Source organism: Spea bombifrons, chromosome 5, assembly GCF_027358695.1.
Source record: "Spea bombifrons isolate aSpeBom1 chromosome 5, aSpeBom1.2.pri, whole genome shotgun sequence".
Classification (NCBI taxonomy): domain Eukaryota; kingdom Metazoa; phylum Chordata; class Amphibia; order Anura; family Pelobatidae; genus Spea; species Spea bombifrons.
Window position 1 is genome coordinate 81,755,795 of NC_071091.1, and position 60,948 is coordinate 81,816,742.

The 60,948-nt window shown below is 38.8% G+C and overlaps 2 protein-coding genes across 5 annotated transcripts; both read right to left on the reverse strand.

Moving 5' to 3' along the window:
* Nucleotides 1–9,028: 9,028 nt before the first annotated feature.
* On the reverse strand, nucleotides 9,029–16,303 carry LOC128497734 (opsin-5-like). The gene is made up of 5 exons (XM_053467896.1): nucleotides 16,219–16,303; nucleotides 15,168–15,330; nucleotides 14,046–14,173; nucleotides 10,095–10,429; nucleotides 9,029–9,616 (listed from the first exon to the last, which is right to left on the reverse strand). Exons 1-5 carry the CDS (start codon nucleotides 16,301–16,303, stop codon nucleotides 9,029–9,031), a joined length of 1,299 nt encoding a protein of 432 aa, XP_053323871.1.
* Nucleotides 16,304–27,291: 10,988 nt separating this feature from the next.
* TRAPPC8 (trafficking protein particle complex subunit 8) lies at nucleotides 27,292–58,843 on the reverse strand. 4 transcript variants are annotated; one of them, XM_053466364.1, is made up of 30 exons: nucleotides 58,466–58,843; nucleotides 56,646–56,840; nucleotides 53,851–53,934; nucleotides 52,195–52,284; nucleotides 51,085–51,259; nucleotides 50,351–50,504; nucleotides 50,069–50,159; nucleotides 49,245–49,498; nucleotides 48,751–48,866; nucleotides 47,933–48,083; nucleotides 47,151–47,251; nucleotides 46,197–46,302; nucleotides 45,743–45,874; nucleotides 44,210–44,434; nucleotides 43,655–43,763; nucleotides 41,732–41,926; nucleotides 41,012–41,166; nucleotides 40,382–40,456; nucleotides 39,705–39,825; nucleotides 36,226–36,383; nucleotides 35,488–35,930; nucleotides 33,921–34,068; nucleotides 33,598–33,694; nucleotides 33,322–33,390; nucleotides 33,145–33,203; nucleotides 32,449–32,625; nucleotides 29,884–29,985; nucleotides 29,016–29,161; nucleotides 28,765–28,854; nucleotides 27,292–28,374 (listed from the first exon to the last, which is right to left on the reverse strand). In XM_053466364.1, the coding sequence occupies exons 1-30, from the start codon at nucleotides 58,620–58,622 to the stop codon at nucleotides 28,140–28,142; spliced, it is 4,410 nt and encodes a 1,469-aa protein (XP_053322339.1). In that variant the 5' UTR covers nucleotides 58,623–58,843; the 3' UTR covers nucleotides 27,292–28,139. The 4 variants fall into 4 exon arrangements, with proteins under 4 accessions (XP_053322339.1, XP_053322338.1, XP_053322341.1 ...); XM_053466363.1 differs by having other exon boundaries at nucleotides 49,245–49,501; XM_053466366.1 differs by lacking the exon at nucleotides 53,851–53,934.
* Between the last annotated feature and the right edge of the window lie 2,105 nt (nucleotides 58,844–60,948).

The window sequence follows — 60,948 nt, forward strand, 5'->3', positions numbered from 1 at the left end:
CACAAAAGGTTTTCACTCCAGCATTGAAAAAGTTAACTACACAGACACACAGAAGTTTTCCACTCCACCACTGAATACACAAAGGTCACAGTTAATTACTGAAGAATTTATCTACAAACACGTAGTTGCTGATGATGCTGACGTTTTTTGCACTTCACCATCAGAGGTTAACTACTCATAGAAGTTGTGCTATCAATCAAATTCCATACATACCTAACATACCAATTATATCCATGTATATTCATCATTACTTTATGGACTTGTGTCTTTTTTCACAAGTCCATAAACAATTACTATTGCTAGTACTACTAAATTAAATTACACGGGCACTGAAAAGACAGTTGGTGATTAATTGTACTGTGTGTGTTAGTTACAATGTATTGGTTACATTGTATGCAGTCTGCTGCGAGGGGAGGCTGTCTGCTCTGTGTCGGTACTGTTACATTGTGTCTGACAGGAAGGAGCCAGCTATGCGGTCTGCTGTCAGCCCAGAGACCGAGCTGTCTAAGCACAGCCTTCTCTTTGCTAAAAACCAACTGGAAACTGGCCAAACCAGTCCAACACAGGTGACTTAACAACCCTACACTGTACAATTCTGTTAATTAGCATATCAATAGCCATCATGACAAAATATATCAAACTGTGCGATTCATCTTATTTGAGAGGTATACTCTAAAGTCTAAACAACTCTTTTTTTTAAATGGTAAACTCTTTAAACTACCCCCTCTTCACTAGAAAACCGTTTGAACTCCAAAGCTTTGGTGTCCAATGGGCCAAAGAGCCTGAAGAATCTTATGAACCAAAACTACACATGCTTATACTAACTGAATTCTACTTCAGTATTGTATTGAATTTAAAGGGTAGGAGAACATACATTTATATTTATTGGAATAAGGCAATCTTCTAAAAAAAAACAATCGGCTTTCCTAAAAAAAACATTGCAAGGTTGCCACTGTTACTTAATGCCAACCACCTATGGCTTACTCTGATGGTTATCTATAGCTATTAGTAGAGATCACTAAAACAGCTAGTGTAGTGGGACTGCCCACATGCTCTTACCTCCTTCTGTGGATACACCCAAGATTTCAGGTGTCCACATTGGGAAACCTGTGTTGGGGTTGTGGCAATAGGCAGAAGTGAGCAGTGTGGAAGTTGTGGCCATCTGTCCACCAGTTAGTGGCACAGATACTGGAAATGTTGGGAGTTATGCAGGGTAATGTCTAAAATGCACTTGTTATGAAAATTGTCATGTACACATGGTTTGCATAATCATTTTCTTACCAGGGAAAAAATACCCGTACTGGCAAAGAGGAATGAGGATAGAGGTATTTTATGCTATGTCAGCGAGGAAAGATCCCGTCCTTAGGCTTAATTCATTCTCCTCCTCACCCTGTTTATAGGTCCTCTGCATGTGTGAAGGTACAAGGCAATGCTGCTTCTGATTGATGTTTGTTTTTTTGTTAACTAATTGAGAGAAGAGATTGTGGCCATCTTTTTATTTGAAATAATGCTGGTAAGAATTAAAAAGCTGCCTGCTCAACATGTTCTCCTAAACACAGACACACTGACATATTTGACATATTCATAAATGCATACATACACACGCGTTACCGTGAGTCTCCTGTTTTAAGCAGGACAGTCCCTATTGTCAGGAGCCACAAAAATAAGGCAGTGGGGATCATTGGGCACTTTGGGTGATCAAAGGATGCCCTTTGACCAGCCCACTCAGTTATAATTTGATCGAGACATATGCTTTTGCAGGACGCTCCCTAATCACAGATCCCACGTGACCATTAAGATATGGTGCCATGTTATAATATTCTGTCCATTGTGCCATGAGGTGGTTTGATAGATAAGTTAAATGATTGAAAGCTGCCTACCTTCATCAATCATGATGCCGCGAATTTAAGTCACCCCAAATTATAGTCTTCACATTTGCCTTTGGAAATAAAAGCCTAACTGTAAGGAAATTATTCACTTAACTATGCGTTTGCATGTGACATGTGGTGAGAATAATTTTGAATAATTTGCAGTCACAAAATGCTGCATGCAACCTGGAATATTTTCCCTGTAATTGATCAAACAAATAAAAAGTTAAATATTATTAATACTAAATAATGGTTTATATGTATATGAATATGGCCAGAAAAACAATTATTTGGGGTACTCAGATGTAAAACATCCTTTGTCGTGTAGAAGTTACCTGAAACACATTGTCACACATTTGACAGAGAGAGAAATCGAAGATTGGAATATTAACAAAAAATACAGTCACATTGATACCAAAAGTATACATGTCCATATTGATATGTATGTATATTTTATTTTGCTAACAAGAAAACATATAAGCTATAATTTCTTTTTTTACTATTCTTTACTCCACCTCCCTTCCTGTAGCAGGAACTTTGCAACCTTGTATTGACTATCGAGACTTTAACCGTATAACCATCAAAAATACCTATCCCATCTCATTGACTCCAGAACTTACCGGCTCCAATGTATTTTCCGAGATAGATCTGGTGGGAGCCTACAATTTGATCAGGATTTGACAAGGAGATGAGTGGAAGACAGCCTTCAATACTCGATCAGGACATTATGAGTATATGGTAATGCCCTTTGGACTCTATAAGACTTTGGCTGGATTGCAAGAGTTTTTAGGAGTTAGCTATATAGCTCTCGGGGATTTGCTCTCGGATATAAGACGACCCCAAAGGAAAAAAGTTTTACCAGTAAATGTTAATTCATGTAAACTATTTTTTTTAATAAAAGCTATGATTGAGAAAAATATTTTTTTTGTTTTTATTTCTTGTATTTTCCAACCTGTCCCCCAGTTACGCACATCTGCCCCCAGGCTTGCCACACCAATATGGCACTGTGGCCCATGATATGCCTTTTAACCCTCTATATGCCACTGTGCCTCATGGTATGCCTTTTGACCCCCTATGTGCCACTCTGCCTCCAGAAATGCCTTATACCCCTTTATCCCATTCTGGCATTTAGGGGGTTAAAATGCATTTTATGGGGCAGAGTGGCATATAGGGAGGTATAAGGCATTTCAGGAGGCAGAGTGGCATTAAGGGAGTTAAAAGGCATTGTATAGAGCACTCTGCCTCCAGAAATGCCTTATACCCCTATATGCCACTCTGGCATTTAGGGGGTTAAAAGGCATATAATGGGGCAGAGTGGCATATAGGGAGGTATAAGGCATTTCAGGAGGCAGGGTGCTCTATTAAATGCCCCCTTAACGCCACTCCAGAAATGCCCTATGCCCCCATTTAACACACACACACACACACTCTCTCCCCCCCTCTCACCCCCCTTCCCTCTCTCTCACCCCCCTTCCCCCTCTCAGCCCTCTCTTACCAGTGCGTCCAGCCGGGGCAGCGGGTTGACGTCGCCTTCCGCTGCAGCCGGAAGGAGGTGGAGTTGGCAGCGGGGGTTTGTATGCGTCCGTTGCGTATACTTTCCCCGGCGGTCAGAGATCAGAGTTCTGATCTCTGACAGTCGGGGAAGGTCTACGCGACGGACGCAGACAACCCCCGCTGCTAGTCACACCTCCTTCTGGCTGCAGCGGATGTTGTCTACGCGGATCGCGTAGACGTCAACACGCTGCACCGGCAATACAGCAGGAAGCACCGGTAAGTGTGTGTATGATGGGGGGGGGTGAGACAGGAGGATCCAGGTCCCCTGCAGCGGTGCGGGGGATCTGGATCTTAGTCTCCTAATCAGACCTCTATTTGAGGTCTGATTAGAAGACGACCCCGATTAGAAGACGAGGGGTATTTTTCAGAGCATTTGCTCTGAAAAAACCCTCGTCTTATAATCGAGCAAATACGGTATATAATATATATATATATATGTGTGTTTGGTAACCAACATATGCGTCTTAAAGAAATACAATGCACAAAAGAAATGACCTCTCAAATACAAGGGAACTCTCAGGGTTTTACACAGAGTATGGGTCACTCTACTTTCTTTTCTGTCAGGGAGCAGAGCCCACTTTCCATCCTAATTCCTTTCATCTTGGGCTAGCCCTGCCCCATCCCACATATGATAAGCCCCACCTCTCATGAAGCCACTCCCCCAAACGGAGACCTCCAGGTTTCTGCGAGGTTTCTGTCACATCCCCGGGTCCCAGTACTAGCATGCAGGCAGCTGCCTGCTTGTGCAGAGTAGCTGGGGGTTCGCTTGTTAACCAGGCCTCGGCGCACTGTTTGATCTCCGGGGGCGCAGCTATGTCGTGCGGCTGGAGGCGCAGTTCTGATGGCCGGCTGACCTTGTCAAAGTCGCTCAGATCCTTATGCTTGCCATTTTTTTCTCCTTCTAACACATCAGCTTTGAGGACAAAATATTCACTTGCTGCCTAATATATCCCAGCCACTGATGGGCGCCATGATAACAAGATTATCAGTGCCATTCACTTTATGTGTCAGTGATGGCGTTTTGCTCTTACCTCCTTGAGACAATTTTACTGGCATTATAGGATGTTTGGTTGTAAATACATACGTGCATTGTTGCAAATGGTAACCTAATGTTAAAGAACCTCAGGGTCAGACTAAGTAAGATTGGAATGTATTTGTCTCGACCCATATTGTATACTCCAAATGTGGTTTACAAAGAGATTTTTGATATGCAAAAATTATCATCCTGTCCATTGATGTTCACGGTCCGCAGTACTACTGGCTTGATGATCTACTTTAAACACTTTGCCCCTATGGCAAACACCCTGCATCTTTGTTTGGAGAGTATTTATGTTATTTATAGAAAAGTTCATTGCTTAGCATTTTAGAATAATTGACCACTAAGTTATATGTGTATGTCAAAAGAACGATACATATTTGAACCCTGATATTTAGGTTATATTAGCTGTATTTGTCCCAGCCAGCATCAGGAGTAATGGTATCATAATTGGTCTGTATTCAGTGTCAGAAGCAATTGAAGAGCACCCTCTCCCCCATAGAACTCAATGGGATAAAATAGATTTAAAAAAAAAAGGGTTAACTCGTATTTAACTTATTGAGTCCATCCCTATATATGTCTGTAATGTTCTTATTTTTATTGCAGTCTGTGGGAGCATTATTTTTTAGTTATTTGTGATAAGATTTACATTTATGTGTGTTGTACACAGGTTTTGTTTTAACAATCACAAAAAAAACAAAAATGTGTACCACCTAATGGTCATTGTGAAGTACTGCAACATGGAAGAACTTTGTTCTGTTTCTTGATGATAATGGTAGGTAGGGCTTACCCTGCAAAGTCTAGCTGTTCCAGCAATAATTCTCTAAGAGATGGCTGTTCATGCTTGCCTTATTTGGAAAGAGTTTGGAGAGGGCTGCTAAAATACTAAATGGTTTGCAGGATATAAAAGGTATCTTTCCATTGAGTCTTGTTTTGTGACACCCCCTAAAATGATTGCCACCCAAATATATCTCCTGCTCAGCAAGTTGCTGGGAGTGGGGAAATGAGGAAATGCATACGCTAGGATTCTTCATGCATTGGCAAGGGTGGCCGCATGACAATTCAAAGGGACCACTCAGCTATCACATGCATTCAAGTGCATTGGATGGCTGGAGTGTTCCTTTAAGTTACTGTATCTGAAAAACCTAAACAACGTGCCAAAGGCAGAAAAGCAACAATCATAATCAACACAATCAGCTTATTGAATTGTTACCATCTAAACACAGAGTGACAGCTGGGAAGGCATTCAGGTGCAGAGACGCCACTAGAAATAAAAATGACATGATATAATTATGCTTGACATTTTTATGGTAAATTGTATAATGGCAAGTCATTATAGCTGTTTCTAGATAATCTGCAAATAATGAGGTATATTGTTATAGCATATTGCTTGACATATAGTGTCGTGTGGCAAGTATAGGCTGAATGCCAGTGCCCCAGTAAAAATGACTACTGTTAATTCACAGAAATAATTAACAAACGTGTTAAAACATCTCAACAAGACATATTCAACACGTGTCTATAAAGCTTATTCAGCCGATTTGTTAATTTCAATTTCAGTGACACCATAGTTATTTTTCTGAGCCCCGGGACAGTAACTCATCTGGGGATATCATGATGGGAATTGTCATCAAGTAATTTTCCTTTAAATCCGACTGTTATTTTGTTAAAAGTCTGATTTGATTAGAATATCCAGTACTGTCACATAATAAAAGAAATCGGAGCCTGAATCACATGACGTCTTTAGAGGAACATGTAACAATCTTCACTTTCACTTATATTCACTGCAAAACACTGCAGCTCATTAGCCCTGACCTTCACCGTTGCTCTGTTACAATTAGTTGGATAGCTGCAATGCAGGAAATCGAGGACCACGTTCGATCAGCCAGACCGCTGCATGTATATGTGCAGTGTGCATGTGTCTGTATAAGAAAGGAGCAAAGCACACCAAAGAGTTTTAGGAAGAATTACTGTACTCAGGCCTGACTGAGGACTTTTACAACAATTATCAATATATAGCATTATACCATATATACCATTAGTAAAGCTTTGTGGCATGCCAAAAGGGCTCAGTCAAGTATCCCGTTTTTTACATTCAAACTTTTCTTTTGATTTCTTATTACAATATGCTTGTCTTAATTATGACACAGGAGCATGTTAAGACTGGCGTGCAGCACCCAGGCATGCTGATAACAGACGCTCAGCAGAGTCATGTAACACAATGTTACGTGACTTTGTGGTAGTAGTGAGCTGCAGTGAAGATAGGGTTCAGGTAAGGGAAGAGGGAGGGCGAAGGAGAGCAATATAAGCTGTACTGTAGATGGGAGAGGGGAAGAGAGGGGAAGGAAACACTGCGTGAGCTGCATTCTAGATAGGACAGGGAGAAAGGGGAAGGCAGGGATAGGGAGTGAGAGAACATGTGTGTAAGAAGCACCCATTGTACAGTGCTACAAAATTTTATGGCGCTATATAAAACAAATAATAATGTTTAAATGAGTGTATTGTGTTAGAATGTGTGTATAACTGTATTGTATTAGTGTGTGTGTGTTAGTGTATGGTGTTAGGATGTGTGTAGGCATTAGTGCATGGTATTAGAGTGAGTGTGTGTTAGTGTATGGTTAAGAATGTTCAGGAATTAGATCACGTGTGTGTGTGTGTGTGTGTGTGTGTGTGTGTGTGTGTGTGTGTGTGTGTTAGTCTGCTCCTAAGCTAACCCCTGAATGCAAAACAAAAAAAACACTTTATCATACATTGGATTTTTATTTTTTGGCATTCAGATAACATACACAAGTACATTTTAAAAGTCACTGAAAACAGTGCTATTCATTGTTTTGCAAAAACACAAAAGCATACATTACAAATTGAACATAGAAAACACATGTTTAAGGTAGAGGAATACACAGAAGAGAACATCAAATATTCATATTACAAATAAATGATTTAATCATATTTTATTTTTAAAGAAAATGCCACATTCCTGTGAATCAGATCAATCCTGAGAATGACACATCTCAACAATTTTACTAGTAGAAAGCTCAATATCAAGTTATGGTGAGCTTAGTACTTCCCAGTTTCAGAATATATAGTATATCCTAGACAAATGTTACTCAGTGGATTGGATGGTGCCATATGCCATTAAAGATATGGCACATATCTTCTGCAGCCTGTTGATGGCACTGTACTACTGTGGAGTCACACAACATTATGTGACCCGCTCAAGTTCACCTTCTCGTTGAAATTAGGGAGATAAAGAGGTAAGCCAACTTACCTCTATCTCCCTACTCCGAGAGCATTCCATTGCCCACCCTTAGATCTGACCATGGGGTGTATTTATGAACCTAAAATTCTCAGTTTATCTGCAAGTACCGTATTTGCTCGATTATAAGACGACCCCCCAGAATCAAAATATTAATTTAGGAAAAAAAACAAAAAGCCTGAATATAAGACTACCCTATAGGAAAAAAGTTTTACTAGTAAATATTAATTCATGTAAACTAATTTTCATATTTAATAAAAGCTATGATTGAGAAAAATATATATTTTTTTATTTCCTTTTATTTGCCAACTTGCCCCCCCAGTTATGCACATCTGCCCCCAGGCTTCCCACTCTGCCCCCAGAAATGCCTTATACCCCCCTATTTGCCACTCTGCCCCATGATGTGCCTTTTAACCCTCTATATGCCACTCTGCCTCCAGAAATGTCTTATACCCTCCTATATGCCACTGTGCCCCATGATATGCCTTTTAACCCCCTATATGCCCCTCTGCCCCATGATATGCCTCATACCCCTATATGCCACTCTGGCATATAGGGGGTTAAAAGGCATATCATGGGGCTGAGTGGCATATAGGGGGTTAAAATGCATTTCTGGAGGTGTATATATATATATATATATAACTGCTAACAGCAATCACACTCCTATCAAGCCAAGGCAGCCAGTACATGCTGGAACCTGGGGATGATAGTAGTGTGATTACAGCCTCCCTATGCCATGCTACCACCACCACCCCCTTTACACATCCATGCTATCACACACACTCATTCACAAACATTTAAATACTCATTCATTCCATTAATCACACATACTTACCCAAAAACCCTCCCCCACCCCCTTACCTGAACTGCAGATCTCTCACTCGAAGACTTCTGCAGGGGCCCGGCTGTGCTAGCAACTTCTCTGGCCCCGCCCCCAGATGAAGGAGGGGGGAGGTAGAGTTATGTGCTAGCTTCCTGTTCTCCTGCTGCTAATAGCAGAGACGCTGCTTGCGACCAAAGCCCGGTAAGCAGCATGGCCCCAGCAGAATGAGGTCTGATTAGAAGACAACCTCAATTATAAGACGAGGAGCATTTGCTCGGGAAAAAACCTTGTCTTATAATCGAGCAAATACGGTATATACGGTAACATAAACGTAGGTTTACATAGGTCAATGAATGGAGGCTTCAATGTCTTGGAAATCTTGAAAAAAGAAAAAAAATGTTGTGTCAATTTGATATTATTTTGGACCTGAGATAATTCTTTATTGTAAATATGTTACTTTCCATTGAACAATCTTAAAACCACACAAACATTCAATAGGTACATTTACTACACCCTGGCATTACTTCTAAAGTAATTTCTAGGTCATTCATCTCCACTGTTGTTTGCCCACGCACTATGACCCTTATGGACCTCTTAACATTGTTTTTCTGGTAAACATGATGCTTTGACTCTAAAGACGTAGAAAATTGTGTACTGCAGCATTTTGGATAATGCTTGAAGCATTCAAACGTATCTTTGCACTGTTCGCATGTGTCAAAGTTATATCCTTTAGCTGACTCCATTGAACCATGGCAGATTGACTTTATTTTCTTGAAGCATTTGTGAAGCAGTTGTAGGAGAGTTGTGCAACAGCAAGTATAAAGAAGTTCCAAAGAAAAACATGGTCTAGCACAAAGCTCCCGAAGCTCTCCAAAAGACTTGGTAAGTATATTTCTAAAGTTGGGCTTCAGGAAAAGGTATATAATTGGATTGTAAATTGTTGATGATTTTGCAAACACAGATGGCACTGCAAAAGCCAAAGGAGGGATAATATCAACAGATCCAAAGGTTACCCACATGGATATGACTGCATATGGGCTCCATGCTGTAAAGAATCCTATAAACACCGCAATGCTTTGCTGCGTTAAAAAAATGGGAAAGAAATGTCTATTGTTATAAGCCAACATTGGGATCTAGAACAATCAGTTCAAAACAAGCATAATTTAGCTAATTGTGAACTCTACACAATGAGCTTTTTTTTTAGATCCTAAAGTCTCTCAATTAGTGTATTTCTATTTTGGGTATATTATTATTTCTGTTTCAATACAAAGCTCAATGGAAGTTAGTATTTACACGTGGATACCTATGCCACTCATTACCCATGGTTGTGTCGCAGTAGCTAGATTATTATGTTATATATCATCTTGTTATGTCCTGTCTACCCTTTGTACAGCACTGAAGAATATGATGGCAGCATATAAAACAGTAATTAATAACAATATAAAAGAATCTGGAACATAGTTCACCTCTGTGCTCTGCTGTTAGGAGCTTCTACTACTGATGTGCTATTAATGTAATTTATACAGCAGATCCATGTAATAAAACCATTAGAAATACCTTTATTATTATAGTCTGCACATTCTTCATCCTGGCAGGGACAGCACCATGCCGTGCCACTGCTTTCCACGATTCTTTCACAGTAATCAGTATAAGTGTAAAGGAGGTAATGATGATTCCACATGGAAGAATAAAGCACACAAGAAATAGAGCTATCGTGTAAGACATTGCTACTTTGTTTATATTAGAGGAGTACCAGTCAATGCAGCAAGCTGTACCGTATGGCTCAACTCCATATTCTCCCCAGTGGAGAAGTGGGCAGAAAGCAAATATTCCGGCAAATGCCCAAGCACAAGCAACAAGGATGCATCCCAACCTGCGGTCAAGTCGGTTTCCTGTATGGATATATACAATAAATAATTTTGTTTCTGAGACGTTATTTATAATATACAGCAAACCAAATAAAATACAAAGTTTTCAACATGACTATTTATCCATGGGTGACATCACTTAATTCTTCTCAATTTCCCAAATCCTACATCTTACAGTTCTATAAACTAAATAAACCCAAGTAACAACATTGGCAGATTAAAATAAGTAATAAAAACCCCCTTTATGTGTTTATAGTAGAGAAAAGTATATTTATTTCTTTTTCTCAAGAAATCTGCAAGACTATTCTATCCATTATCTTATCTCCGCGGATTGCTTTTAGTTGGTTAAGGCATGGTCGTGGAGTAGGGGTTTACTAAGACTTCTTATGTAACTTTGTTACCTATTGATTTTTATTTATGCAGCTGAGTACTGGATTTAAAAGTAAAATAATGCATTTTATTTATCCAATTTAATTAATGCTCATTGAGGACAGATAATAATCAATCGACTTGTTGAGTCTTTTTCCTACTGTAAAGACTCAAATCTTAATTTCTTAATCTTCTCTCAGATTCAGGAAAACCTTATAACTATTCTATGCCATTTTAAATTCTCTCACTATATTAACATATACTACTTCTACCAGCCTCTATGTATATAATACTACTACAAAGTATTTAAGGCGCCTGACATGCCAAGCTTGTGATCATGATACATTATGTGTTGGCATTGCAGACAGGGCTGATTTATATACTGACCTGTGGAAAGACACTCACACTAAAAGACACACCCAAACACTACCACACACTCATATCCAATAATTAACACACACAGAAACCATAACACACTAAAATACACAAACACACTAACGTACCCCACACTCAAACTCAAATACTAATATACCCGGACACAAACAAACACATAATCACATACCCAGATACACACTAACACACTCAGACAACAGATGTCCACAATAACATACCGAGACAAACACACTATCATACCCAGCCACACATTCATACACACTCCCACTAGTCGCTTAACCTGTCTTAGTCTATTTCTCTATAAAAACACACTACAACTTCGGGGTCATTCAATGTTACGTGACCCCGGTCATTTTAGTGGCACCTAGGGCTGGTGCTAGACCAAGTGGCACCCCAAGAAGGAATATTTACGTGCACGCCCCCCCCATTCTTTTACATAAATGGGAATATTTTTAAAGCCGAGCAAGATTGCTCTACCACCAACTCTGCACAGCATCTTCACTGCTCAGTGCCCTGCTCTCTGCACCACCTCCCTGGCTCATGCACTCTAGGCATACACTCACACTCAGTCCAACACCATACGCTGACACACTGTTTGTGGACATTCCACCCAGTCAATACTGTATACTTACACGCCACAAACACTCACTCTAACACCATACAATGACACCCAACACAGTCTAACCCTGACACCCCCATACACAATCACTCTAATAACATACATTGACACAGCACAATGTACACTAACACATACTCGTTCTAAAAACATACACTAACACCCAACCAAGTTTGACACTGTACACTGATACAGCCCAAATGCACACCTGAAAACTGTACACTGATACACAAAAGGTTAAACACTGATACCCCACACACACTCATTGTAGCACCGTGCAGTGACACTACCCTCACACATACACTGTATGCTGTTTAATTTGTACACCGTTGTGTCCTCACACACACACGCATTTCAACCCTGTACGCTGAGACCCACAATCACACATTCTTTTTAACCAAGGATAGGCACAGACATGGTTCATGGCAAACATTTTCACAGTTGCTAGACTCGGCAAATATTTTTATTTAAAACAATATGAAATATCTCCCCAGGGTTAAATATGTAAGACAATCATTCCCTCTAAGTCCAAAATAGCAATACTAACAGACCGTCACAACACACACACATTGCCCTTGCAAACGTCTGCCCATACACACACACATATACCACCCTTACACACGCATCACCATTTACACACATATACATTTCCAATACAAAACCAGCCCATACATATAAACAAATTCACGTCTGCCGTTACACACAAACGTACTTACACAGAAAAACATCTCCTTTCTCGTTACTCTTCCCCTTTCCCATTATCTCTATCGATCTATCTATCTATCCCTATCTTATCTACCTTTTTAACCCATATCAATAGTTTCTCCCTCTGCCCCCTTTCTACCCATCTCTTACCTTTCTCCCTCTTATTTTTCATTCTCTGTGCCACCCTCTATGCTCCCTTAATTTTGGGCCGGTTTCATTATTTTAGGTCAGCTCCATACAGTTCTTATTACAAGGATAAACTTGCCAAGGATGGCATCTTTAAATTTATAATGAAGTCATACAAGACTTACAATTCCTTCACCAATGCAGTTAACAGCCCGCAAATTGAATCAGTTTGCAATGTCTTAAACACAAATCACTTTAGGTTAAATCCAGAGCGTTTATCTGGAACGTAAGCAGAAACCGCGTCTATTGCCACTAAGGAATTACAGTATTTGCTCGATTATAAGACAATATAAGGTTTTATGCTCTGAAAAATACCCCTTGTCTTATATTAAATAGAGGTCTGACTACAAGACTAAGATCCAGATCCCCCGCAGCGCTGCAGGGGACCTGGATCCTCCTCTCTGGCAGACAACCTCTGCAGCTACCCGACACTTTCACCGGGGCTTCTATGATGGAGCACTGGCGTCGAGAGACCTTGCGATGCTCAGCGAAGGTTGTCTACGTCCACCGGCTGCCCCCACTTGACACCTGTCAGGGGTATCCAAGGAGCTCATCCCCAGAGTACCCAATTACCCAGTCTGCAGCAGGCACCTCCATGTTTCCCTGGAACATTAGGCCCGAAAACAAACAAATTGGGATCATCGCCAGCACTATGGGATGTGCATGTTCTTACTGCACCCTTTTATAGGGTTTGCAGCAGAGACATAGTAAGGTGCACAAAGATGACATCACACAAGGGGGAGGATTAATAATCAAGCACTGTATAAAAGGGACAAACAGGACTTTACTCTGTTGTATCTGTGATCCAGATCCCTACCTTCCTAATCAAGACTATTTCAGTGCCAAGTAATAGTGGACTTTAGGCTTGCTCTTTAACCTCATCACTGCTTAAAGTATTTTTGGTCTTAGTTTCTCCTCATTAACCCCTGCATAGCTGACTACTTTCCTGAACTCTTGTCTACTTGCTTTTGCCGATAAAGTAACTTATTCATATTGCTGGTGATTTCCTGCATCTCGATATCCTCACCTTTGATCCTAACACCAGGGAGTCTGGAGCAGGGGGGACAAGTCTAGGGATACATTGGTAAGTCAGGGGGCAAGAGTGGCATATAGGGGTATACGGCGTATCTGGGTGGCAGAGTAGTAAGTCGTGTGGCAGATGTGCATAACTGGGAGGGGGAGGTTGGCAAATAAAAGAAAATAAAAACAAAAAATGCATTTTTCTCATTCATAGTTTTTATTAAATATGAAAAAAATATATTTTAGGGGGGTCGTCTTATAATCGAGCACATACGGTACATTCAGGTTGTGTTTTTGTTTTGATGTACAAGTTTATTAACACAACATATTTGTTAAAAAAAAAAAACTTACCACACGTTGGGAAGCAAACTTTCACGCAGCACACCACACTCAGTAATGTAATTGTTGATAAACTGCAAATCCCAAACAATACCCCACAGAATGCATAAAATAAACAGACGTGCCATCCATATATCCACCTGCAATGTAGCACAATAATGTACAATGAGCATACGTGTATGCTGTAGTATAAAAATAAAACATGGGAGTGCTATAAGTAGCCCCATGGCTAGAAATGCATACAATGTATGCGTCAGGAAGCTCTTCACACAAGTTACATAAGTTTTTACTTCACGATATTTTATGAGACACATAAAAGGTGTTGCCCTTTAGTGCCTTCTCAATAGACCTTGATTAACCAAATAGTCCCCCTGAAAAATTAAGACTTTGGTATTTTACAATTTACTGCATAGTATGTGGGGTGTAGAGGACTGCATTGGGAGGCGGGACCCGCCAAAAAACTTGCACTGATGGTCTTGCTGGTGTTGCGGGCGGGAGTGGGCGGTCAGGCACTGTACCTGCGGATCCTGGTAATCCCACGCAGTCCCGCAAGGCTGCCTTCGCGCTGCTCCCTTACAGTGTCTCTCTTCTCTTGCTCCGGCCAGGAACAAAGATGATGTGATGTCACTTCCCGTGACTCTGCCTTGTTCCTGGGCGGAGCAAGTGAAGAGACGCTGTGAGGGAGCAACTCGAGGGCAGCCTTGCGGGACTGCACGGGAAATCTGCAGTTCAAGTAAGGAGGTGGGCGGGATTGACCCCAAACGTGGTGGGAGCGGGCGGGAGTGGAACACCCACATTGTGGGAGCGGGCGGGATTGGACACAAGATCAGCGGGAGTGGGATTAAAAAAGCAGTCCCGCGCAGGGGTCTAGTGGGGTGTATAAACTCATGGAAGAGAACTGAGAACAGTGTGCAGAGCAGTAATATCTGGAAAACAGTAATATCTGGAAATCATGTCTGTCATGAAAAACATGGCCAATGTAGTCACTCTACCATAAGAACAGCACTAGAATAAATCTAAGGAATAAAGGTATATTTACCTTGAGTGCTGCCCTTGGCCAAATCTGGGGCAGGACCCCAACCACCCCCCCACAACCATTTTCCTGACTGTGGAGTGACTCTGTATCATACTAACCTGTGTGAAAAGCTGGATGTTATTGCAAGAGGATACAAGATCAAAGTCATTCCAAGATCACTAAAGGCCAGGTTAACTATGAAATATTCTGCTGGTTTCAATAGTTGCCTCTTCTTGTAGGATATGTATAATAAGATGCTATTCCCAAACAGAGAGCACGTGCCTGCACACAGAAAGAATATGTTTCACAATGTATTATTATAATTGTTGTATATATATAATGGGTAAACAGGGCACGACAAGAAGTATATAACTAAACAATTTGACTCACAGGTTTGAAGGGCCCTGTTCATAAGAGCTTACAATCTAGAAGGTAAGTCCAACTGCATTGTCCATGTTTCATATAATATTCCAGGGATATGAAATGGGTCACCTTAACATTTAGTGTATAAACTTCACTTAGACTTAAAGACAAAACCAGTGAGTAAAAGCATGGACACAGATACACACAGACTTTAGTTGGAGATGCATATAAACCCCAGGTCACAATCTAAATAAATGAGGGTGTTTGCTCCCTGGCAATAGAGTGCCTCTAGTGAACCAACAATTCAGTACACAGAGTAATATATAATAGGCAATAAATAAATGTACTTATAACTAAGGGCTATCAGCTGACACCCAGAGTAAACTTGCCATTTAAGGAAACTGTGAGCTTGCTTAGAGTTAAAGGTGAACATTTTCATTTTGTTGAAGATGTTGTAGCCCCTTTATGAGACTTGTTTATATAAAACTCTACAGCTACCTGATAGAGTGGTCCATGTGAGATAAGATTTTTATATAATAATAAGCTTTTTCTGGGTTCTGCTTTAATACAATATCATTATTAGCAGACTTGTGCGAATGGTCCATTTGTTTTCGGACAATGAATTTTGTTTTCTGTCCTTCAGACAAAATTCTGAGAGCTTTTATTATTATTGTTTTTATCTGCTTTTACAAAATTCATGTGAATCTGTATACACAAGTCTAATGGTTATCATTAGTAGTAAATAATAATTAATGCATTAAATTCTAATGCCTAAGAAATAAACATTAAAAAAATACTAGTACTCGCCAAATAGCACATAGATGACTCCAACAACATTATCAGCTGCCTTGGGTATGTTTGAAAAGGATGATTCGTTTACCATAATTCCCATCTAGAAAATAGTAAATTAACAGCATCATTTCAGCTCAACACATCTCCTGTATGGCATATAGCTGGGGGAGGGGAAAAGGTCAAATATATATGGAGGAGATTCTGCACAACCCTTCATGGATTTGCATAAGGGAGCGCATATACATTTAAAGGAACCTCTCAGTCATCATATGCATTAACGTGAATATGATGGCTGGAGTGTACCTTTAATTGTGTTTACATAAATCTCAAAATCATGCATTGATCAGCAAACCAAGCCATAGGTAGATTAACCCCTTAAGGACAATGGGCAGTCCCTAAACCCATTGAAAACAATGCATTTTGAGCCCGTACAAGGCGTTAAACGAATGCATCAGCAACAGTTGCCAAAATTAGGGTTATTCACTAAACACACATTTCAGTGAATAAACACGATGTTTGTTGTTGCCAGTGCACAAGAGATCAAGATTATATATATTTATATTTATTTTTTCTTCCAACAGCTCCATTTTGATGGTAAAGACCATTCAGTGAAAACTCTGTCAGTGGCTGAAAATCATAATTTCACATTCAAGTTCTGGTTTATATAGATTTTTATTTTTAAACACACTTGTTTGTCAACAATACATGATTTTCAGATGATCATAGATGGAACAGCTTTTAAAGCTAAATATATTAAAATATAAAGTAGGAATAATTTATTTAATTCTGCAATTTCTGTTTTATGAATACATATACATCCTTTGTGAATTATAATACATCTTGAAAAACATTTTTTGACAAATGCAAAACACAATATTGGAAGGTTTTATCCCTGATACCCTTATCAAAGAAGAATACACATGAAAGTACTTTAATAAAACATAAACTTATCTTAGGGAGAAGCTGCAGCACCATAGCTGTAGCTTCCCACCTTCTTCGTGACGATTCTCGGCACTGATGAGAAAAACAACAGGAGCACTATTCCACGCATGTTCAACGGTCCTGGCTGGAACTGACGTATTTATACAACGTGTCAGGAGATTCAAACAAATAGCTGGGGTGGGGAATGAGGGTGAAGACTAATACCTGCAGGTGGATGTATTAATAGACAACTATAAAAAGATTTACTTCCACTCTTCTGCCTCGGTAGGCATTGTTCAATATTAGTTATGAAACAACGGAAAAAATACTTCCCAACGATCCTCTCCTACATGTTGTGGACATGTCAGTGTTTCCAATTACTCATCCTTATTTGTAGTAAAATAGCACTCTTTTCAAATAGAAGTGACACAGTCCAGGTGAACATTTACAAAAAATAATTTATACATTGAGGGGGATCTCCTCCTAACATTCCCTTATATGTTTACCATAGGCTTTGGTATATGTAAGCTATATATATATATATATATATATATATATAGATATATATTACAAACCAGCATGTAACTGTCTTACAAACATTTATTTCTTAATCGCCAACAGGACTACCAGCTCTGGACTACTAAGATTGGGAATCTTAAGTAATAATGTAAAACAAGCAATACTAGACACGTATATAACAATGCAAGAATGTGAATTCCTCACGATCTCCTAAAACATTTTACTAGATTTGTCTTTGTAAGCATTGAGTGCGTTTTACATTTTAGATATTACATTAAATTGCCCCCCAAGGTATTTTGTGATAGCAGTCAGACATTTCATTTGTTTGTTGCCGACTTGTGAAAAAATTGAGCCCATAATTATGTCCTTGTACCAACGGTAGTCCATGGTGCAAGCACTTAACAGTTAAGTGTTCATGCTGTGATTTGTTAAAAGCTGGTAAACGTATTAGCGTAATCGTTATTACCGGCTTACAGAAATACAATGATCAGGTGTTTATTTGGTGTTCCCCGTCACTTTGAATAAATGTATAAAAGGTTAATGCATACCTATGCCAGCGTCCCCTTGGTGTTTGCAGATCCCAGCTGCTTACCTGTAATTCAATTCCAGAATGAGTCTAATTGCCACAAGAGAGCTGCTAGCAATACATTCTCATCATATGGCAGAGCTCAGAGCAGAGCTATCCACATCAGGCAGGATTAAGCGATGCTTTTCAATAATGGGAAGTTTCAGATATTGTGTTTATCGAGTCACCTCTTGAGAATATGGACAGGTATCCAGAAGTCCAGCACCACAGGTTTTTTGCTGAGTTGAAAGAGGATGAATCCACAGACTTCTACTGCTTGAAATATGCAGCTCCTGTCCCCTGCATATGGACAATGACTGTTAACAGACAATGCAGGGAGTGATCATTGATATTCTACTTCAGTCGTTTGTATAAATGTAAAGAATTCTCTTGCTAGCAGGAGGGTTTTAACTCTGCCCACTCCTTCCTCTCTATTTACTGCCAGGCTCCTACTATATTCTATAATGTTCAAAATAAAGACACTACACAGTCTTTAAAATGTTTTTTTGGTTCTTAACATTGCGTTCTTATATAAAATGGTCCATGATAGTGATTCATTTTACATCATCTGTATACAATGCTTCATCCAATAAGGTCTATTCACTAAAAGTCCAGAGATTGGAAATAAAGGGTTAACTTGACATTCAATTTGGAAAGCAACTCAAAAATGAATTGGTATTTGCCTTTTGTGCAAGTAGATGTGCGTTAAGAGTTAATATATAAAAAGTTTTTTTAAAAAACAAATCAACACATTTTTAAAAATGTGAGGGTCCTCTGTACCCTTTATTAATCAAGTTGAAGCTCACACCCCCCTACGCTCACACCCCCCTACGCTCACGCCCCACTGAAATAGACAGAAATAGGTTTAAAAAGCAGCTGCTGGTTACGTGTATATATACAGTGGATATAAAAAGTCCACACACCTCTAAAATGCCAGGTTCTTGTGATGTTAAAGAATGAGACAAATATAAATCATGTCAGAACTTTTTCCACCTGTAACGTGACCTATAACATGAACAATTCAATTGCAAAACAAACTGAAATCTTTGAGGGAGGAAAAAAACCTCACAATAACCTGGTTGCATAAGTGTGCACACCCTTTTATCACCGGGGCTGTGTTCAGAATGAACCAATCACAATGAAACTCATGTTAAATAGAAGTCATTGCACACCTGCCATCATTTAAAGTGACTCTGATTAATCACAAATAAAGTTCAGCTCTTCTAGCAGAAGCATCAGAGAGATCTCGTTGTTGAAGGATATCAGTCAGGAGAAGGGTACAAAAGAATTTTCAAAGCGTTAGATATATACACCATAGAACACAGTGAAGACAGTCATCATCAAGCGGAGACAATATGACACGATAGAGACATAACCAAGAACTGGACGTCCCTCCAAAATTGATAAAAAGACGAGAAGAAAACTGATCAGGAAGGCTTACAAGAGTGATTCCGACATATGTGGAGTGCTTTTGCAAAGAAGAGTGGGCATATATTGCCGCATATATTCACTGATTGCTGTAGTAAAATCAAAAGGTGCTTCGACAAAGTATTGGTTTAAGGGTGTGCACACTTATGCAACCAGGTTATTGTAAGTTTGTTTGTTTTTTAATTCCCCCTTAAAGATTTTAGTTTGCTTTGCAATTGAATTGTTCACGTTACAGGTCACATTCAAGGTGGAATGACGTGATTTATCATTCTTTTTTAAATCATAAGAACCTGGCATTATAACAGGGGTGTATAGACTTTTTATGGGGGTGTGTGTGTGTATGTATATATATATATATATATATATATATAATTATCCTGGCTAACAAGCAAAATCAAGGAGTTGATATGAAAACATCCTTCGCACTGTCACACTAGGAGAGGCTGGTATGTAGCATTTCCGAAAACAAACGCACCAGAAAGGGCAATCTGGTAATCAGTCTGTCAAAGAAGCTGGATGACAGGGTCACAAAGCACACAGCTAAGCAGACAGATCTGCCCATATATATTATGCATGTTGGGGTGGTGATGGTTTGTATTTGTGTGATCGCAGTTGCATGCTAGTTTAATCGGGTGCATATTGTCAGACACCAGTTCTGGATGCATGGTCACGTATTTGAGACTAAGCCATAGAAAGCAACCCAAACAGCAGCTAAGTGGACTGTAATTGTAACACGTGTTCTGGATTTGTGGATGATATATGGACCATGAGTGTTGTGATTGAACATGTTGCAACTGTTGCTTGGTATCTGCCCCTGCTCATGCTAATTCTGGATATCCAACAGGGTGGTATCACAGTTACCTTTACTGCCACTCGAGCGGCACTGTGTGGCTAATGCTTGATGGGGGAAAAAGCCTCATCTCATTTGCACAAATCAGTTAAACCCAATCCATCTTGGTTAAGACCTCTCAAGTGTGCTTTTAGCTAACTTTGATCTCTTTAAATCCTAAACATAAGAGCATAAGAGCTAAGTATTTTGTCAGATCTTCTTGTGTCTTCACAGAACCACAAAGAAATGACCCAAAAGTGGCAGGTATCTTTACTGTTAAAGTTGCTGTAAGAAACCCCTAATATGAGCATTCAACTTATTTCTTTCTTCAAGGTTATATAGTGAACTGTAGTGCTCCCTGAAAGCTTTGTCAATTTGCGATGGCGACAGGAAAATGTTATTAACTAAAATCTTTTTAATTCTATTTATTTCAGTTCTGAGTATCAACAACCTGATTATTGCTATAGTACCACTTTTGTTTGAGCAGAAAAATGTCTTAATTGTTTTATCATTAAACTGTTTTTTCTGACTGGGTATTCTTTATATTTTTAGAGTGTTTTAATTTATTTAAGGATTCTCATTTTGCCAATGAAATATATAAATCATTTAGAGAGCTTCCTCACATTTAATTAATTAACCCCTTACTTGCACCACAAGGTAGAGTCAGAGACCGTATTATAATCACTTAGTTGTAGAAAAGTCTGGACTCCCTTAATTAATTCTGCCTTAGCCGAGTCAGATGTCAATTCATTTTCAGTCAGCCTTATAGAATATCGAGAGGTATTCTTAAAGAATATGCAGACAAGGGCATGATCTGACCAGGATGTTTGAGGATACACACCATTTTAGAAATATATATTTAGTAAAAAAAATATATATATATCAATCCAGGAATATGAATGGTACATATTAGAGTAAAAAGAGGGGTCCTTGGCTGAGTCCTTCAAATATCATATAGATTGGTTTTAAATATAAGCTGAGAGGTTTAAAGGTAATGATTTCAACTTGGGGTCAATCCTCCTTCCTTTTGAGAGGCTTTTACCCATCTCTACATCTGCTATGCAGTTCATATCTCCTCCGATAATGAGCATTAAGAACATAGAGGTTGACCAATGTATATGTAGTATACAGATATGTATTATATATATGCCATTCCCATCAGCTTCATGATGAATGTAGTCAAATGTAAGCTTTTTAGATATAACAATAGCTACACACCTTTATTTTATTCCGGTTAGACTTGAGCTATAAACAAGTGGATAGTTTCTATATTTCCAATACTGTGGTCAGCTACTGTGCCAACGGGTCTTCTGTACAAAGAACATTCTACTCCATCATGTATCAGTATATGATGCACATAAGCTCTTTTCATTTCGGAATTTAGTCCCTGAGATTTATTTCATTCTGATTTTATATTCGTGGATATTTAAGATTATTCCCATACGGCCCGCATGCTGCCTGATCCAAATAGGATACCAAAAGCTGGTGACCCATAACGGTACACAATACAGAAAAAAAAAACATCCATAATCTATCTAACCGTGATTAATTCACATAGATGTGCTCTGAGTACAACCAGACCAGAGTTCAACCAAGCGTCAGTGTTAGTAGGGGAGAGGCAATCTATATTATAATTTTAGTGTGCATCTATTAATGTAAAGGAGAGAAAACAAATAAGTGGTTCCCAAATTGTTGAGGGATACATATGCTAATACGAAAAAACCTCGTATTCAAAAAAAACACCTACACACTACACCCAAGCACGCACTATATTTTTAGGCACCAGTAAATTATTCATTATCCCATGTGGAAAGAACAGGCTTTCACACCAAGAAAAATATAATTGATTATTCACTTGTCAATGTTTCATTATTTGCGTTCCCAGAGTAACACGTGCCTTCTACCACCACAACCATGTTCTATTTTAAATTACAACAAAAAAACCACTTTGATATGCAAATAAAATGGCTCTGTATTGAGGAACATCAAAGGGTGACTTCATCCAAATGGTGGGTGGTGAGTCACACAGGTACATTTATGTTGCAAATTGTTACAAAAGCATAATAAAAAAAAGGTAATAATTCTCAAGGTCTCAGTCTAATAGAATATACAATACGATTCTGTTCTTGAAGGAGATCACTAGAAAGAAAATTGGAGTTGAGTTGACCTGGAGTGAAAAGAAAAGAGGATGTGTGGAGCCATGACATCTTTAAGATTTTCTATGGTTAAGAAAAGAATGAGTTGACCGTGGATAGGGCTGGGGTGGTGACATGAGATTTGTTTCCATCTAGCTGCAATTTAAGGGACACTCCAGCTATCATATACATTTTAATGCGGATGCTGTGTGGTCCCTTTCAATTTTCATGGTGTGCCTTGTGCAAATTCAGAATCCCCCATATGCATTTACTCCTCCCCTCACAGAGTACTTTCATATGCCTTGGGGACATTAAACTGTTCCTTTAGGCAAATAAACCTCAATGACATATAAACTACACTATGGTATTGTAAAACTGTTACATCCATGCTTTATGTGCTGTTTAGGGTTTTCTCAAAAGCAAATTTAGTAACCACAATATTCATAAGAGTATAGTATGTTCAAGGTCAATAATAATGATTTCGCAGGACGCTGCTCAAACTGGCTCACAATCTAGTTTTGTGTGACTTTTTTTTAACCCTTATTCCTTCTAACTCATATATAAAGTTGAAAACATGGTTTAATACCAGTATACTATACAAATACTATAGCTTTATGTCATTTCAACACTTCAGTCCAGATTTCCTTGCAAGTGGTTTTTTGGTTACTGACGCATCGCCCTAATGCTGCGTCTATGCCAAAGAGTACATATCTGAGTTGAAGGGTACCGAGTCCCACTGGGAGAAAGACACTATATAAATACTAGTTATTATTTACATAAAAAAATAGATGAAATTATCATATATGGGATTTCTGTCATCCTAGATAGGTAGAACATTTACCAAAAAAAGAAGAATACTTTCCAAATGTAGACAATATAAAATGGGAGGAATTTAAGTATTTTTTTATTTTCAGATTTTTATTTTCCAGTTCTTATATACACCAAAGGTGTAGTCAGGGCATTCCATGCTAATTTCCCTGCCACAATCTTTGAACATGTAACACATTTCCATGAAAATGTTCGCATGCTACATTTGAGCCTCTAATGGCGGAGATTGTTTAATACTTAGTGCCGGTATGCACATAATAGACCTTGCAGTCCTTTCTGAGGTCCTTTATCAGGAGAAGTTCCCAGCTTGATAATGTACACTATACACATTTATAGAAAACACCTAACAAAAAAAAAAAATCACACTACACTTTAACCCTAAAAAAACAAGGGAACAAACAAGGCCCTTGGAACTATAACACTGTTGGTACTGGGATGTTACCATGGTAACCACAGTGCATAAATGTACATAGAAACAGAGCTACTACTGAAGGAAAACCAATATCAATAAATATATAGAGAACACAAAATAGTGAAGGTGACAGTACGCAATATACTGCAGAGTAAGAGACAGGTAGGTATTAAATCCCTTTATCCTGCTAACAAAACAAAATATAGATGGAAAATGCACATCTGCAGTTATGGCACCCCATCTTACAACCCTGGTGCACCCAGTTTTAGGGCTATATCTCTCATCATCCCTGTCATCATTGTGGCTGAAGGTGATGGGAGATGTCCACAAAAGCAGCCCATTTTCTTTTTAATTGAGGTTTTATTTCATCTCTACAGAACACACCAGTGGTGTCACATTTACGGATTCTTGCATGTTCTCACATTTAAGGGATGGTGCCATGGTGGTAGGCGGCCATATTATGCTACTTGCTCCATGCACTGATCCCTGCACAAGGAGACAGATCGGCTGATCAGCCACATTCTGCTTCTTCAACCTAGCCTCAGTGTTTAAATGTAACCGAGAGGCATACCTGGGGAAGGTAAAAGAAGCAGCTACCTCTACACTACAGAAATATGTCTTAGGAGTTATTAATATCACATATCTCAAGATATGTGTGATAAGTTGTATTAATTAAGATCAGGATGATGTTAAATGTGAGCATCCTTTAAATTTGCTGTACTCCCTTATTTTTTATTTTTATTTTTTATTTTTTTTAAAGTTGCATCTTCTGTAGAAAGTCCTGTGTAATTTACCTTCTGTCCATGGTCTAGGCACCTGTGCCTAGATACATGAATTAGGATGTATGAGAAAGTAATCCCATTAACATAATGCTATATTAGAGATTGAAAGGAATATAACAGAACCAAGCAAGCTTACATACCAAACCTGCTTAGAGCAAAAAAAGCTAATAAACCGTCATTTTCTCCCTCTTTCATTTGTAATATATAATTCCATATAAAAAAAAAAAAGATAATATGATCATAGAGATAATAGGTAACGCGTCAATGTCAGCATGATGTCTGCTATACAAATAAAAGGTATTAATAAATCATGTGTTGATATGTAGCCCTTAGCTTGCTGTATTTTCTTTTTTGCATACAAGCACATCTGCCTAGAAGAAACTTCACATATGGCACCATTAACATGGTAAGTTATTCCAACCTTAACACAAAGCATTGCTTTGCTACAAGGGAAATAACGTTTGGTATTACAGAAAGTAAGCCTCGAGGATAACATGATTTATATATGCGCTTCACTTACCTGATTTCCTCAGTACAAAAGATACTCTCTCTAAAGTCTTGTTTCAGCAATGTGTTTCAAACTGCAAGTACATCCAGTCAGCAATCAATGGTCATCCGTTATTGCCATGCTCAAGGACACAGGAAAGTGAATGTTCATCACTTTTGCCAAATTTCTCAGAAGATTGGAGAGAATTTCAGTTGTACTGGTGTATGACAGGCTATTAAAAAATAAGAAAGCTTAAATACATGGAGGAAAAAAAATCCATTATAGCTTTAGCTTTTATAGTCCCAAGTACCCTAAAAATAAAATACCATGATTAAAATGCATAAGAAATACCACCTATAAACATGTGCGTTAGTGACAATTCTTTATTAGGGGCAAAGGCATTGTATTTCTGTACATAGATATGCTTTACAATACAGAATTAATGGTAAGCACCTCTTTGTGGCCACGTTAGCCGGTTGAGTCAAACCTCTATTGTCTGTAATAGTTAGCTAAGCCCATACCAGAAGAGTTAGGCTTTAGGTAGGATCTATATCGTGGCACAAATTGTAGTTTTTGGTGGCATTGTTTCCCACACATTTGCCCTCCTGGCTTTTTAACCTGAAAATCAAAATTAAATTTCAACAACAAACATCCCACACGCAGAAGAGAGGATAGTTACAACTCATTGTTTACTGCAAGATATTACAGGCAAGAACCCATAGGTAGCGATGCAAATTTCTCAGCAGATCATAAAGTCATGGCATTTACCTAAAACGGCTTGATGTAGACACACACATACATGCAAGGTGCAAATTAACATGTTGTTTTCAATGGAAAGTTACCAGATTTGGTAGCCTTTTACATAAATCATTTTCTAGCCTGTTTAATTAAAACGCAGTGACAACAGCTGAAGAATGAATAAACACTATAGTTCTGCGCGTATTTAAATAAAATATTACATTCTGCGATGTTCATGTGAACGCCAGCACACACTAATGCACGGACTGCTGATAACTTTGCTTGAAAAAAACGTGACAGGGGGACTAGATATATCTGAACTATTATCATCAATTAATTACATTGATTACCTTTTTACTCTACTATTCTTCTATTGTACCTATTTATCTACATATTAACAAAATGCATATTCAAAGCAGAGTTGGGCTTAATCTGTAAATTTGCAGGAGAGTTTAGAAAGAAAAAAAAAATTCAACTAGCAAGAGAAAAAGAAAATACCTTTATTTCCTTACATCTTAACCATCCCCCTACTAAACTGTGAACACTCAGTACCTGACCAGGCAATATATAAATTGAACTGCATACCAACATATCAAATCCAAATTAAACAATATGTACACCGATTCATTATTCTAAAATGAATAGTGACTGATTCTAATTCAATATTCGGTTTAACATGCCACTGTCGACCGTGCCTATCAATCAGAACACAGCCACATACACCCCAGGTATTTGATCTTAGTTGCTCATTACTGTATCTTGACTAGGCAATGTAGGCTATCTGCCCCTAGGCTGCCAGTAGCGGGTCTCTGATTGCGGATAGTTTTTTCTTTGCCACTCATTGTTAGAGCTACTGTATACATATTATCCAATATAGCTCTATATATGTATATCTATCTATATCTATAATATACATTTTAATGTTACTGTTCTCTTTCTTCTCATGTCTTCTGTACCACAACTAATGGATTACAGAAGCCACGTTGCTGCTACCGTTTACTTCTCTTCCTTTGTGAGATGGAATTCAAAGTGCCTGCTCATTCTAGGTTGAGTGTGAACTTACTTCGCAGTCTCTTGCGGTAAGAAGATTGGGATGCGTGGCCGCAGAACAGCCTGCACGTGGCAAAAAGAGGTTAGTGTGCCTGCTTCTCCACACAGGGCCAAACTTCATTCCCAGAAAAACAAAAAATTCCTGAAGAATTTCCTACATAAAAGGTTTTCCTGGTGTTTTTAACATTCCAACAAAGCCTCACAAAGGGCCAATCTCTGCATATGTATCCCGTGTGAAGCGATGAGTCGGCCCTGTTTAATTCCTACTTAAATTAAAAGATGGCATTCAACAAATTTCACAGATCTAGCATTTTTACACATTCATTTTCAAACAGACTTGTATTCTGTGACCGAAATAAGTTAATGCAGACGTAAGAAATGAGGTACGCAATAATAGTAAAAAATATTACATTTGTTTACTCACAGACTTGTTAAAACTTTTAATGTCTTATGTACATTATATATTGTTAACATAATTATGCAACAAGTAGTATATATATTACGGCCATTGGATACAGCCCATTATATGCAAGAAAAGTCTTTGAACAGCAAATATGATGTATGTTTTATTCTATTTACAATGCATTTGTTATAAATATAGTACATCATTTATTGAAAAGCATACTTTATTATACCGAGGCGATCAACTCAATAGTTAAATGTAATAAAGTGAATAACGCTATTTAGATAACAATGTAATGGTTGTGAAATAGTGCATTCAGTACTGAGATGAATCAAAATGTTAACAAAACGGGAAGCAAAACTATTGGATTTTAAGTTTCTATATGGACACAACTGTGTGTTTTAAATATTTCGCCACCCTCAAACAAATGTGTAGCTAGGTCTGAAACGAATGTGAAATCTAAGAAGTGCAAATGACAGTAACACCTTTCAAAACGGGAGTCCAGGATAACAAAATTCCTTTAAACACGTTAAACTGTTCAAACCACGTTCAATATACCTGAAAGGTAAGTGCCCAACAAGGACATTTAATATCTGCATTACATGTGCAGGAAATATAGATTTCCTTAGAGAGGGAAAAAAAAACAGATTTGCTTGATGACGACGAATAAAGGTCAAACAATTGTAATGTTTACCACTGGTTGCTAAAGGATTTCTTGCACATAAGACACCAAGAAGAAACATGTATTTTTCTTCTCTATTATCTGAAAGTAACAATGTATTATTAAAACACACAATTCAGATCCATTCCTTTAAGTTGAATTTTAAGAGAAAAAGCATTCAAGCATTATTAATAACAATCAGTGCTGGCATGGAGCTCTGCTGATTGGTTTCAAACAGAGTGACTTGGTTCGCAAGCTTGGCAAACACCCTAGGAGTCCCGAGGTTGTAGATTCCTGTATGAATGAAACAAGCCTGTAGCTGCAGACTGAAGACTTGATGGCTTTTCAGCTGACTTTTATACTGGGTTTGCCCAAGCCAAGTGAAGGAACCATGGATTTCTAGGGATTCAGGGCTGCAGGAGAAAAGGAAGCCAAGTTTATGATGAGGTCGGGTAACAAAAATCATGTCTCGCTGTCTACAATAAGTAAATAAGATGCATAAACATGGTTATTGTGGAAATGTTAGACATAATGATGCTTTCTCTGGGAGTGGTTACGAGATCAGACAAACATTTAAGAATAAAGGGGGTTATGTATACAAAGTGCATCTTATATAAAGCCTTAAAATGTGTTCTTATTACAATAGCATGTCCCTGCAGATTTTGCTATTGTATTGGTCACCATGGTGATAACTCCAGCTTTCAAACTTTGCACATAAAACACCTTTTTATATGCATAATTCTATTAAGTAAGAAGATATGTTTTCCAGGGAAAATGATGTGAAGGACCCAATTTACACTTACCTTGTTGTCTTATGCCTGAGATCAACTATTACATCAACATCTGCCTGAGAACTATTGGAGAGCACAAGAGTAACTGGAACTATACAAAGGCTGTACATAAAAAGAAAAAAGAAAAACACCATTACTCAAAAGGTCTACAGTAAAAGCACAGAGAAGGCACAAATAAAACACTGCAAATACATTTAAGGTGTTGCAAATTATTTTTACCACCTGTTACTGTACAGCCTTAAGTCTTGGTTATTTCCACATACCTTTTCTGATGGAATGGATGACTAAAAGATTCTGGGTAGTGAAGGCTGGTTTTAATTAGATTTGAGAGCTGTTCTGTGGACGGCTTCGTGGTTACAGCAGTACTTTCTGGCCTGTTAAACTTCAACAGAACCATTTCTGGTTGCTCCTAAAATTGATAAAACAGAAAATAAATAAATAAAAAAGATACTGTTTACTGATACAATTTCCAAGGCACACAATCAATGAATTACAAAGATTAAGGCACTAATACAAAACAATTCTGTATTAACTAAAATCTTTATTAGAAAATTATAGGGACACTTGTTTATTATTTAAGTGATGGTGCAGATCCGGACATTGCTGGGACTGTTTTACAGGAGGATCAGTATACTTACGCTTTGAACATAAATACTGACTGAGTTAGGTACCTAGACAATAAGACTGTAAAGGTAGAGCTGTCTTTTCCTTCTGTACCAGTGGGCCTTAACATGTTAATTTTATTGACAATATTCCTTTTATTGTTGGATTGTTGGAGACTACTGGCACGCCATAAATAAAACTTAAAGGGGAAAGCAGTCCCAGGAAAACAATGGCCTTCTGACAAGGTCTTATTGTATTAGCAGTACAATAATAATGACACCATTATTTTTTTGTTCCAAATACCTAACTAATAGGAAAATCTGGAGATCAGAAATAAGTAACACTCAGTTGATCTGATAACATGTATTGCTAAGTAATTGTTACAGTTAACTGTTCGAAAGACAATGGGTGGCACACCTTATTAAATCAAACAATGAAATAGAGGGTTTTGGAAACAAAAAAAACTTTTTTTTTCATTTGACTTTGACGCTCAAAAATAGAAAATTTAAAACCCAAGAGAATTATTACCTGCTTTTGGGGAGAAGACAGAGCCTCCATCCCAACTGTGTGAAGTGTCACATGATGCTGGCCTTCCAAAATCAGCTGCTTGTTATCTTCAACAACATATGCCTGGAAAATACACGATATAGAGGCCGGTAACCGTTATTCAGAAATAATAACCGAGGTGACGTTTTGCTCTTCCATACAAACACTTATTTTGACTAAAGAATTTGTTTTGCCACAAAAAAACAAAACAAGTCTGCTGAATAATAATTTATATTATCTGGCAACATCTACAGGATTGTTAACTTAAAGAGACACTCCAACCATTGCATGCACTTTAATGTATATTAGGGCTGCAACAACTAATCGATAAAATCGATAATCGATAATGAAATTCGTTCCCAACGAATTTCATTATCGATTAGTTGAATCGATTATTATCGATTATAAAATGAGGGTTTTTTCAGAGCAAACGCTCTGAAAAATACCCCTTATTATATAATCCGTTTGAGTGACTCACAGCAGCAGCTTCTACTTACCAGTCCCTCCCTGTAATCACTGTGACAACTGGCCCCGCCCCTTTCCTTCTCCCAGAAGGCCAGAACCGCATGGCTGACACTCATCTAACTAAGTATAAAATTAATATTTGGGCTACTGAAAGTTAGGGGAGGTGAGGGTTAATTTAGGGGCAGTTATGGTTAATGGGGTGTTTAGGGTTAATTTAGGGGCAGTTATGGTTAATGGGGTATTTAGGGTCAGCTATGGTTAATGGGGTGTTTAGGGTTAATTTAGGGGCAGCTATGGTTAATGGGGTGTTTAGGGTTAATTTAGGAGCAGCTGCGGTTAATGGGGTGTTTGGGGTTAATTTGAGGCAGTTGTGGTTAATGGGGTGTTTAGGGGATGCTGTGGTTAATGGGGTGTTTAGGGTTAATTTAGGGGATGCTGTGGTTGATGGGGTGTTTAGGGTTAATTTAGGGGTAGTTATGGTTAATGGGGTGTTTAGGGTTAATTTAATAATGAGGACTGAGGGTTAATTTGATTAATTTAATAAAGTTAACTTAAGGTGCAGTTAGATATAAAGGGGGGTAGACTAAAGGGAATCTAAATCCTGGGGGCCGTGAAGATTAACCCAGTACTTATTTATAAAAGTATGGTGTCAGTGTGATGCGAACGGGTCTGTGACTCTATGAGGGGACTATGAAGGCATATCTGGGGAGGATGGAGTGACATATCTGGGGGTATAAGGCATATACATTATATAAGGCATATGTGGGGAGGACGGAGTGGTGTATCAGGGTGTATAAGGCATATCTGGGGTAGAGTGGTATGTCTGGGGAGGATGGAGTGGTGTATCAGGGGGTATAAGGCGTATCAGGCACAGTGGAATATGTGGGAGGCAGCGTGGAGTGGCATATGTGGGAGGCAGCGTGGAGTGGCATATGTGGGAGGCAGCGTGGAGTGGCATATGTGGGAGGCAGCGTGGAGTGGCATATGTGGGAGGCAGCGTGGAGTGGAATATGTGGGAGGCAGCGTGGAGTGGCATATGTGAGAGGCAGCATGGCATATGTGAGAGGCAGCGTGGCAAGCCTGGGCTCAAATGTGCATAAATTGGGGGGGCTGGTTGGGAAATAAAGACAAGAAATGCATTTTATCAAAGTTTTTTTTTTTATTCTGCTGTTTGTATTTAACATCGTTTGTTTATTAAATTATTTTAAATAAATGAAAAATTTACATTTATTTTTTTTATCCGATTAATCGACAAAATAATCGGCCAACTAATCGATTATGAAAATAATCGTTAGTTGCAGCCCTAATGTATATAATAGCTGAGTAGATCATTTTAATTTTAGTGGAGTGCGGATATATGCTACAGAATTCCCACATACGCATTTGCCCCTTAGCCTGCCCCCAGCTATTCTCCATGCAGGAGACATGTGCAGCCTCACACGTTTCCTCACACGTGATATACCGCCTGTCAGCTCCAGCGCTGGCTCTGCATGGTGGGGTTTTATCGAGAGCCCGGGTGCAAACATGGAAAGTGCTCCTATTGAATTCACAACGGGAACACTTGTCTGCTATTGATCGGCTGCTTCCAGCAATAATCGTTGGATCACAGAGGACGACAACGACTGCGGCTCTGCAGTGTTTGGATTTTTTTGTATTTATATAAGAATATATACTAATGTACTCAAAGTACTTAAGTACCCATACGTCTTTAGTGTCAAGTACCGTAAATTGTGCATTTAAGCAAGTACTTGAATGGAAAATATAAAAAGAAGCCAAAGGATTGAAGCAGAAGACATCTTTAATGGTAGCAATGCATCCTTGCTCTGTGAATTACACACACTGAAATTGTTTCCCTCACCTTGCATGCAAATCGGACTTAAATTAACATGAACACCATCACAATGAACTTCAGAGATTTAAGTCTTCCTTCTTCACAACATGTATGTGCAAAATTACAAGCAGCAGTGCTGTTATAGTTAAACACCACTAAGATTTGGTTAAAATAATGATTTTTTGAATCTATTGCATTTTGTGTTCTCATTCAATCTACAGATTTTGGTTATTTATTTTTTTTTTTCTTACCTTCCACAATACAATGATATTTAGGTTAACTTCACTGCACTTCTGTATTAAACGAACAGCCTCATCGTGTGTTGACTTCCCAGATGCCGCTGTGGCTGCCGGCGGACTTTTCTTACACTGCGTGGATAGCGAACTTCGAAAGAAAAAGTCCGCGCATGGAGTGGTCGAGCTTATTATCTGCAATATTACAAAAAACTGCGTAAGACTCAAAGAAGAAGGCGTAAGGTCAATAAGTAAAATGAATCAACAGCCAAAAAAAATATTAAAACTCGATGGTAACTATCACAAATTTTTTACGTCTTTAACGCCATCTCCACACGGGAACACGTTAGCGGTTGGAAACCAAGCAGACAAAATAAATAAAAACTTCACAAGTGTTCCTGAAACAGTCTTGTGCATAGAAAAATTAAGAGTATTACAGTTCAGACATGCACATATCACAATTACAGCTGACCTTATTGATAGTTACATCGAAAAGGCTATTTCTAAATAAAACTATGCATGATGGGGTAATTTATATAGGTAAAAAAACAGTTGGTCAGTTACATCAATAACTTGGACAAACATACATAGGTCAACATAGGGAGTGAATTTGAGATGGTAATTTGTTTATTGCATCATTACATTGCTTCCTTCTCACGGTTCCATTGGGTATAATACATGTGTATGTAATGTGCATGGCTATGATCTGCATACCTGTTCATTTCCCAAAATGATGTCACCAAATGTGTATCTTTCTGATGACGGTTCAGCATCTAAAAAGATGAAGCATGATATTCTAATAAATATACCTTGATTTCAATATATAACACTGGAGCCACATAACCATGTATAAGGCAGACACACAAACACATTCATAAAGCAGAATCTTACCTAGAGAAGATTTGCATCGCACTGCTTTGAAACACATTTTGACCCTCTCTCTGCTGGTTAGTTTAGTATCTAATATGAAAAAATGTATATATTAAGAATGAAGAAAAGGATCCTAAACTACTAAAAACATTGAAAATGTAAGAATTGCATTAAACATATTACATTGAGTGTCTCTTGAGCTGAAGGAAATAGTCATTTATGCCAAGAAGATATTAAAAGTCATGGGTCTATACATATTTTCAGTGCATATCTCATATGTTGTTAATATTTGTATACCTTTATTTTTAGTGGGATTCACAGACTTCTGCAGCTTCCAGTTCTTGCTGCTACTGGATACTTGAACAATATGAAATTCTTTCACACCTGCCTCGCTCTGAAATAAAAAGCAGAAACATGAACAGGTAGAACAACCAGCAACTAATAGGCTTTTTTGGTCATTCTCTGTTACGGTAACAGAATTGTGTGCAGACGCGCCAACAAAATGGGGCAGAGACAGAGGAAGACATTCGAGTTAGGAGTACAACCTGTTTGAATGTCATATTCAAAGCATTTTGCAAATGTATAAACACACTTTTAACACGAGTAACTGAAATACTTACTGTGTTCATGTTTTCCACATCCACAAACACAAGCATATTTCCACCTTTGCTTTCTTCATCCTCCAGCGTATTACTTCTGGAGACAGAGGCCCGGACATTCAGCGACTTACTTGTACATATCACTGCGGTGTGTCTTAGGACCCTATGTCTAAAGAAACAGAACAATGATAAGGCAGATGTATAAATTAAGATGAAAAAATATTGTCTTAGAAATAGCTACTTTTTCATACCTACAAATTTTGGAAAGCTTGCGTATGTCTATTTGAAATTTACCCAAAACTACACATTAAACTTTTTTTAATGCAACCGTGCTACCTTGTTCCCAAGTATCAGTTTCTGCCGGTGTATTGTGACACGCATGCGACCACTCATGACATCACAACGCACGCAACATTTTACGTTACAAAGGCCTGCATTTCCTCCACCCCCTGGAGAAATATTTTTATATTTTGTAGAGCTTTAGGATGCTAAACATCCTGGAACTGAAAGGAAGTCAAAGGGTTTTAAAGACGTCATGCAATATTGATCAAATATGTTAGAAAACACTGACTTTTCAAGGTACGGCTTATTCATAACAAACTAAATGTGTGACCTTATCTGGTAATAAAACCATAAAAGAAAAACACATTACAGAAGGTTTGTGCTGGGTTTATTTAAGTGCTAAACACCTAACTTGTTTCATACGGACGCTAAATCCATTAACAAATTCAGTCAAGGTCAGAAAATTACTTTGAAAATTTCAGTTAGAAAAATAAAACCAAACATTCGTAAACAGGCCATGTATAACTAATGTGTGAGCCTGGTTTTTTGGAGTTAAAATAATAATAATAAAAAAAAAAATTAAAACATTTTTCTCAAACATTATCAGAGATAACAGCAAACATGAGCTGAAAAAGGTTGAATAAACAAGGTTAAGGTAAATGAACGAATATAAAAAAAATCTCTTTATGAGTAATGATAGATCCTCAAACATTTGAGCTATTCCAATGTCACCATAAGGAACATGTGACTGCGGATAATAAAATAATAATAATAGTATTATCTCACAGTATTATCCAATTATCTCTGTACAACGAGATTAAAAAAAAAAACATTTAACACAAAAAGACAGGATGATGTAAATAAAACTCAAATGAGGATTTATTCACACCAAAGCTGTTTATATAAACTCATAATATGTTTGTAAAGGAAAATGTAATTTAAGGGATATTTTAATTAATCTGAAACCCAGGACAGCATCAAGAAGGACATAACATTTTACAGGAAGCATGAATGGCACTTGGTATGCTGATTACAGCTGAAGCAATAAAAAGCTAGGTACATCCTTAATTCATTAAATATTAATAAGCTTACTTTATAAAAGTAGAAATAAAAATGGATTCAACTATTCTATGCTTGGACATTCCAAAAGTTTTCTAGTTAGGTTTGATAATATTGTCGTTTACTTAAACTTCCAAGAATCTAATGGATTAATGAGGTATTTGAATTTTTATGACAAACACCATGCAAGTAATATTAATGCAACAAAATGTAGTAGATTTTATGGTTACTTTATAAATAAACTTACCGCATTCTCAACTGTTTTTCTAAGCTTTCGTAATAGAACACAAAATTGATCTCATGAACTCCCTCTTCATCCGGACCACGTAACCACAAAGGAAGTTGGACTGATGCACCAGGGGCAAGGACCGAGTCTGTTAGAGGAATATCAATTACCTCCGGTTGGCTTTCACCACCAACACCAAAGTCTACTGGAGCAGCAGATGAGGTTAACATTGTGCAGCCAGAGGTAGAATCGGTAACAACAGTCTTATAAGCACTGCAGTTCATCGAAGCTGCTGGACTTAGTGGAGTCAGTGCGGCCGTATTGCTGCCAAACGTAAAAAACTCAGGTCTTTTGGAAACAACCCTTAGTCCCGTTAGAGGACAATTGCTCACATTTACAAATTCAACGTGGGCTTTTCTGATTTCTCCACAAAGCAATCCAGTTGGAAAGTTAATAAAGTACACCTATTGAAGAAGAAAAAATAAGAATCTAAACTGCATCACCACTGTAATAAAGTCTTTGAGATCCTAAAAACAACACATTTAATGGGCGACGCATCACAGTCTTAAGTAGCCTTAAACGGCCTTAGCAATTAGTTTCCCCTACAAATGTGATCAAGGATAAATGGTCCTTAAAACAAAATCTTGAAAGCTAAACTAGAGCTATAAGTGATGAAGCTAGGCAGAAGGTTAAGTTCCTAGATTTAAACTCAACAAATATTAGAAGTAAATGGATACAGAATATGAGTGTGAGATGTACCTCCAACAAAGGCATCTGTGGGACAATTATTGGATCCAGTCGACGATCAGGTCCATACTGAATAGATGTTTTTTCCTCTTTTGTACTATTCAGTCGAGGACCTTGTATTTCCAGATCCTGCCGACCTCTAACTGAAACTCCATTTGATGTAAATTTACCTGCAGAAAAAATACAACTCCTAAGACTGTATATCTTAAATGTATGCATATATTTCATTGTAAACTGCCAGCTGAGTGCCACTATATAGATATATAAATCGAACAAAGTCCATAAAGGTATTAGCAGTTACCAGTGTGGATACACTTTATCTTCTCTTAAACGGCCCAGTTAACAAACAAGCCGTCTTCTCCATTAAATGCCATATGTAATTATGAGCATACAGTATATAAAAGCACCTTGCAATATCTACTTCAAGCATGCATTATTAAAGTTCAATCCCAGTAAGCATCTAATGCAGGCATGTCCAAAGTCCGGCCCGCGGGCCAATTGCGGCCCGCGTTCCGGACTGATGCGGCCCCCAAGTGAGCCACGGGACTTGGCGTCATCAGCCGGGGCAGGGAGAAGGAAAGCGCGAGATCTGGGCTTTCCTTCTCCCTGCGCCGGCACACACAGCCACACACAGCCACACAGCGGTGGGCGCGGCTTCAGTGTTGTGTGCCGGGATCTGACAACAAACCCCGGCGCACAACAGCTGTTGCCGCGCGGATCGCAAGGGAGCAGTATCGGAGGTATTTACCGGACATCCGGCTTAAAATCACTCAAGGGAGCCGGATGTCCGGTAAAGACCTCCGATACTGCTCCCTTGCGATCCGCTCGGCAACAGCTGTTGTGCGCCGGGGTTTGTTGTCAGAAACCGGCGCACAACACTGAAGCCGCGCCCACCGCTATCCGTGCCCTCTGAACCCCGTGGCCTCGGAAGAAGAAGGAAGAACTGAAGAAGAAGAGGAGCGAAGAGCAGGAAAAGGAGCTGTAAGGAGAAAAGAGGAAAGGTAGGAAAGCATACAGTGAGAGTGGATTGGTGTATGTGTGTGGATTGGTGTATGTGTGTGGATTGGTATATGTGTGGATTGGTATATGTGTGGATGTGTATGTGTGGATTGGTATGTGTGTGTGGATTGGTGTATGTGTGTGGATTGGTGTATGTGTGTGGATTGGTGTATGTGTGTGGATTGGTGTATGTGTGTGGATTAGTGTATATGTGTGGATTGGTATGTGTGTGGATTGGTATGTGTGTGGATTGGTATGTGTGTGGATTGGTATGTGTGTGGATTGGTATGTGTGTGGATTGGTATATATGTGTGGATTGGTATATATGTGTGGATTAGTGTATGTGTGTGGATTGGTATGTGTGGATTGGAATGTGTGGATTGGTATGTGTGGATTGGTGTATGTGTGTGGAATGGTGTATGTGTGTGGATTGGTGTATGTGTGTGGATTAGTATATGTGTGGATTGGTGTGTGTGTGGATTGGTATGCGTGTGGATTGGTATATGTGTGGATTGGTGTGTGTGTGTGGATTGGTGTATGTGTGTGGATTGGTGTATGTGTGTGGATTGATGTATGTGTGTGGATTGGTGTATGTGTGTGGATTGGTATGTGTGTGTGGATTGGTATGTGTGTGTGGATTGGTATGTGTGTGTGGATTGGTGTATGTGTGTGGATTGGTGTATGTGTGTGGATTGGTATGTGTGTGTGGATTGGTGTATGTGTGTGGATTGGTGTATGTGTGTGGATTGGTGTATGTGTGTGGATTGGTGTATGCGTGTGGATTGGTATGCGTGTGGATTGGTGTATGCGTGTGGATTGGTATGCGTGTGGATTGGTAAATGTGTGAGAGTGATGGGTGTTATGCTGTACCATTTCCAATGTATTTTTCATTGGTATGTGTGTGTGGATTGGTATGTGTGTGTGGATTGGTGTATGTGTGTGGATTGGTGTATGTGTGTGGATTGGTATGTGTGTGTGGATTGGTGTATGTGTGTGGATTGGTGTATGTGTGTGGATTGGTGTATGTGTGTGGATTGGTGTATGTGTGTGGATTGGTGTATGTGTGTGGATTGGTGTATGCGTGTGGATTGGTGTATGCGTGTGGATTGGTATGCGTGTGGATTGGTAAATGTGTGAGAGTGATGGGTGTTATGCTGTACCATTTCCAATGTATTTTTCATTATATAATTATGCTCTAAAGTACATCATAACGCCCATCACTCTATACTGTTCTATACAGTGGCAGAGCTGGGAGACAGAGGCCTTGCACCCCCACGCAGGACTCCTGAAAGGTAAGTGAACTTCAAAGAGGGAGAGGGTAGATAGTTAGGAGGGGTAGATAGGGAGAAGGGAGTGAGAAGGGGTAGATAGGGCAGAAGGGAGCGAGAAGGGGTAGATAAGGCAATCATACTCCTATCATGCCAAGTCTGCGACTGCCTCCTGGAATCTGGGTATGCCTGGGCATGATAGGAATGTGATTGCTGTTAACAATTATATATATATATATATATATATATATATATATATATATATATATATATATATATATATATATATATTGTTATTTAATTGTTTTGTCCTATTTTGGTGTGTTACTTACTTTAAATAAAAGTGTTAGATTTTTTTTATGGTGTGTGTGGGGGGTCATATTCAGTTTCGGCCAGGTAGTTTTAAAGTGTGTGTGTGGGGGGGTGCCACATACAGGATCTGCCCTGGGTGCCAAATACTCTAGGTACGCCCCTGCCCTCCCCTACACAATTTCTTCATCAGATGCCCTTGTGGCTGTGTGTGCCGGCGCAGGGAGAAGGAAAGCCCAAATCTTGCGATCTCGGACGTCGCTAGATTTGGGCTTTCCTTCTCCCTGCGCCGGCACACACAGCCACAAGGGCATCTGATGAAGAAATTGTAGGCAGTGGCGGAACTACCGGGGTCGCGACTGCGACCGGGCCCTGGAGTTCTGCCAGTCAGGGGGGCCCAAGGGGTGCTGAGCGGTTGCTGAAAAAGGAGAGTGAGAAAGGGATAGATGTGGTATGCCGTTTTCAATAAACGTTGCATAAAATAGTTAATTTGCATTTCATTTTAATGGTTCAGAAAATGTCAGGCAAAATGGTCGGCCCTCGCACATGTTCACCTCATCAAATCTGGCACTCTTCGAAAAAAGTTTGGACATGCCTGATCTAATGCAACAAAGGCTGAACTGGCCCTGTACAATGCATAGTTAAATAAACAAGCTTTTGTGTCTCCCCACATAACCTAAGCATTATGCAGGGTGACATCAGTCAAAAAATTGAAGCACATTTAACACAAGCCTGTGGTTTAATCAATAAACCCAAATGTATCTCATCAATACAGCTCACAAAATATCCACATACCCTAATAACTTACAGGAAGAAAAAAGGAATCAAGAATATTTAAGTGCGAGGAGAAATCTCTCTCTAACAATATAATGTAGAAATCTTCTATAACCAGAGCTGCCATTAGCACGTGCTTACCCGCTGGTAAACTGCTGGCCGGTCCATCCACGGTGCCAATATACGGAGTAGTGCTAAGATTATAGACAATTCCCAGAATATGCAACTCCCCACTTTGGAAGGGAAATAATTTCAGTCTTGCCTGTAAGAATGGGAGAGTGGCATCTTGTATATTAGTCAAACATTAATGAAACAGAAGGAAACAACCTAGAATATACCAGACAGTACTTGCATCTATGCATGCTTTAGAGTACATATTACACTTTAAAAAATATATATATATTAGGTGCATACTATGTATTTGCACAATACTCTTGGAGGCAAAGCTATTATTTTTCAAAGAAAAACATTTTGCCAATTACAAACATTTGGGTGTTGCGACTTGGAGTTATGAGGATGACTGATCATGGCTCGAGGAGTTTTTAAGTATTTGTACATGTGTCGATGTAAATTTAGACTGCATCGAAAGGTCTACTTGCTATTTAGGCAGGTGGCCATATAGTGTGCTTTACAAGCGACATGCCCTAACCAGATATTATGATGATTTGAGGATATCAAATGCACCATATAGTAACATTATAACGGTTTTCCACGTCTGAAAACAGCCTGCCACCAAGTTCTCAGTAATGAATGTTATTGTATCAGGAATAAAATCTTTTACTTCGGAGATTAAACAAAAAAAGGCAAAGTGTACTTACAATTTTTGTTTCTTCACTGTTAATTAAAAATTCACTTATTTCTTCAGTTCCAATGACATCACTGACACATTTTCCCTGTACAAGTAAATATGGTTTTAATGGAACGTGGTAACAACATTAAAAACACACACTGCATATTGAAGACCTCAGCCTCTTAGGGCCCTTTAGTCTGCATCCCTGCAGTTTTTTTTATTGGAACAATGCTCCCATCCCTCAGCCTACTTAGCAAAATGTCACGCCAATGGCACAAACGGAACATTACTGGATATACTGCTTAACCCAGCAATAAAATGAAAACGCACTGGGACCAGTGTGCAGCTGCATGTCCTACTGCCTGTATACGTGGGCACATGGGTTTGCACACATACAATCAGCACTCCTGGCAGACAGCTATTGGGCATGTAAGACGCTGACAAAATTGCAGAAGGAGAGCTACCACAAAGCAAACCTGGTTTTTGTTATCTCCAACTGGTGATTTTTAATGAGATGTATTCAGAATCAGAAATGTAGTTGCCAAGGTCTACAAACTTAACCAGCATAGTCATCGGTAAAAGAAAGTCTACAAAATACTTAATCAAAGCAATAATATCAAGGATGAAGTAAAACCAGAGAAAGAATAAGGCTGACTACCTTTGTGCTCAAATCATTGGTGATGGGTTCTTTTGGTTCTCCAACAGAATTTTGGATAATCTCGCTTGGCTGGAATTTCCACAACAGAGATAAATCGGTTAACAAAAGTGGAACCTTAAGAGGATTCTTGAAGGACACCTCCACAGTTATTGGCTCTGTTGAAATAGGAGAAATAAAGATCAGTTTTATCTGGAAAATATTTTTACAATGCCTTCGACTGGTTATGTTTGTAAGCCTGACAGCAAGTTTGTAAATTACCATCTATTTCTTTAGAAGCTCTAGTCCCTTAAGATAATGGGTTGATACATTAAAGATCCTGATGTTAAGAGTATTTTTCACTTACAAGTATGGCAAAAGGGTACATGAATTAGTTGCATAATCATGCAAATTATGGGCATCTTGGCACAATAAAATGGTATGAGGACATTACGTGGAAGCTAATAGTTAGGAGGATACTTCTGGCATAATCTATCCAAGAAAACCATGAACAAAAATAAAAAGAATTAAGTGTAAAACATCATGATCCATTGTATATTGAAAGTAGCACTAGTGAGGTGCCTTTGTTGATAATCAATATAGAGTCTATTATGGCCATAACAGAAGTAGTAGGTGTCAATGAAGAGAAGCTCTCCATGTCAGGAACCATTTATGAAATAAAGGTGTCCACATATTTTTATTCTCAGTATGTACCGACAAAAGTTCTTAGGTTAAATGTATTACCTTGTACAACAGCTAGAGGAAATTTGGAGTTGTCAGAGTTGCTACCTAAACAATACTGCGTTGTTTGAAAATTCGGAGGCAGGACTCCTCTATTAACTACAGATACGACAAGTTCCTCCAACTCCTTCCATTGTTGTGATGATTCCCCATCATATTCTTGGTCAAGGCTTACATGCGTGGCAGCTTGCTTCTCACCTGTAACGTTACAGAAGCGCACATAACTAATGAATGTTTTTGTTATCAGGAATGTACTTAATATGTCTTTTTATATTTCTACAGCTTTGGCTTATAACATTTGAATGGGCCATATGGTTCTACATTGTATTGGTTGCTCCTGATGTTACATGAAACAAAGCAAATTATATATAAAATAAAATTATGACAAATACTCTTTATGTTAGGGTATTGTGTAAGATTTTCTCACAACAAACACGGATTGTTTATACATGACGTCTGCATGGTGCATTGAAATTCATACTGCTATATGCTTGATGAAAAGCATACTAAATCAGGGCTGGTCTGGGACGGGTACCAGCAATTCACAGCAGCCGGGCATGAGGAACTACCGAAGCGGCATTGGGAAGGGGACTATATATTCAAGATAGAGCTGAGGCATTAACACATTAGTGAATATGTGCACGCTGACCAGGCACAGAGAGGACATCACTGCTGCGCTAGTGTGTGCGCATGAACAACAAAGAATGGGTAGCTGAAAATTTGCTGTGCTACGTTTCACATAACTCCCAGAAAAACACAATAAAGAAATACTTAGTTCACAAAAGTAGGTGCACCAAAGGTGTGTAAATGCTGGAATTCTTATGGAAATGTGTATTCTTCCCTATATTGTGTTGCTATAGTGTATCTACTGCAATAAAATCATATTTTATGCTGTATGTTGTGTAGTTCAAACACACAGGCTGCAGCTATGCTGATGCATGAAGTTTAGGGGGACAGTGTGAAACAAAACCCAGCTGTGTGACTTTATCCAACACGGTGTTTAAAACTCAAAGCAAAATATTTTTAATTATTTCTATTATATATTATGTATTATTTTAATGCAGCTTCTCCTTTAAAAGTATGGTAAACTCTTTGAACCTAAAAAAAACAACTATATTAATAATTCTGTAGACAAAGGAAAAAACTGAGGGAAAGCATTAGCCTATCCTTGAGATAAAAAATACCATAGTGTGGGTGAAGGACAGCTTGTACAGAAGTTCAGATCCTACCGAAGTCACTTAATGGATAACTGAGTCATCGTACATCACGTACAGAATGCACCAAATTAGCAACAGGAGGTTTGTTACTTACGCAACATAAAAGCTTCTACTTTATCTTACTAACCATCCTATTTTTTTGTAAATAAAAATGTACCGGAGTAGGGGGCCCTAGATTCGGAATAGGAGTAATCTCATAGAAAAAAAATTAAAGACTTGCCAGATCACTGTATTTGTACTTAATATCAGTATTTAATTATATTGTTTGAATAATCACAAACGCAAAAACAGTGTTCAGGACAAACAAATGGTAAAACCAAAAATTCATGTTCTGAAAGTAGACCATCGATTGATCTACCAAGTATCAGCATGAGGACCTTGCCAAGCCTATGGTGAGTTGCTAAGGGCAGCCTTGGTAGGAATCATGTTCAATTATTAATTTTTGAGCCCAGCAAGAATCCTAGATTCAAACCAACTTCTACTCAAGGAGTTATCTAAATTAATTGTAAAGAATGGGCTTGTAAGAAGATCCCATGACCTTATAACAAACCTTCATGTTACCAACAGAAAATTCACATAGATTTTTATATTTACAAGAATTTTTTATATATTTTTTATATTTGAACAGAATTCAAACAGTACAAAATGATTATTTTGAATATGTTTAGCATGCTTATTTCCAATGCATTAATTTGAAATTGGCACTGACCTTCAGCTGGCCGCCTATCATGCCCAAAGAAGACTCGAGTAGCTGAGCTATTGATATATGGCAAAGGGAGCTGAGGTAAAGGGCTCTCAGGAGATTGTGGACATACATTCTGAGAAGAAAGAACAAATGCATGAAACATACAAAGAATATAGTATTAATAAATATATATATATATATATATATATATATATATATATATATATATAAACACAATGCACATGGCATAACTTCTCAGTCATCTTTCATGTAACATATTCTGCAATAGTAAATCTCAGCCAGAGCGCATGCACCACTTGTCTATTGAAGGAAAAGTTGTTAGATCACAGAAAAATCTTTTGTCACATCATCAATACTCTAGTACAAATGTGTGATAGGGAAAATAATTACATTCCTACTTCTCATTATATGTGTGGTTTCCCCTGCTTTGCTGAATTTAGCAATTTCGTTCCTAAATGCAGCACTAGAATCATTGACTGTCCTTCTCAAGTAATCATTAATCATGCCATGCACAAGTCATGTCCAACAATACAAAGCACGGATAACGTCTCTAATTACCTTATAGACATACAGGTACTCCCGAAGAAAGGCTCCTTGCTGTGATGCAGGTTGCTTGCTGTCGTTAATTAAAATATGCCTGAAGGCAGAGGCCGCATTTTCGAGCTGATGGAGAGTATACGACTGCCGGCCAATAGTAAAGTTAATGTGATCTTCTGCTAGGGACCAACCTTTCCCCTTGTAGACCTGCATGGACTGGCAGTAACAGCGTAAAGCATGTTTCTTCTAAAGCAAAACAAAAAAATGTGATTAGTAGTACAAATGCTTGAGTGATAATGACATGATTAGATATAGTCTGTTGAAGACGTTTTCTTTTAAAGACACAATTGGAAATCACTTCAATGTGGGGGGCAGGGCCGGCCCTACAATGGAGCCGACTGGGGCAATTGCCCCAGGCGGCACTTTAGAAGGGGCGGCACTTTGCCGCCCCAAGCGCTTTTTTTTTTTTTTTTGAAGCAGAGGAGAGAGAGGGGCACCGAGTGGTTTTCGCTTACCCGCTTGGCGCCCCTCTCTCTCCTCTGCGGCGAGTCTCCCTGTTTGGTCTCGGTGCCGGCTTTTAATGCAGAGCGCCGGCCCTCAGCATTACAAGCCGGCACCGTGGCAGTGCAGGGAGACTCGCCGCAGGACTGTTTAAAGGTAAGTACCGGGAGGGGGGTAGATTATGGCGTTGGCGAAGTTTAAAATGCCGAACCCCCCCCCGCCGACGCCGGGGGGGGGGTGCTGCATTTTAAACTTCGCCCCAGGCGGTGTTAAGTCTTCGGCCGGCCCTGGTGGGGGGGTTGCCTTTTTTCAGAACAAACTAAGTCTACTGAATTATCAAGCTACATGGAAAGCTAATAAAACAATATTTCTGTAGTAATTACCGATTGCAGTATTGGCTGTGTATAAGAAACATCACCGACCTTCCCCACAAGAGACTCTGAAATGGATTGCTCTATACAATGTATTAGTCTCTACAGCTGTAACCTCCATATTTTTATTAACAATCCTTAATGTAATGCCACTGCCATCATCACTAGCAAATCTGAAGAGTCCTTTGATATTGGAGCACTATTTATGTTTGTTTCAGCATGGTGCATTTAAATATTGCTCATTTTATATTTTTTTCTTGAGTTCATAAATACCAGACCTTCCATTGTAGAGGTTAATATTTCAGGCATGAGAATCAATGTTAATATGAGTCCTTCTTGCAGCTTTAAATAAAAGTTGGTTCATGAAGCACTTTATTTTTTATTTATTTATTTATTTTATTTTTTTATTTTTTTTTTAAGAGGCCTTTTGCAAACATTGTGGTTTAACAACTTTAAAAAAAATAGTCTAAAATAAATATATTCCACACATTTCTTAACATAAAAGGGCAGTAGAAACAGGGCTTTGTGTTTTCTATTTACCCTACACGCATAAACACAAAACCCCTAAGACAATAAGTACAATCTTCCCCTATACTACAACTAGAAAGTACTTGAACAAATAAGGGCTCACTGTGTTGAGTGGTCCAAGTTATCTTGTAGTTATAAGTAAAAGTCATCTCACCTGTCCCGCTTTGTTAAATCGATGGCCAGCAAGTATCATGTGGAAAGCAAATTTCCTCACCATGGGATTCTTCATGTTAATAAAGCAGTGAGCAGCTTGCTCTAAGAGAAGGGCGCTTCGAAGATCTGAGTCCTGAAGGTTACAGAAATCGTATTTTAAAACACGTCCTCTAAAATGTTTTTTTTAAGGATTGCTTTACAATGTCCCTGCAAGGCACACACTATAAAAGATGGATTGCATAATAATGATAATTTTACCCCCTTTCAGGAAAGGGTAAGCACAGTAAAACATTTCCGAAACGTCTTAAAAAGTTATTTTAAAGGGGAAATAAATCCCTCTATGGTCTATATCTTAGACTTTTCAATTGACTATCGATTAACATACAGATAGCATACATGGTTATCTTTGGTGGTATGAACTTTCATCAATATACTGGTACATTCCATGTACTCACCTCGCTTGTTAGACGTATCAATAACGCAGCTGCATCCGAGTATTTTGCCTGACTTTTTAAAATTTCAGAGCTGAGCAGGACACACCTTTCTGCTAGAACCATGTTCCTATGGTGAAGAAAATGCCATTTGATAATATTAAGAAATAATCAATGGACGTTTCTGCTAATTTAAAGCCCCTAAATACATGTACGAATTAAGAAGGAAGCTACCCTATAAGAAAAGTTTTACTAGTTAATATTATTCACATGTAAACAATTTTTCATATATTTCTTGTTTTTATTTCCTTTTATTTGCCAACCTACCCCCCCCCCCCCCCCATTTATGCACATCTGCCCCCAAATATGCCTTATACACCCTATATGCCACTCTGACCCCAGATATGCCTTATACCACCCGATACGCCTTATACACCCCTATATACCACTCTGCCTCCCTGATATGCCTAATACCACCCTATATGCGACTCTGACCCCACCCCCCAAACTTTCCAATGCATCCCCAGACTTCCCATGTGCTTCAGACTCCCTGCTCTCTAGTGGGGGCAACTGGTGGACGTCTGTGCGCTGCACGTAAAGGACAACCTCTGCTGCTACCCAACACTTCTGCTAGGGCTTCTATGACGGAGCACCGGAAAGTCATGTCAGGCCAGTGCTGCATTACAGAATCCCCGCATCGCACGGCTGCCAGAGAGGAAGATCCAGGTTCCTGCAGCGCTGCAGGGGATCTGAATCTTAGTCTTATAGTTCAATCTCTATTTGAGGTCTGATTATAAGACAACCTCGAATATAAGACAAGAAAAAACCTTGTCATATTCGAGAAAATACGGTAATACCGAACTTAGAGAGAAAATGTGCTTGTGACTTTGATTTATTAAGTGAGTAAAAGTACATTTTTAAATATTTTGAAAGTATAATGCAAAGATTTCTCCAAGGGTAATATACTAGTATTCTTACTTGCATATATCTCTGTATGTCTGGATAGCAGTGTCCATATAATGAGCAGGATAGGGTCTTGGTGCACCAGGCTGAAGAAATGCTGACACCGCAGCCATTTCCTAAAAAAAAAAAAAAAAAAAACCCACCGAAATTAACACAATATTATGTTAATTTAATTCACATAGTATAAAGTAAAAATCAAAATTCAAGGATTAAAACATTTGAAGGACAAAAAGTGCTTAATGTGTATAATTTGAAGTCGTGTATGTAACTGCAGATGCCTGGATAGAAATATCCTACTTTAATATGCATTCTTTAAAAAGTTTAAAAGGTGTCACCAATCAGTGGCAGGAAAGCACCCACACTGAAAACAACGGGACTGCATACAAGGCGTCAGACCACTGCGACGTTACTTAGACATCAATGGAGCTGACTGGCGGTAAGTGGATCACGTGCTAGGAGATGTGTTCTCCTGCACAGAAAAGGGCCAAAACATATATGGAGCTGTTCTGTAAAATGGTCCCATGCATTTGAAAATGGGACACCAAATACATTTCAAGGGACCTCTCCACTATCATATCTATTAACGTGCATATGATAGCTGGAGTGTCTTCAATATTTGTTCAGACCCCAAAGTACAGTATGTTCACAAAACCTTTGCGACACGAGAATGAAATGATCTAAAGTTTATAACGTTTTAAAATATAAACCATAAAACCTTTCCAACCTGCTTGAACCTATTAAAAGTTTGTAAATTGTCGCACAAGAGCAATCTTAAAAAATTTGAAGGTGATTCTTACCAATGAGCCAGCTGCATAAAGCATTGCTTGGTCACTCAGGAAATCCTTCTTGGCCGTGTGATAGCAGCTATATGCCAGATCATAATGTTGGACTAAAAAACACAAATCTGCCATTTTTCTAATTTGAAGCTCTGGAGCCTCTGGTGGATATCTGATGAAATATAAAAAGAAAATAAACGCTAGATGTGCATTACAGTTGTTGTGCTTTAATAAGTTTAAATAGTTTGAATGGAATTCTTTGAAGCCCCAAGCTTCGTAAAACTCAGGCCATGGTGAATAACCTCTACAGACATATCCCTAAATATTAACTGAATATGCATTACACAAAACGAGGGAATGAATCCTACAACATCAGTGATGTAACAGAATAGGTTTATAAAGCAGGTAGGGATAACCTTATTGCACTTTCGGGACCTAAAAACAGCTCAATACAACATATTTACCTTTGACTACATTTACAGACTTTCCAATACATTCTAATACCACAGTCAGCAGAAGACAAGGACATAACCTGATATACACTGTGAAACCAGATCTTCTCTATAACAAAACCACTGAGTGAATGAATGACGCAATTCAAGCATTATAGGCTACAAAAAGAGTAACTAATCTGATCAAATAATAGACATAAAAGTATGTGTTGTTTTACAACAGACACTAAAACAAATACATTCATTATACAGACGAGTCTCATAGTCCTGCAGCAGCTGGAGGGCCGCACGTTGGACGCCCCTGCTCTAGAAGTTAGTAAGAAACGCATAAGAAACATAACCAAAGCCATTACTAGAAAGTCATCATAAAAGAAAAAGGCTACTTACAACAATCCTGAGGTATTTTTAAGTTCAGCAATGCTTTTCTCTGGCACCTTACTGCCACTGAACCATTTTTTAGTGGCAGAAAACAAGGACCGACTCAGTCCTTTTCTGGATATTAACTGAAAGGAAAATTTCAACACAACGATGAGCCCATCAAATAATTGTTTTAGTAAACTATTTTGAAGTCGAAAATTATTTTTTTTTTTAAATCTTGTTTTAAATAAATATATGAAGGAGCATTTCATTCAGAACATGTATGTTTAATCTGATTCACTATAATGAAGCACTAAAAGGTGCTGAAAAGAACGTACTCAATGAATAAACCATTGGAAATATTACTCCTATTACTGCACCGAAAGTACTGTAAGCACTTCACTGACCAATGGGGAAAAGGGCAAGGCTGCACCTTAAGGTAGACTACTTGGGGGGGGGAATGAAGTCTTTTACAACAAACAGGGAAAAAAAACATTGAAAGACGGAGAGAAGGTTTAACTGACCTGATCGTTTAGCTGGCGAATTGTTTTTTCTATGTGTGGTAAAAGTCCTCGGATTGTGAACTCCTGGATGAACTGCCTAATGCGATCGTGGTCAGTCAGAGTTAAACATGTTCCATGTGGTGTGCCACAACCTGACTTCTTCGTCTCATTGACCAAGCCAACAGATTTACTATTATCAAGACCATCACAACCACTAAAGTCATTAAGCTGGTCAAGCTGAAGGGGGTGCGCTTTAAAATTATTTGATAAAGCTTCTGCTAAGAAAAATATAGGAATTATGTTTATTGTACTTTGAGTAAAAATAAATAAATACATATGCACATTTAACAGTTGAGCTCAGATATTGGAATGGAGGCTTAAACTTCCTTCCTCCATACCACCTTTTATTGAAGGTGTGTTACTTCACAGATGCACAACGTATATATTTATATGATGCAGGATTAGGCACATGCATGCATGCCCAGTTTGTTAATACTTATACAAAGCCAGAAATGCAAGAATTTCCACAGGAAGTTGTAGACTTTTGCGAAGGGATTAAAACATGGACAATAGAGTCTATGCTAGTAAAATCGGAAAGAATGAAATGATGTATGGTATTGCAAAAATTGCGTTTTAGGCTGCACATCTGGAATAATGTTTGGTATGTTGCTTATAATGAGGCCAATATGATTTTGTACATTAGTGGGAAAAGTTAGGAAGATCAACAACTATGGTTAAAATGCAGTCAATTAAGTCATTTTTGCAGTCCTTTCAGTTTAGGCCCAAAACAAAATGCTATAGTAGAATTCTCAGACAGGACCTTCTTATTAATTTAATTAATTTACCTTTCATAGAGTGCTCCAAGCCATCCACTGATATTACATGTTCCAAATTCTTGTTTGATACAACTGGAGAAGTACCATCTTCAAAGGACTCCTAAAGAGTAGAACACAATGATACTATTTACATCTAGTGTCCCTCAACTCAACTATAAGTTTTCCAAGGAGGGTTGGTGGCCTTGGGAAGATGGGAGTGCCTACTTAGGGGAAGCTGAGTGCAGCAGCCCAAGACACAATGGGAGACCTACTTCAAATGTCACTACCTTCTGGCTAATTTAATATACACACCTGATTCTGGATGCTATTTTTCTGGACATATTGACTCCAAGGGTCAGGAATCTGCTCATCGGCTACTTCACCGGATGTTCGAGAATTGATCTTTAATAAATAGCAGCCTTGAGTCCCATATCTTTGAATCATATCCTCGTAAATTGAATCAGCCCTTGATCGAAACAAAGATAAAACAAACAAGTTTAATAAGCATTGAAACTATAAATAAATCAGGTAGCCAATTGAGATCTTGAAAGGACAACTCTGTTTTTATAACAATCTATATGTTTTTGAAGATCAGAAGAGCGCTGCACACAACTCCATAAAGATGTTCATATGTACATATATAATCTTAAAATGCTTTTTTGATTAATAGAGTGACTTTCAATTTAACATGCAATTGGTATTTAGTCTCTGTTGTGTTGCTCCTCAATGGATCCGATACAAGAAAGATCTTGCTGGTTCTATCTCTTGATTAGTTTACAGGCTATGTTACAGCCAGCGAGCGGCCATAAGAATTTGTATCATCACATGATGGGATGCGTCTTGCACAGAAACAATGCTTAGAACCAGGGCTTGGCTGTACTTTGATACGTATGAAACTGTATATTAAAGAACTGCTGATGAAGGGTCACTTTTGACGTGAAACTTGACCGGTGCTCTCTTCCAGTTTCATTTATATTTTGGAGTGTGGTACATTTTCAGTTATTCAACTTACTTTAAAGGAATTCAAGACAAAGCACTTAACTTACCTCTGCTCATCTCCACCGCTGACATCATGCAACAGAACGTAGTACTTGAGCGTGTTCGGTGTAAACCACTTAGGGTAGGAATAATCATTGCTGTGCTGAATTCGATGCTGCTCTTGTGATAACTTAAGAAACTGTTCCACGGGTTCCGGTTCATGTGAAGACACTACTAGCATACCTAATAAACATTGTTAAGGAAACTAAAACTAAAAACACTGGCGATGCGCATTTTATTGTTGCTGTACAATAAGAATTGTGTGGGATTTGTACATACATATTTTGCTTGTATAAATACACACTACTGTTCAAATGTTTGGAGTCACTTAGAAATGTCCTTGTTTTTGAAAGAAAAGCATTTTTTTCCATGAAAATAGCATCAAATGGATGAGAAATATAGTGTAGACGTTGCTAATGCTGCCCTTTATCAGCAGCCATCAACACCTGTGTTCCAGTTGGACGTTGTGTTCGCTGATCCGAGTTTAAGTTTAAAAGGTAATCGGTCATTAGAAAACCCTTTTGCAATGATGTTGGGGAGAGAAAAAAAATAAGCTCTCATACAATATAAAGAAATAACACAGAGAAATACACCACTGAACACAGGTAACCATGTTACGGCCTAGACAAATGCATAATATTTGCAACGTAGGCTTAGTTGATCGGCGCGTCCTCATTAGCTAGCTTCACTTTTCATTTTAATAGCTACATTTATTACTCGACTCATTTACCCAAAGCCCCGATGTCGTTAACCGAATGGTGACAATTGGTGACAAAACGCTGAGCTTTACTTTTGTTTCAACTGCATTTCCAAGCTTTCAGGAACATTGAATCCTTGTTGAAACTTTTTATACAACACAGTGATTATTGATTTCTGTACATCAGAACCTGAAACGTGTTAATGTGCTTTTTGTGCCACATTTTATAATCTATTTAAAATATTTGTCATGAAAGCAATGCATAACAAAAACCCAGCCATATGATGTGAAGAGCAGGGAATGCGCGATAACATTTCTACAACTCATTTCATACAAAAAAACTCATCAAAATGTTCAAAAAGGCTTATTTCTTAAAATGTGCAAAGGACAAAAACAGCATAGATAACGGTGGAAAGGATACACGCCAAATAGTGGTTCAGGAATTCGTGATCTGATGCTGGCATGCACTGAAAAAAGGTCTCTCGATAAGACTCAAACCATGCCGTAGTTGCTACAAAATACACAAAAGTAAAACAGATTACATAAACACTGTGCTGTTATAGTAAAAGTGACTGGAGACCAAATTTGATCAACAAAAAGTATTGGCTTATTCACATGTTGACAATTTTCTATAACTGCATGGGGGTGACTGGCTTCCACCAAAGGCTGATGAAGAGCGATAGGCTTAATAGCTTCTGCCATCAACATAAAATTGTACGTACACAAGGACAAAAAAAAAACATGTATTTTAGTAGTTGTTGACTTTAGGTCTTCTTTGGCAAGCTTGAGAAACTAAAACAGAAAAAATAGGACAAGAGAGAAAAAACTCAATGTAACCACTATTTAGTTTGTTTCTAATTAAGAAATCCAATTACATGTTTTGCTACATATTTGCTGTAGAGTAAATGATAAACATGGGTTACACAGACACGGAACAAATGATGAAGCAATTAGATATCATCATTTGCAGCCAACACTGGGTCAGTGTACATATTCAGTGCTTGTTACAGCAAGTATTCCTCTATTTGGCCAAAGCACTGAGCTGTAACCACTGCACAGTCACCCGTCCCAAGCTCCAAAACTAATAGTTACTGAATCCAGGTATTTTGACCAAGAAGTAACTTCAGGTGAAGATCCTTATAGCGAATGTATGCTGCAGGTATGTATTATAACCCCTGCTGTTAAAGGGATAGCTGGTCACCCTAGTTTGAATATGATAAGACAATGTTTTTCTAGAACATAGTAATAGGCAGACAAGAAGAAATTTAGAGTTATCCCTTAGGAGTCGAGAGATTTCATAGCGTGTAATGCATGAGAACTTCAACAACAAGCACTTACTTATCCCCAAAACAGGTGACAATACAGCATAAACACAGCTACAAATGTCACCTCACACAGGTTTATCTAAATGTCGATGATTGATAAAGAAAACCTGACTATATGAATGATCACTAGAGGTTGCAGCAGGGTAGGTTATCGCACATCCCTGGTGTCAACGTACATTATTTAGGAGAACCCGCAGCACGTTACAGAGCTGGCCATGTATAATGCAGAGTTAAATCTAGAACTGGTCATCTTTAAGGAGAGGTTTGCTGGGGTTCTGTCGTCATAATGCCTGGTGATGATCATACCAACAACTTCATGTTAGCGAAATCAAGCCTATATGTTACACTTGCATTTAACATGTTCAAGTTATTGAGCAGCAGTTCTGAGATAGCATTCAAATGTGTTCAATCAACGGGAAGAGAAACATTGATGGCAATTCATTTTAACCTGTCCACCTGCTAACAAAAAAAGTTAGTTACACACAACGTAGGATCAGAGACAAACATTGAAGAATTTATTTTAAGATTCTACGAATTAACGTCCAGATGGTACACATTAGTAGATTTATATACAGGGTCAGATCAAAGAGAGCCGTCACCAACATTTGCTAGTTGATACGAGGGGAAATATGCAACTAAATTAGGACAGCGCTAGATAGTCGTAGCACACTGGCGAGGAAAGGAAGATGGGAATACATGGATAAGGTTAGACAGGGGGCAATTAGTCTGTTTGGCCCCAGTCACAATAATACCTGAATAAAACTTGGACTTGTTGAGTTCCGTGAATGTGTCTTTCCAATTATTGTACCAAGGGACACTAGCTTTAAGTGAACGATCTGACAGAGAAAAGATGCCGTTACTAAATGTCAAATAAAACAGAAAAAAAAGCTATTCATAAAAAAAAAATATGCGGGACATAAAACGCTGTCTGTTGCTCTGCATGCAGGACTGTAACATACTTAGAGGCACTGCATATAACATGACGATGACATGTTCTACATAAGGTCTTAAGAGTTATCCCTACAATCAGCGCCAAAAGCAATACAATCAAACCTTTCATTGAGGGCGACTATGAAACCAACCCACGATGCCTTTAACGACAGAAATCCCATTACTAGTCACTACGAGGTCAAATGTATACATGCACAGTTCTGCACCCACGAGGAGATTCCTATAACTATGATTCCCCAAAAACATTAAACAGCTACCAAATATCTCACTTCAAATGCTTGTAAAACCTACACTAACTTACCGTCTCCAAAGAAAGTATGCAAAAAAAAAAAAATGACAGAAGTATTAACTTTATTGTGCAAATGTCAGCCAAGAGGCCTAATTATTTAGCAGCAAGCAAATTATTATACATGTCAAACAATTGGTATTTACTAGGAGATCTCATCTCATAACATTTCGATTCGCTATGCAATATGAAGGGAAACCAATTTGTGTCTTTGCAAGGTTAGTAAATCATCACACTGACTATTAAACATGGGAACTAGTAATTAAGTGGCTTCCCTTTACAGAAGCAGAAATTTTTTTATTTCTACTCATGGGAGTAACATTATTAAGTTTTTTTTTTTAATGGTCCGTACCAATTGTTAACCAATTTCATCAACGCAAAGAAGGGAGTTTGGGGTTTTTTTGCACATGAGTGCCCCATGCATGATTTCCAGACTAATAACATTTTTACTATTTTAGTGACATAGGTCTGTGGAACATATTTGAAAGAACTGTTTGCTGCACTCATTAACCTCAGAGCAAGTCTGTAACAAAACCTGATAAACGTTAACCTGTTTGCCTCTTGCCAATCGTTTTGAAAGTTCATGTTATAATGTTAAACATCAGCAGCTTGCCGTGTAGATCACAGGGAAAAAAACAAAAAACCCTATAAACACTATACCCTATTCATTCACCATAAAAAAAGGTGCTTGGGAATGCGTAGGGCACAAAAAAAATAGTTTTTTGAGGTATTGGGTCAGACTGATTGAGCTTTATTCAATTTACTTCTCCTGGGTTATCATCATAGATCTCTCTGCAGCCTTTAACTATGTTGACGTCCCCTCATTCTTATAACAATCATGACACAGCACTCTCCTGGTTGAAATCTTACCTCTCTAACTGTACCTTTATCTACACGCATTCTCTTTGTAACCAAGTATCACCTCTATGCTGACACCATGCTAACATACCTTTCCTCTCCTGACCTTTAGCCCTCACTTTTAACTTTGTCGCAGTAGCTGCCTTTCTGAAACAGCAGATAAATAAAAGAAACAAGCAGATATAGGGAGCAACTTCAGGAACAGAAATAGTCAGAATTATCGAGCTTTATTAATTCACAAGGACTTGTATTTTTTTTGTTTCATCCACACTTTATGATAATGATTTCTGCTCCCGACGTTGCGCCCTGTATCCGCTCGCTTCTTTTATGCATCCCACAGACTGAGGGGGAAATGCGTTTGGGGCTGCACCAGGACTTCCCAGCCTGCTAACTTACCGTTTGGTTGTCTATTTGTATTTCTGAAATAGCACCCTGGATGTTCAACATCTCCTAGATGCCCCCCCCCTTTTCAACTTTCCATAATTCCTTATACCCCCCATCACTGTTCAGAATTCTTCAATCTACCAAACAGACCAAGTTCATCTGACTCTCTCCTTACCTTCATCCCTCATATCCATCCATTAAATTATGCTTCTTCCAACTGCAAAATATCTCCAAAATTCATCCTTTCATTACACAATAGACCACTAAAATACGGTTTATTTCATTGTGATATCACATCTTGATTAATGCTACTTCATACTAACTCACCTCTCCCTCTTTTCTCCAATATGTCAACCTGAACAACTCAGCCAGACTAATTTTCACATCATCTGCTGTCTCACTGTGGCAGTCCCTCCATCGGCTCACCACTCTCTTCTAAATTTTAATTTAAAACTACTTATACTGATTTTTGAAGCCCATAAAAAAACGCTAAACCAACCTCTATCTCTAAATACTCTCTAAACAACTCTTGATGTTTTTCCCACAACTTGCATCTCTCTTCTACAGTTACCACCTCTTCCCAGTATCCCCTACTTACTCTAACGCTACAAACTCACCTATCGGGGGAGGCATACACTCTATTCTCTTAAAACCCCAACCTGAACCTTGAAGAAATCATCAGATCTACCCATCTTCAAGATCTCTACGACGCAAGTGACTTATCCATATCACCCTTTATACAAATCAAACCCTCTTTACCCTCTCCTCACTGCCCTTCGACCTCCTAATAGAGTATAAGCTCACAACAGCAATGCCCTCTTCTTCTTAACGTGTTCATTTTATTGTTTAACTGTTTGTCAATTTTAATGTAATGTTCAGTACACAAGAACAAAAGGGCCATATTAACCAAATAAAAGGAATAGTGTTAAACATCACAAAACAACAATTTGGCAGACACTGTACAAAGCATTTTTTTAACAGAAATAATAGTTTGACACATAACCGGTTGAGCTATTTGTGTTTGCTTTTATGGTTGTGTGGGGACAGTATTAGCATTGGTGTACCTACCGCTGATATTAAGGTCATAATCACCAGCAGTGATCACATTCGGTACTAAACCCTCTGCAGGCTGGCTAGCGGAGACAACGTCATTAAGAAGCTTGCGGATCACTGCCTGCTGGGGGACTTGGGTAACGATGTTGTTGACTGCAATCTTCAAGTTTTTTATGACATGAAGCTGGTTGCTTGGATCACGCATGTGAACTTAAGAAGAAAAGAAAAAAATATTTTGTCAGTAACGTATAAAGATAAATTTACAGAAGCTTTATAATATGAGAAATAATCGATCATAGTAAGAAAAAACAAGCTTTTAGAAAGAATGTAAACGACCCTGATTATAAGACGACCCCCCAAAATCGGAATATTAATTTAGGAAAAAAAGAAAAAGCCTGAATATAAGATGCCCCTATAGCAAAAAAAGCTTTACTAGTAAATATTCATTCATGTAAACTATTTTTTCATATTTAATAAAAACGGTGCCTGAAACGTAACCCTGTAAAGTAGGGCAAATAGTACTAAACGTGACAGATGCACACTGTTAACTATATTCTAAAGTAAGAGAAAGGGGGGCATTATCTTCTATACAGCATTCAGATTTGTCATCCATGAGGAGATGTACATGTGTTGGAACACTTGACAATCACGTGATCTGCATTTGTCTCTAAGGTGTTGCGTTTACATTATATATGCACTGAATTCACACAAAAAAACAAAAACGTACCAAAATAAAAAAATTGGTTTGTAAACCTGCCACAAAACAATATTTACCAAAATCAGACCAGCATACAAACCACTTGATATCCTATTTGAAATGGTGTAGATGTGATAGACATTTAAATTGTTTAATGACACGTTGCTACGTACTTGCTTTAAAACCAGTGCAGAAATCAAGTACAAGAAAGGGCAATACCCCATTGTGACTCTGGTACAAAGTTTCAGGGGGTCTTATCACCATAACAATCAATAGAATGGTCCAATTATCAGCAATGTATGGCTTGTTGCTATGGTGATAGGTCTAGAAAAAAACCTTTGCACCACAATCCTTTTATACATGACCTCCAATGTGTTTTATGGCCTCCTATTTTAACATAGATAAATCTAATTAATAACAGGCCCACTTAAAGTCCAACCAGCTATGACATCATCATAAATACTCTCGTGGCACTCATTTGATGTAAGCAGAGTACTAAAGTTCCCTCCCCGGCTGTGTACTGATGGAGAGATATGAAGTTTGCACAGCACATGATAACTTAATACAATTCAATTGGGATAATTAATGCGCTCTGGAATCGGGGCATAAGAAAAGATTCCCACAGCAGTGTATACAACTATTATAACAGCACCTTGAACATAATTAGCCTTAATCTTTATTATACAAACTCGCTGTGCTGGCCATCTATACATTATATATATATACATATATATATACATTCCAGCATGTCCTCGCACTGCGTGTCTTGTGACATTAAAATAATATCTAAATGGGGAACACAAGGAATGTATAATGAAGCCTGTACTGGCAGTGTACACAGACTCCTGTGACATTACACTGCCGTATGATGAAGCCGCACTGGCAGCGTACACAGACTCCTGTGATATTACACTGATGTATAATGAAGCCGCACTGGCAGTGTACACAGACTCCTGTGATATTACACTGATGTATAATGAAGCCGCACTGGCAGTGTACACAGACTCCTGTGATATTACACTGATGTATAATGAAGCCGCACTGGCAGTGTACAAAGACTCCTGTGACATTACGCTGCCGTATAATGAAGCTGCACTGGCAGTGTACACAGACTCACCCAGTGTATACTCACACTTACCCTCTGTGCTGAGCCTGCAGAAAGGCCGGACGAGCTCGCAGAAGGACAGCTGATTTTTCCTGGACAGCTTATCCGCTTCCTCGCTGCACATAGCAGCCACCTGAGGGATGAAGGAGTCCTGGAGGAACTCATGCACGGAGAGCAGGCACTGCGCCATCCTGGGCCTTTAAGCCGGCTCCCGGCCTCCTGTACCACAGCGAGACTAATGACAGACAGAAGCTTCCGGATCACCGCCCCGGCACTGTACACACCAGCATTTCAATCCGTGTGCTATACGGTGTAAGTGTCTGTCAGGCCGTGTTTGTTTAAAGGGGTTTCAGTTGGGCTCCGGGACAGCTCAGCTCCTTCACCGCCTCTTCCTCCTCCCTGACAGACTCCGCCCGCTCCCGTCAGCCGGTTCGGGGAGGTCACGTGACTTCCGCACTTGTCAGAAATAAGCTACTTCAATAGGCGGTGTGAGAAAGGCTCAGGCGCCCGGTCACCTAACGCGGAGACGGTTTCGCAACCGAGTAACATCAGTCGGATTAGAGGCCTGAGGAAAGCTGCAACGTCGCAGCATCACTGATGGGAGACGGCGTGGCGGGGTCACGTGATCAGCATGGCTACGAAATACTGTAATAAAATACGCTGTTTGCGGAGGAACTAACCGTGGGGGTTATTAACTCTTTTGGCACCAGGGGATTTTCACACCCTAATGACGGGAGTTTCTTGTCATTTTTATCATGTGTTTGTTAAACCATCGATTCCCAGCTCCATATTTGATGAACCCACACAACGTATACATTATTTTGTTAAAATACTAGAAATACATAACAACTATTAGTCATAATATGTGTAAAAAAAAAAAACAACACTTTCCTATTTCGCTTCTTGACCCAATTTATGTTCGGCAGCATATGTCCTATTTTCTAGAAGGACATATACATTAACCCTTATATAGTACCCTATATCGCTTAAAGGATTTTGGGGGCAGTGAGGTTTCTTTATAGATTTTTTTTACTTGCGATAGTAGGGCTTAGGGATATTGGGGCACTTTGATTAAAATGGATTTTTTTAATTACCTACCTCCTTTATTGCAATGTTCCCAGTGCAATATGCATAGCGATTGCATTGGAGATCCCTCATATCTTATGTGTGCCCGTCATGTCACAGTAACATCACCGGGCACCTTATATCGTTTATATTTTTTTAACCTTTTTGTTTATATTTCATTTAAAAAAAATATTTTATCTCCCTCTGATCCTCCCTGCAATGATCACTCTGTGATCAGCTAGTATGGCTTGCCTTGCATTGCTGATCGTAATCATCCAGCAGGGGGAGCAACCAGAGCATTGACCAAAAAGAAAGTTGTGTTCGAGTGATCAGGCATTCGTGTTGTAGCGGAGTAACAGTGCTCTCACCAAGTGCCGTTACACCTGATCTGTCAGTACTAAGCAAGAAATGCTGGCTTCTGCTGACAGGGAAGAGTCCAGGCTGTCATTAAACCTGTGAAGAAGCAAGGAGATGTCGCTGCTGCAACAATAAGTCATGACATGCAGTTGCGTTCTAAGGGCCACCTTTTTCTGGACATACCTGCACATATATATAGAGGAGTTATGTGGTTAATTTGAGATTCGGGTTATATTGTGCTGTAAGAGAGACTTCAGAGACTATGGTGGGGGTTATATTTATTCTACATTTGTGGAGATGTCTGCAAATTGATGCTGACCTGCATGATACGTATTGCTGGTTAATGGGGAAATCTGGTGTCCCTACTGTATTTGGATGACAATCTTGTATACATTACAATGTAATTTATGTAATCCGGTCCATGGATACCATACCATAGCTGTTGGGACAGACTGTGGCATGACATTATATGCTACACTCTTTATGTCAAAGCATTTTAAAGCAGTGGTGGCACCAGTTTAGCCTAAACACATACCTTACAAGTCTTTTTAGTGGGTGCACAGGTTCATTTTGGGACATAGTATAAACAGGTATGGCTTACTCTCTGAGCAGAGCCGCCGTTCTACTGGACAACACAATACACGTTCTTTCCCGTTTGCACATTCTGTTGAGCAGAAGTTATAGTGTTATATCTGTAAAAGGATATCTGTAAGTAAAGGATATGATTTATACTTCTTCCTGGTGAACAGGTGTTACGACTATGGTACAGACAGTGATGTATTCTGGCCAGGGTGGCATGTCCACAGGGAAGGCAGACCTTCTGCTGCATAACAAGCCATTTGTCCTTTTGTAAAATCAGGTTTTCTATAGCTCCTCCACTCATCAGGCACTCAAAAGGGAGATCATTGATCGCCATACCCAGCCCATTAACACTATACAGGGCCGTGCTGAGTAGACAGCATCCATAGCTAACTTCCATCCGCTGCCGCACAGCATTAGAAAAAAAGAGTGTTGGGGCATGAGATCTTAATTCGACCCTCAGCATTAAGGGCTTTTATGCATGTGATAGCTGCCCCTTAAGTTTTTGTGTTGCC

Coding starts and splice junctions, on each gene's coding strand:
- LOC128497734 (XM_053467896.1), bottom strand. CDS start 16,303: ATGGGAATTATGGTAAACGAATCATCCTTTTCAAACATACCCAAGGCA. Junction 15,331..16,218: donor AGTCATCTATGTGCTATTTG/GCGAGTACTAGT, acceptor TTCTGTGTGCAG/GCACGTGCTCTCTGTTTGGG. Junction 9,617..10,094: donor TGCAGACTATAATAATAAAG/GTATTTCTAATG, acceptor TTTTTAACGCAG/CAAAGCATTGCGGTGTTTAT.
- TRAPPC8 (XM_053466363.1), bottom strand. CDS start 58,622: ATGGCGCAGTGCCTGCTCTCCGTGCATGAGTTCCTCCAGGACTCCTTC. Junction 46,303..47,150: donor ACATACAGAGATATATGCAA/GTAAGAATACTA, acceptor TCTTCACCATAG/GAACATGGTTCTAGCAGAAA. Junction 28,375..28,764: donor CTCAGGCATAAGACAACAAG/GTAAGTGTAAAT, acceptor TTTCTCCTGCAG/CCCTGAATCCCTAGAAATCC.